The following is a 72089-nucleotide window of genomic DNA, read 5'->3' as shown; positions in this document are numbered from 1 at the left end:
TGAACATAAAGGAAACTCCAAAATTCATTTTTCGTCATCTAATCCCTTAAGCCCGAAAAATTATAAAATAATACAGAAGGGATGAATTTTTGATACTTTTAACGAGCCGAACAAAACAAGCGCTCGATCTTTTTGTGTAATAATCCCTGAGGTCCAAAAAGATTAAATTTAGAGGAGGGATAGCACTTCCGGTCCCTTTAACGATCTGAAGAGGCCAATGGCTCGACAATCTTTTCATATTTTACGAGTCAGTTGAAAAGAGCTTAAAGGAGACTCGTCTTTTGAGGAACGAGTGATAAAATTGGGTAGCAGCTGATTCCAGGTAAGGTTTGGAATGTTCTAATCACGGCAGTGTTACAAGGATGGCTATTGAGATCACTCTTCACAACTGTTCCTCAAAAGGGGTAAACAATCAAATGGAGGTGAATGATCGGCCAATACAGAGTGGAGGTGATGATGAGAACACGACCAAGGATTTTAAAGGCTGAAGTACTACATTCACGATGGTTATTTACCGGGAAATAGTTCATTTTTTAATGAGCTTAAACGTGGGGGAAACATTTGCTCATGGCTTATGTTTATTTTTTAACGAGCTTGAACTATGCGCTAAAACTTCTCAATACAACGGTCACTTCTTGACTTTACCATAAATAGCTTTGTTCTTTCAAATATTGTACTGCATTTTCAATTGCTTCATCAAACTAGTCAGAAATGAACAATATATGTTTGAAAAATGAGTTATAACACTAATATTTTATTTCGAACTACGTAAAAAGTAATGTAAAAGTGCTTTTACCTCTCATTTTACCATTTCATTTGAACTTTGGTTGTTGGAGCTTTGGAGGTGCTTTTCCCCCTTGATTTTCATCAGCTGATTTCGGGAGATTCTGTGGACGATTGTTGGCGCCGTCAGGACTAGGTAGGAGCTAAACTTGAGCTCTTTCATTTCATGCTTTTCATTTTGCATTCTGAGCTTGATTCCTGGTTTTTCAGAGCCTCTGGGGTTTGAAGAACTCGCCCTGGCTTCAGCGCACCCTTTGTGTATTGAAAGGTGCGTTGGATGTTGGCCTGTCTACTGGCCATCTGACATGCAACGCACCCAGAGCACTACTGTAGGTGCGATGGGCGCAAGGAAGGAATTTTATGCACAATTTTTGATGGAAAATTTTCTTGTTTCTTACCAAAATCAGGATCTAACTCTTCTCTTGTTTGTTTTCAGATATCTTTGGAGCAAGATGACTATTACATGGTGAGAACATGAGCATGAAGAAGAGGACATGCTTGCCCTACATGATCTGGTTACAGTAAACGCACTGTGGAACTACGGCTTGCTGAAGTTTTTCCGCATTTCGAGCATGAGACAACAAATCAACTTGCTGCAGTATTTGCTCGATGCTTGGGATCCTACCAACCAGGTGTTCTAGATTAGGGGAAAATCCATCCCCTTGACTGTAGTAGACATCTATTTCTTGACTGTCTTGTCAAGGCGGGGTGCCCCCATCTCTTTATCAGGTTCGGCCCGAGGAGGTGAATCTGTGAGGGATTATGTTCGCCGGTATTGCAGAGAGGGATCTCATCCGATTAAGGACAACAAGATCATCATCCGTGATGTCACTGACAGGTCTCTCAGGACTATTCTGTTTACCTTTGGTAGGATGGCTCGTGGTGCGGCTCTTCATGTAGCCAACCGATCTTATATGCAGTATGCCTTGGAATGTCTCCAACGGAATGTGTTCAACTGGTGCGACACAGTACTTCTTGTGATGAAGGAACAATTGACCAAGGTGAAGAGTGGGAGGTTGAAGAACTTTGGTTATGGTTCTATCTTGACCACCTTTGCCTTGGAAAAGATACCACTGATGCAGCCGCAGTATATTGCACTCGATTTACCTTCACCGACTGAACCACGTATGCAGAGATGGGTCGACCATATGTCTATGCATGCTGGTCAGTCTCAGATTTCCTTTTTCGATACCTTCTTCGGGTGGTTTGACCGTCAGGAGATGGTTTATTCCGAGTACCCATATGCTGGTATGGACTTCTGGGGTGACCCAGATTTATTACTGTCGGCTGGCGAACAGTGGGGTGCCATTGGTAAATTCTTTGACCATATTCCTGTTTATCATTTTTCTTTTATAATGTCCTTGTGCTTTATTCTATCAAGACTTAATCAAACTCATGTGTTCATGCAGATGTTGGTCCCGTTCGGCCAGTAGTACGCCTGAGAGTGCCAGCTGTCGCCCCAGCAGGAGAGGTTGTTGGAAGGGCTATCCTTCGCGACCTCGATGTGGCCGAGACTCTCACAGCATTACAGGAACAGGTTGAGGGCCTCACTCTTGGTATTCCAGATGTGAGGACTGACGAGCTACCCTTGAGGTTGCAGCGACATACTACTGGTGTGCCAAGACGATGGACTCGGCTCTTACGCATGATCGCACAGGCCGTGACTTGCTATCACGAGCATCATTAGACTAGGGTGCCCCCTAGCGTTTTGAGTTTTGGGTCATTTGACCGATTTTGTCTTGGTTACAGAACATTATGTGTAAACCATAAACAATTATATATATATTTTTGATTTTCGAAGCTTTATTTCGGTTAAGTTACATGATCCAAATGCAAATATTGATGGTATGCTTCTTTTTATAAATGCTGCAAATGTCTATCTAACATATAATTCGCCAATGAGTCAGTTAATGTGTTTAAGGTTCTGGAAATGTGCTGATATTGAACAAAATCAAATTGTCTTTCCAAAATCTTAACCCTTAGGAGCACGCGATAAATAGCTGTATTTCAGACAGAGTAGATACCAGTGAGTTGTAGTATGACGAGTTGTGAGTCTAGCCTGACAATCAGTCGGCGTATACCATGTGTGATGGCATCAGAGAGAAGTTCTATCAACGCGCTATATTCAGCTATATTATTCATTGATCGACCAATACATAACCCTCTGAAACTTACTAACTCGCCGCTTGGATCAAAAATGGCCCAAGCTGCGGAAGATAGGTTCCGTGAACTACGACTCGCTCCGTCGGCATATCCAACACATGACTCCAATAGGTTTGACATCTGCAATAAATGTAAAAAGTGGATTACTTGACCAAAACAAACACTTTAGCGAAAACGAAAACATAACAAAAGCATACAGGTTACTATACTGAATTACGCATAGTAACGCTTGAGGTACAACCCGTTACGAGGTTGTGCCAGTGGAATTCCGTCATAATCCATTAACTCGTAAGCTCCTTTTGCTAACACTCGCTTAACAATATAGGGGCCCATCCATAAAGACTTGAATTTACCTGCCCCCAATTTATCGGATTCTTGGTCATAAAGCAAGACCAAGTCACCTTCTGAAAAGACACGGGGTTTGACATCCTTGTCGAACTGCGCCTTGACTCGTTTCTTATGGGCTTCGTTAGCCAAAGTGGCATCACGACGGGTTTCATCCAATTGGATTAGTTCCAAGAAACGAGCCTCCTCTTCTGAAGTTCCGGGGAGAAGGTCAATTGCGAGTTTGAGGGACGAGATTTCACACTGGATTGGTAAGACTGCTTCCAAGCCATATACCAGTTGGAAAGGTGTAAACTCGGTCGCATTCCTTACCGATGTTCGGTAAGCCCACAAGGCTGAGTACAGGATTAGGTTCCAACTTCTTTTGTGAACTCCAATCATCCTTTGCAGCATGTGCTTCAGGACTTTGTTGATTGCTTCAACTTGCCCATTGGCTTGCGGGTAATATGGAGTAGAGCTGTCGTGAGACAACCCTAGTTTGGCAGCTAATTCGACTATCATGTGATTGCGAAAATGTGATCCATGATCTGTGACTATAGCTTGTGGGACGCCGAATCTGGCGACTACATGATTGAAAAAGAAGAGGGCAGCTGTTTCACCAGTATTATCTAACGTAGGCATCGCCTCGGCCCATTTGGTAAAATAGTCGACTGTGACTATAATATACCCATGCCCCCCGGTCGAGGTGGGGTTACATGTCATGAAATCGATGCCCCATTTGGCGAATGGCCAGACAGCAACTATTGGCTGCAGAGGTGCGGGTGGTCTTCTGGTTTTGCTATCGAAAATTTGACAAGCATGGCAACTTCTGACTGCGTTTATGTAATCTTTGAACATTGTTGGCCAGAAGTATCCTGCTTGTAGAATTTTTTGCGCTGTAGCATAACCGGATTGATGCCCCCCACACGCGCCTGAATGGTAATCATTCAGGACTTTTTCGACCTCCTCATGGGTGAGGCACCTTCTCAGAACCGTATCGATACCACGACGGTAAAGTGTATCACCGACAATCATGTAGTCTTTTGCTTGGTATCGAATACGTTTTTGTTCAGAGCGAGAGGTATTTGGCCTATATTTTTGGGTTTGGAGATAAATGATTATATCCCCATACCACAGATTGCTTGAAGATATCAGAAAAAAAAATTTCGTCCACGATTGTTTCTTCGGATGCTTCGTCGTTGGACGACGATGGGAGATCGCATAATAATTCTGTGAAAACCAGAGCTTTCTTTGACTTGGATTTTACAAATTCCAGATCAAACTCTTGTAGAATTGCTATCCATTTTGAATATTTGCCCCCCAGCAACTGTCGCCATTTTGTTACAGGGAAAAGTGTCTACAGAGAACTACTTATCCCACTAAGGTGTGATAGCTACCTTAGAAACAAACAAAGTAAAGCTACTTTCGTTTTTCCTTTATGAAGTATAAATGAGAGAAGAACAAAGAAGACCAACCTCTGTCTTGCGCTAATCTCCTAGTTCGATTCCTCTCTCTTGATAGTCTTTCGCTACTTGTTCCCTTGCACGCCCAGCTTCACCAAGTACCTGTAAGATCACAGTAGCATAGCACTATACAAGAACATGGATCTATAATCATAAACAATCTAGGATCAAATGTAAATTGACCGTACAAATGCAGCAAACATGAATTACACAAGAGTATGGAGGAAAACTTGAATAGCTTTTATTGATAAGCAAGAAAGAGCCAAGGGGAGTTACAACTAGTTGTTCTGACCCAGCATCATCCTCTCAGCAAGGAAGCCCCTCTTCACCTCATACAAAGCTTAGATCACCCAACAATCTGATGTTGTCTCAAGAAACCAAAAGCAATTCCTTACAATATGCAAAATTTCAACCTCTGGATCTCTGGGATGAGGGATACATATATAGATATCTGTAAGGGAGATGAGTCAGCTTGTGATTTGATTAGTGTCTTCCCTCTAATAGTTCTTGCTTCCACTTGGAGATTGATGATCTCTTACTCATCCTTGGTCGAATTCAGAGAGGCAAGTGTCACAAGAGAAGTTTCTGGAAGTTTCCATGCCTCTCCACCTCGCAGAATGACACTGCCATTTGTCACTGCTCACCCATCGCACCCCATAGAAGGGCTTTTTGAAATGCAACGCACCCACACAGTGTGTTTAGGTGAGATGCAACACACTTTGCCTATGGAGCAGCTGAAATGATCGTATTTTGACCAGTTCTGAGCAGTTTTTCATGGAGAACTTCTAGGAGAAGCTGTAATCAGTTGACCTTGTTCCTTTAGGGGTTAGAACAACACTTTTAGGGACTTAGGAGCCCTTGGTTTATGGACATTTCATGCTTGGGGTTGTAGTGCCCAAAAATGTCTATAACATTTGGGAAAGCATTTCCATGTACTTTGTGGGAGGTTTACCAACAACCAAGAAGGGTCATGACTACTTGTTCATGGTAGTTGAAAGGTTCAACACGATGTGTGTTTCGATGCCCTGTAAAAAGACCATTAGTGGGAAAGAATCAACAAAATTGTTCTTTGGATAAGTTTGGGTGCACTTTGGGACACCGAGGAGCATAATTTCATATAGGAACACAAGATTTCTAAGTGCATTATAGACTACACTATGGGAGAAGATGAACATGGAGTTGAAGGGGTCTATTACATTCCATCCACAAATATATGGGCAACTAGAAGTAGTCAAGAGGACTTTGGTGTAGCTTTTGAGGGGCTACAATCATAAACATCCAAAGACTTGGTATGAAAATCTGGTATATATACAACACTCTTATAACAGAGTAGTCCACACTTCTACTGGTAAGTTCCCATTTGAAACTTGTTTTGGATATTTTTTACCTTCACCTTTGGATATTGCATATGGGAAACAAGGAGGAGTGAGGGAGACAAAGTATGGTTACAATTGAACAAGGAAAGGCTACAGGGTCCTGGAAAGAAGATGAAGGCTATGTGATATGGTCCCTTTGAGATAATGGAAAAGGTGGGAGATAATGCCTATAAGATCATTTTACCACCATACAATTAAATTTACGCAGTGGCGAATGTAGAGAATCTGAAACTCTATGAGCCTTCCATGATAGATCATGAAGAGGAACAAGTCCTACCTTTTGTAGAGCATTCAACACTAGATGCTCAGACAAAGTTGATAGAGGATATGGTTTTGTAGAATAGGTCTAGGACTACAAGGCAAGAGAAGCATGACCTTTAGCAGATTGGGTTGAAAGGATAGCTCCAAGCAAGGTTCAATGGTACACCAGAGAGAAGGTGGATGAAACATTTCCTCACCTCATCCAGTAGAAACTTCTAATCCTCCCAAAATGGGTAGGTGTGATATCTATTAGATCATTATATTTTTTTCATCCATCTCAATGCTTTCAAAGTGGAAAAAATGGATGAATAAGTTCACGATAACATTTTTACTAAAAGGACCCAGTTTGGCAAATTGGAGCTTGAAACCTTCTAGGAGCAGTTTGAGGCATAAAAAGGTATTTTTTGGGGTAAATTTTTGTTGCTTAAGTGCCACACCTTTTTCGTTACTATACACATATATACCTTTCCAAGGGCATAAGAATCACCTCAATTGGAGTTAGTATGCAAAAGTTATGCCCTCTCAAAAGTTGACCTTCCTATTTTTACCACCATAATTCGAGAGGATGCCACGTTAGCCATCATTTTTCGTGAAAAAGGGGCTAGCCACGTGATCATGGTGAAGAATATTATAGAAAATTCAATATTGTATCTCTAGTTAAGATTTAAAGGAGTCAAACCTAACCAATAGTAAGTTACCAGGTTGTGTTATAACCAAGCCAATAGGAGGGAAAAGGAGTTCTATTCTATTTGAGTGCATTTGTTCCATAGATGAGCAGAGTGGTCGTGAGTGTATAACGAGAGAACATATAAAAAGGAGTTGTGCACTGTACTAGCGCATATGCCACATGCCTCACTTCTTTGTACTTGCTTCCATTTTCCATTCAAAGAAATATAATAGAGCAACCTCACCTTCCAACTGGGTTTTCTCCTTGAAGGGTTTGCCAAGGTATATCTTGTGTCAATTTGTGTTTTGTGAGCTTTGTTTTGTTGTTATTTATTTTTTGTATAATTGCAATTAACATACCTAAGAATATAAGGACAAATAAACCCTCATAGTGTAGTTCTTATATTTTAAGTATAATTTTATCAGATTTGTTGTGATGAACTATCCAATTGAATATCCAAGGCAATTTCCAAATCATATTCTACACACAAATATGTTTCTAATGGAACGATAATTGCCTCAAACAAATATTGTATGCCAAGGTTATGCCACTGAGAAAAGGTTGTTTGATGCCTCAAACTGTTCGTGGAAGGTATCAAACGCCAATTTGCCAAACTAGGTCCCACTGATAAAAATGGTCCTATGAGTTAATACCTTCATTTTTTCCACTTTGAAAGCATCCAGATGGATGAAAAAGAATATAATGCTCAAATCTGTATCATTTTAATATCCTTCTTTCCTTTTGATTTTTCCTTGTTTTTTCGTACTACAAGTGCATGGGCCTTGGAATGCTTGAAACTGCCCATTTGTTCAAGTTTATTTTTCTCTTGTATGAGTGATTCAATGAAGTCATCCAAAGAAGGAATATTCAAATCCTTTCCCATTGATAGACTTATAGTATGAAGAGAGGAAACAAAGACATAATACTCATGTCCTAGCTTAGAAACAACAAAGGTGATTAGTTGCTCCTCTTTCCTATCAATACCACATGCTTTTACCTATTGAAGTGAAGTATTGAATTTGGAGAAGAAGTCATGTATGTTGTCATTCGTAGGCTCAATGAGATGAGCTCATTCTCCATTTGGTGTCCTCTATGTTCATCCCGCTTCTCTAACAAACCCCCCAGTGTGATCCATACATCATTAGGTGTTGAACAAGATTCTACGTGGAATAGAAAATCTAGAGATACAGACAAGCATAACAACCCATAAAATTCATCCATCACATTGAAGTTCTTTTTCTTCTCTATAATTTAATTAGGAACTAGTTTTGTGCCCACAATGATCTAATAAAGTCCTTTATTTCTTAGTAGATAGAACTTTTGGATTCCATTCAAAGTAATTAAACAGATTAAGAATCATTGGTGTGGGTTGATCCATTCTCTACGTGCTATTCAACTGTACACCACTTGCAATGAAATATGTGTGCTTCTCCTTGCAATCTCCTCCTATGCTTCGACACCATGCTATATTTTTGAATCTTTTGTATCATAAAAGCTCTGATACCATGTTTTGAAAAAAGAGGCAACATTAACAATTACAAGCTTGAGACAAAAGAGAAAGAAGAGAGAATGAGGGACCACTCTTTAGACCGAAGAGATCAATTTGAATAATAAAGCTAAGAGACCAATAGAGTTTCTTGTATTACATTGATGCCATGAGTACACATTTATTATTATTTAGGAGAGAGGAACAATGTGCACTAGGTGTGGTTCCTTAGAGCATACACATAAGCAAAAATAAACCCCCCCTAGTTTCAATTAACTAGCATGGTCATGGAGTTAGAGCCAAAAATAGAGTAAGGTAGCCCAAAATAGAGTGCGAACTTAAGCAAGCATAACAAGCCAAGTGAAATGTGCTTTCACCCATAGAAAATAGGGTCTAACCCCTTCTCAAAAGTGTACATTTTTCTAGAAAGTATACATTTACCGATGATGGTTTATGAGCGGTTTTGGCAACCCATGGTAGTACATATTATGAATTTTAGGGAAATTCAAGTAACTCTAAACTCCAAAAATAAATACAAACTCTAAAATTAGGACTAAAGTCTAATCAATTGATGGATAAGGCTCATGAATGCGGTAATTTATAATGCTAAGAGATAAGGCCAATGGATAAGGCCATGCCATTGCACTATGATGCCATGTCACTACCTTATCATTGCCACATGTCATCTTGCATGACAACACTTGCGAAAAATAGACTTCTTATAAATAGTTCACTTGTTAGAAATAGACACACTAAAAAATAGTAGTCCTCCTAAACAGTGGAAAAATATAGGAAAATGTGCATGCTCAACAACACATTGTACTAGTAAGACCACCACACGACATAACATATACACAATCCATTTCCCTTACCTACCAAGCCATGGGAAAGTATATCCATGGTCTTTGTTGGTTTCTTGTTGAGGACAAGATGTGGGCATGACTACCTTGACATGAGGGTGATGGGTTTAATATGATGCTTTTCCTGATGCTTTGTAAGAAGACTTTCAAAAGAAGCAAAAGCTTATTCTTTGAAAACATTAAGGTTTTGAATTTGGGATACCATGGAACATAATTTATAATAGAGATATTAGATTTCTTGATATTATTTGGACTTAATTATGGGAGAAATTGGAGTAAATTGAAGAGATCCATAACATTCCACCCTCAAAACAATGGGTAGAGGAAGGTGGTGAATAGAACTTGGTTCAACTTTGAGGAGCTACAGATAGAAGCATCCAAGGACCTCACATGAAAATTTGATTTACATACAACCTTCTTATAATAAAGATGTCATCATTTCCACCTTTAAATCCCCTTTTGAATTTTGTTTTGGGTATTTTCCACCATTGTCATTGGCTATTGTATGTGGAAAACTTGAAGCATGAACATCAACCTCAAGTGAAGCATCAAAGGAAAATAAATTTGTATACAAGACCATGGAAATACACTTTATAATTTTAGGAGAAGCTAAAGAAATCTCGCAAGAAATACAAAGGCATATATGATCAACATGGGGTCAAAAATAGTTTAAAAGTGGGAAACTAAGTTTGGTTGCACATGAATAAGGAAAGGTTGTAGGGTTCCTAGAATAAAATCAAGAAATGGGATATGTACCTTTTAAAGTATTGTAGAAGGTAGGAAACAATGCTCACATACTCAATATGTTTGCATATATGTGCACTCATTTGGTAGTAAATGGAGAGAACCTAAAACTATATGACCAAGCTTGATAAAGATGAAGAGAGCCAAGTGTTCCCTTCCATATAAGTTTGGGCACTAGATGCACAATCAAATCACCATAAGATACAATTACGTCAAAAAGAACTTTGGTATGTGGGATAGAAGAAACAACTACTAACTAAGGCCGAAAGGTACTTCAAGGAGAAAGATTAGGAATTGTTTCCTCATTGTCTTTGTAACTAAAACATTTGGATTTTAAAACCCTCCCAAAATGGGGATGGATGATCCAAAAAAGAATCTACATTATTGATATATTCCTTTATAGATGCTCTAGAAATAGGAAGGGAAAAATGGAAACTGCGAAAATTCCTAGACTCGAAGGAACCCCTATTGCAGCAAATTTGAATCCACTTCACCTACTTGATTTTTTAATTAACCAAGTTATTCTTCTGAATACTGAAGTAAGTTACTTTTGCAGCCTACACTAATTAAATATTTGATCTCATGAAACAGAAAACAAAGCAAAGAACAAGATACATAGGACATAATAGTCCCCGGAAAAACCCAATGTGGGAAAATCGGTGCAACAGTTATGAAGGTTTATTATTATGCAGGAGAAATATCTGAATACACATCTAGGATGCTCATCTAGCAATCCTTTACAGAGAAAATATTGGTGGAAAATCTGAGTGAGTTTTACCTCACTTCACCCGGTAGAATTCCGGCTGATTCGGCACAAGACTGGCTAACCCCGGCTATTTCTGCGTTGGCTTTGCGTCAACCCTACATCACCTTCTTTGCCCTCTGCGCAATCTCTCCCGGCTGTTTCGACAGTTCTCGACAGTTTTGACAGTTCCATCAGTTTTGGATTCTGTGTGACAAGCAACTTTTATGCTCTGCACTAGCCCTTTTGGCTCTGTGTCAAGATTGCATGGGCCTAGACTAGCCCAACGTTAGCTCTCCCGGCTACTGCGCTGCCTCTCTACAAGCTCTCTTCGCTTCTTTGTCAGTATTCTCCGGAAAGTCCTTCGTCCAGATTCTCACTGCCCCTCTGCTGTAGAATGATCACTTAGTTCAAATTTCTCAACTTCCTAGCCCCAGAAATCAAACTCTAGATCAATTCTCTTTCTCTGTGTGTTTTCAAATGAACCCCAAGGCTCCATTTTATACTTTTCCGGTTGAGTCTTAAACGACCGAGATTAAGTATCTAATCAATGACTAAGATTAAAACATGACTTAATCCGCCTTTTAGATCATTCTCACCCATATTTGATTAATACCCATTAATTTTCTAATTTTCCTAAGTTTAGACTTAGGAACCCCATTAAAAATATTAATTATTCTAATAAAATACAATTCAGGTGGAATTTCTCCAAATGGTTTTTGGGTTCTTTATAACTCATGTGCCTTAGCCTCTCCACCAATTTTCAAGGCTAGAGCACTTCCGATGCTACCAAAAACTAATAGAAACTTGTAAGGAGCACTTTCAGTTAGATACTAAAAAATGCACTAACTAGCTATAATTAATAATCCTATGGTTTGAGGCCTTAAAAGTGGGATTTTGTGGCCTTTGACTTCAAGGATACATGTCTTAGAAGTTCTAGCTATATTCTATAGGTCAAGATCTTTCCAATAGTGGGTCATTTTCCTCAAACATAGTTGACGTGTGAAAGTTATGCCTCTAACAAGGTAACCATTGATTATTTCTCGTAGGGTCATGCAGAAGCCACAATAATTTAGCATGACTCATTGATGTAAAGTTAGTTATATATGCAATCACTTGATATTTGTATAAGCATCAAGAGATTTCATAGCCCTAGCCCCAATGACTAAGGAATGGTGTTAAAACCCTACTTGCAAGAAGCGAAAGGGGTTAGCTCTTATTGCAACGTTTTGATAATGAGAAATAATAATCTGTAGGATGTTGTAGTACGCCATAATGTCTCATAGCTCCAAATAGCTTGTTAATCTTTGTATTTTGCATTGTGCTCTCTAATTTTAAAAAAGAAAGGTATAATCCCTCATTTGTTGGAGTTTATCCACATTGAGTTTCTCTAAGGTAAATATTGTGTTCATGGTGTTCCATCATGTATCTTTCTTTTATTGTTGTTTTATTCTTAATTCATAATAATTTTGAAAATATGCATGTGCTTTTATATATTTTTTTAATATTTAAGGTTCAATATGATACAAGTTAACCTAAACTAATATTAAAAAAATATAAAATTTCAATATAAATAAGATATATAACCTTAAAATTTATAAATCAATACACATATACCAATTTAAATTTATCTTTTCAGATTAATAAATATTTATCTCAATTTTTAAATCTAATTTAATACTTAATAAATTGAAAATAAAAATAAATCTATACTAATTTTAATTTTAAATATTAATAATATATAAAATTATCAATTCAACAATATTCAATTTTAAATATCAATAATATATAAAATTATCAATTCAACAATATTACAAGGTGTCACAATACCCAAAACATAAAAAAATTCAAATCCTTATTTATATAAATCCAACGTATGCTTCATAAGCGAAAGCCATATATTTTTATATCCCACATTTTAAAATTATCAATTCAACAATATTACAAGGTGTCACAATACCCAAAACATAAAGAATTCAAATCCTTATTTATATAAATCCAATGTATGCTTCATAAGCGAAAGCCATATATTTTTATATCCCACATTTTGTATCATAATGAATTCAAATTCTTATTTATTTATATAGATACAATGTATACTTCAACCATATGGTTTTAACTCAACCTTTTGTATCATGCTCTTATTGTCATGCACTGAACTAAGTGGTGTATTTTACCACTTGAATATTAATTCCACCTAAGTGACCGTTCTCATCATTTTTTTTCTAATGATGTTTATTTGTACATTAAATGATGTTGTCTGTGTACCAAAAGAATCTATATCAACTCATGAATGGACATAGATTTTTTCAAACATTGGATAATGGGCACAATCAAGTTTAGGATATTAAAAAAGAGAAAAAAGCCACTAATATTCATCGATGAAGAAAGTAACACATTGGTGGGGCTCAGAATGTGCGCCACGCTCATCATTAGTATGTGCACTTCCCGGTAATGGCGGAAGTGTATTGTGCATCTCATATCTCTCTTGTCTTTTAACTTTAGTTTCCGATGTGTGTGTCTGATGCATTCAACCCAAATCTCGACCAAATATTAACAGATTTCCCTCTTCGTCGCCACCACAAGGAGGAGAGCCTTAAATTCTTGGCGGGAGGTGTGACAATTTCTGGAATATTCCAGAGGAAGAACCGGAATATAAATTTGAACAACATTCCCATTTTGAATTTTTCCTTGCCAGTTCAGCAATTCGAGAAGAATGATGGCCCTCACTTAAATTTTTGGCGCGCTCTACAGCTCCCACACCGACTTTCGGAGTTCCATCTTTGGTACGTTGAAGAAGAAAAAGGTTCACAGACGTTTGACTCTTCCCTCCCTTTCCTTTTCTTTCTTCTGACTTCTTCCTTGCAATGTATTTTTTCGGCTTTTTTCCATGCTAGCAGTCGTGGCTATCACTTGAACCTTCTCTTTCTTCTAACTTCTTCCATGTAATTCTTTCTTTGGCTTTTATCCATGCTATCAGTTGTGGCTATCGGGAATAGCTCGGTTACCTTCTGAAATTTGCTTCTTGAACTGGTGAAGATATATGAACGCATATATTCTATTTGCTGGAGGTACGCGGAACGTTTCTCTGTAATTTTTTTTTTTTTTTTTTTTTGTGATTTAGATTCAGGCAAATTTTGTCCATGTTAAGATCTTTCTTGCATTTTCCAGGCCAGATTCAAGTGCTATTTTGCCGATAGTTTTTATAAATTCTCTATCTTCGTTCCTTTTTGCATCATTTTGTAGTTTTAATTTCATCTTAAGCTTGTCTTGCATTTTTCATCCAAGATTTCTGTATGTTACAGGGAAACCACGCATATCTTTCATTTTTGCGCCGTTTTAACATAATTGTCGCGATTATTTCTAAATTCCTTTGTTTTCAAGGGCTATCGTAAGGATTGCATCAATGCCCGCTTCTTGTGAATCGAACTGCCTTTCAACTGTCCTGCACTTCCTTTGGTATTGTGTCTTCTGCTTGTTTAGGAGATCGGTTTTCTTGCATTTAAGGCTGCCGAGGACAAATCAAACTTCCTAGATCTGCATGCATTTATCAGTTTACTTTATTTGCAAAAAGCTTCAACATGTCATGATTCTTTTGTGGTATTTTGCTACAGTAGAGTATATTAATTTTGGGGACTTAAATTTCCAGGTATACACTTGTTTGATATATAATATTGTTGTGTGTTTGCCTGGCGTCCATTTTATCTAACTACTCAATACGATTTTCAGATAAAACGTGGCCAATTTCTCTATATTTTCAACGTTTTGGGGTAGGCTTGCATATCTCAGGGTTTAACAATCAAAGAATACTAGAATTATTCATATTTTGGTTTGCATATCTCAGGGTTTAACAATCAAAGATTACGAGAAATATTCATATTTTGACGTTGACTATTCTATAGATTGTCGGCATTGTCGTAATGGCTTATAAAACGGAGGAGGACTACGATTATTTGTTTAAAGTTGTGCTAATCGGAGACTCAGGGGTTGGGAAGTCCAATTTACTTTCGAGATTTACTCGTAATGAGTTCAGTTTGGAGTCCAAATCAACAATAGGAGTGGAGTTTGCGGCACGCAGCGTCAACGTGGATGGGAAAAGTATCAAAGCCCAAATCTGGGATACAGCCGGTCAAGAAAGGTATGGTCTACCGAGTCCATTACTCTATCCGGATGCTTCAAATTATTTGTTTGTATGGGTGTGAATTCTGTCTGCAAGTTCTTTTACATTCTACAATTATTGCGTCTGTCTTCTTGAGTCTCCATTTTCCCTCGGGTGAAATGGTTCCTTAGCATCAGTGTTTGTCTTGTGGTTTCTGTACCTTTCTAGATTGAGTGAAAACTATTTCTGCTCCCTTTTAATTTAAGTTTGTGTTAATTCTCACACGGAAATGTATGTATAGTGTACCGGATACAATAACAACAGCTGACTTCTCTTGAATTTGGTTTCAAATTGCAAGATAACAATGATGCTTACTGTCTAATACGCCAACAGTTGAGTTTTCTTGAATTTGGTTTCAAATTGGCAAGATAATGATGATTACTGTTTAATGGGCCAAATTTGGTTTATTGGACCTTGAGAAAATTAGTTAGGATTATTGGACCCTGAGAAAATTAACAAGGTATTAATTGATTTACTTTAGCCTTTTGTTCTTACGAATGAAAAGATTACAGAGAAACTGTCCTAGCTTTCTCTGGTTTTTGTGAGTTAACAAGTTATGGACATCAGTACTAAGTAGTATGACAAGTATCCGGAATTAAGATCTAATGTGCACATAGGCAGGGCATTTTGACGTGTTAAGGTACTGATAGGCATGGAAGTTAACAAAGATGATAGAGTAGTATTGATAAGTAGTTTTGTTTTTCTATATATTTTCAAAATAAAACATATATTGTCTTCCAACTCTATTGGGCATATCGTCCGCAAGATGAGCTTTCAGGTTTAAAACCTGAGATTGTGTAAGCGTTTGCTTCTCTGTTTTCTCTATATTTAGTCGAGCATTGATCTCTTTCTTGGAAGTAGAATTTGAGATCTTTTTTAGGATACCAACGTCTCGTATCTCTTAATCCTAAAAGTGTGGGGATGAAAGGACTTGATCTTCTACTGGGACTTTCTACAGAGTTTGGTTTTTTAGGCACTGCCAAGTTGACTCTATTGTTGCTAGAAGGTATGTTGTGAATTTGGAACCTTTACGTTCAGTCGTGCCTGAATCTGGGCTGTTGTTTCGTTTTCCTTCACCTGAGTGCCTTCCACGCAATGGGCCTTCTGAAGACTCTTTGGTTGTGGATTTTTCTTGATTATGATCTTCAAAAATTGAACATGAAAAGAATATAGGTCCATTGCAGTGGATTTATTTGTTTTGTCACCCTTTGTAGGCTAGGAAAAGGTTAGATGAATGACAGAAAAGGGTCGAGCAGGAATGTGACATGGAGAAAAAAGTATTGCCATGTCTCTTGCTTAAAGATCTTGGTGAGTGAGAGCAGGAGGATTAGTGGATTGAGCTGCAAGCAAAACTCACTAGGCAATAAAGGATATTGTGGCTCGAATGATGGATGAAGTGGCAGGAAGCGTTGTATTCCTAAAGGCTAAGATACAAGCCCTTGCCTATCGGAAACTACATCAGGTTAGCACGCTTGTGGAGATAGACATATATGGAAAAAAGGATTTGAGCAATGCAAAAACCATCTAGCAACTTAAATCATAGAATTGGAGTATTTTCCATAGGAATTTAGAGTCAAGAAAGTGAGGGGACTTGAAGAACTCATGAGCAAACTAGAGAAGACCACATGAAGGAAGATATAAGGAATCTTGATTTTTAGACACTTGTTGTCAATACCAGTATGCTAAAATTAATGTTAAAGTTGAAGTTATGGTTATCTAAGTATATTTTTGTTATAGTCAGTTTTGGAAGTCAAGGGTGTTGTGCTCTCTTTCGTAGAAAATAATATATAAGATTGGATGATAGGGCAGGGATTGAAAACCGGGTTCAAGATTAAACCATATAATAATTGAATATCTTCTCAAATGTAAAATAAAACAAATAAATCTTGTTTAAAGAAATATAAAACAAATAAATCTTGTTTTGCTAGATAATTTAAAATAATTGAATATCGACTCAAATGTCATGTAATTTTGTACATATTATGTTGTTTTAAATTATTTAGCAAAACAAGATTTATTTGTTTTATATTTCTTTTTGTACAAAGCTTTGGAAGTTTTGGGTTTTGCTTCTTTGCCAATTTGAGGGGGGATTTGCTTGCTTGGCTTGTTGACCTCTTATTGAAGAAGAGGTAATTGTCTCTTGTTGTTTTTGTTGTTGTCATGAGTTTGGAAAATGTCTTGTTTGGGAACAGATCTTATAATTGAAAGAGTTATTTTCCTACTCAATTAGTTGCTCTCATGGCTTTGTAGCATGTGATAGTAATCCAACAAATTCAAGTTGATCGAAGATGGTAATATTTTGCCCAAGTTTAGATTTAGACAAAATCTCATTTACAAGAGGTTGGTTCTTTATGTTGTTATCTTTGATGACATCAAAGAAGAACCCTTGTAGCTTTGTGGTAGCCTTTCACTTTAGGACCCTTCCTAATGCTCCTCACCTTATGCTTGAGAAGTACCATGAATGGTTACCAAAATTTGATGGGAGTACTAACACCACTGTTGAAAGACATGTGGAATTTGGATAACTTCTATTGGGTGGTGGGTCCTAAGAATATCAGTGATGAGGGTGTCATTATGATGTTATTTGCTCTATCATTTGAAGGTGATGCTAGGGATTGGTATTTTAGTTTTCCCTAAGGGAGCATCGAAAATTTGGACCCATTTCACAATGCTTTCAAGAAAAGGTGGGCCTTTGGGTTGGATGGGAGCATGGCTCTTGATAAATTCCTTGCGATGGCCAAAACTGATAAAGATAATGCCAAGGAATACACCGAAAAGGTGATGCTAGGGATTGGTATTTTAGTTTTCCCCAATGGAGCATAAGAAATTGGGACCAATCTCACATTGCTTTCAAGAAAAGGTGGGCCTTTGAGTTGGATGGGAACATTTCTCTTGATAAATTACTTGTGATGGTCGAAATTGATAAAGAGAATGCCAAGGAATACATCCAAAGGTTTGACAATCTCCTTGGGGTAATTCTTGATAGACTCGAAACTTCTGATGCCACCATCTTAGAAAGATTTATCAAAGGATCTTGTGGACACTTGATATATTCTTGTAGAGACAAAAGGCTAAACACCTTAGCTGGGGTTAAGAAGGTGGTAATGGAGGTTGAACAAAATTTGAATTCTGCCCAAATTGACATGTCCAATTATCTTAGGGTCAAGGTTGAATCTAAAGCCATGTCAAAGTTTAACTCTGATGAGGTGGTGTTGGCTCTTGCCTAAAAGGTTGATAAACTTGCCACTGATGTTACCCTTGGTCAAAAGACTCTTATGAATAAGATGACTGCCTTAGAAAGAGAATGAGGCCCTAGGTCAAATTATCCTCCTAAGAACCAATTCAATAAGGACAAGTCTTTTCCTAAGAAGAGTGTTGAGGGTGATCGTACCATGCAACAAAATGTTCCTAACACCCTTGTTCCCATTAATATGGCAGGGCAAGGAGGGTCACCTTGGGATCAACCTTCTTAGGAGCCTCATGAAGATAGCCCATATGAACAGAGTGAGGAAGAAGAAGAACCCGAGCATTTGAATGTTGTAGACGAAACTCATCCTTATAGTATTTTTCTTGGGAATGCCTATGTTCACCCACAACTTAGCCAAGTCCAAATTAAAGAAGAACAAGAAGAGGCCATGCTAGCTGTGGATAATAGTAGGAGGTTTAAGGTCTTGTAATATTCTAGAAAGAATGAGAAGCAACCTCAAGCAAGCTCCAATTCTAACCCATCTTAGGAGAAGGGATCTTCCTAAGGGAAACTGCAAAGTAAACCAAAGCCTAAACCCAAAGATCATGAAATTGAATTAGATGTTGATGTGGGTAGTTTTATGGCTAAGATTCTTGGGTAGGTGCCCATAAAGGAGATGGTTAAGCTTGCCCCACATAGGAGGCAAATCGAGAACGCTCTAAGGACTTGATGATGAAACTGATGATCCTCCTATCATTTTGCAAAACATGAATTTTGATAGGGAAAATACTGGACATGAGCCATTCTTGTTAACTGTAGTGATTGATAGGTTGCTCCTTCATAATTGCATGTTGGATTCTGGGGCCTTTGCTAATATATCATGCCACTAAGGGTCATGCACCAATTAGAATTAGACATTACAAGGCCCTATAAAAATGTGTGTGGTTTTGATTCTAGTTCCATCCTTGTGCATGGTCTCATTAAAGACTTTTCTTTCGCTGCTAACAAAGATATTTTAGTGTTGATGGATATAGTTGTCATAGATATATTTGACGTATGCAGGATGTTATTGTCTAGGAAATAAAGTGACTCCATAGGTAGGCAACTACAACTGGACTTGTCATATGCTACCATTGCTCAACCCGATGGGACCCCATTTATCCTTTACAAGGAGCCTGAACATAGTTGTCATAGATATATTTGACGTATGCAGGATGTTATTGTCTAGGAAATAAAGTGACTCCATAGGTAGGCAACTACAAATGGACTTGTCATATGCTACCATTGCTCAACCCAATGGGACCCCATTTATCCTTTACAAGGAGCCTGAACTTCCAAATTATGTGGAAGATATGGATCCTTTCTCGTTTCCTAGTCATCAACCATTAGAGAAATGTTGAGGTCAAGAATGGGCCTCGTTGCCACTCAAACCAGCAGGGGACCTAAAGGGGTTCCTAAGAGGGAAACTGCTAGGTTAAGGACAACGGTGGAGAATTAGCCCACTGTCACCACAACTAAGTCTCCTTACTTTTTACGGAATTTCATCGATGGGAGGAGTCTTGGTAGTGTAGGGATCCCTTGTAAAGTATATGTCAATGGATAAGTGAGAAGTGACCTTGAAAACCCTTTCCCAAGGATGGAGTAAAGAATGGAGCTTGCTTGCTCTTTAAGCAAGGGACTTGGTCCACCAGGGATAAGGGGTGAGGATTGGAGGGTTGAGGGGGAAAGGATAGGCTTATAAACAAGGTTATTAGTCCCTATTATCCTTGGGAAACTTGGATTCCCAAATGGTCCTTGACCAATCATTTTTATTGAGAAGTGGGACCATACGGGGCCAAGTGGACCCAACCCAAGTTCGGGGATGGAATGTAGCAACCAATGATGTTACTATCCTAAACAAGGTGGGGAAAGGACCAAACAAAATATTTAATTCAAAACGTTGAATTGATCCATTTGAGGTCTAGCCTTGGGGATGCTTAGGCAAAATTGGATCCTAGATCTAGGGCTTGGGATTCTTGGAGATTCCATCGTTAGAATTGCCTCAAATTTGGAGGAGAGGGAGGGGGCCCACTGTTAAATTGGCAACTAGGGCCAAACTCCATGTGGGTCAGCTTATTTATGGCAGCTGATATTTTTATTGGATCCCTCTCGTCGAGAGGTGTAGGATTGATCCAAAGATCATCCGATTCCGATAAGTATTTATGGAGATATGAATTTATTTTGTTTATGTAATTATTATCAAGCCGACCAGCTCTTATGTAGGCTCTAGAAGCCCAGCCGACGTGTCTATTCAACCTCTACGTTTTTAGTATAAATAGATGAGGATTTAATTTCATTTGCACTCATCTCTTGTGATCTCTCTCTCCACGTGTTTGGGTTTTGTGGACAGAAAGAGAGTACGTTTCTCTAAAGGCTGATCTAGCCTTACCCTAGTTGCAGTCAACGCTGGAGACTTTCGTGTTAAACGCAATCATGGTTTGGGCATTATCAACGCAGCCCGGCATATAAATATTCAGGCAATATATATATATATATATATATATATATACGCAGAAAATTGGAATGCTGTCACATATGGTCTCATGCGCTGTCCAGAGACTCCTTCCACAGCAATAGATACATATACGCAGGCACAAAACTCAGATCGATGAGACAGATCTCGGATAAGAATACTATATTGGCATAAGGTATGAGCGGTATACATTCTTGGCACAATATATTCCTGTAGCAGTCTCATATACATTCTCGGCTGAATATATTCCTGTAGCAGTCTCGGTATACATTCTCGGCATATACAGAAGTATTTTTGTGCCCTTACTATCCTCACTGTTTGGGTCTAATGGAGATCATAGTAATGCTGTAGCTGCTATCTCAGTCTCAGCATTGATGTGATCATGTTGGAGAGTATTTAAGTGATGACTGTGTCCACTACACTCTAAGCATAATCTACAGTGATAGAATGGCATACCTGTAGCAGCCATATGACAATGAATAGCAGTGATAGAATGTCATCTGTTAAGGCAGCAACATGATGATGATGCACATTAGTATGGGCAGCATGAAGTTGAAAGATGATCATGGATATGAAGGGCAGCATGATGATGGATAAGATCATGGACATGGGCAACATGATGTAGATCATGGACAGCATGATGTATGGGCAACATGATGAAGATCATGGGCAGTACAGTGATATATGAGAGCATGAGCAGCATGATGATCATGGGCAGCATGATGGTGCTACACAGTGAGGTGCAGCAAATGGACGAGATGCAGCATGATGATAGGTGAAGGAGTCACCTTGAGAATCAGTTGAAGCAGAATGTCTTCAACTGATCTCATCATGATACGAAATGATCTATGCTAGATCTAGATAAGTCAAAGTATTTGACTTCTGTTGTAAATGTACTCTCTCTCTCTCTCTCCTTCTCTGCTGAACTTTGAAGATAAAAGAAGATTTGATCAAAGGGTTTCCCCACACATTGTGGGGTTTGTCCCTGGCTTGCGCCACATCCTGTGTCCTCTTGTCTTGGCTTGTCTTCTGCGTTTTATATTTATGTTCTATCTGCAGTTTATCATAATGCTGATGTGATTGCTAACTGTGAAAATTTAAATAAATTGCTCTAGCATAGAACATACCTAAACTTAACATGGTATCAGAGCTGAGGTGAAGACAATGCCCAAGCAAGAGTGAAATAGCAATCACCGAAGACAGTTGGGACAAGACAGAAGGATCAATGGGTTCCTCATAATTCACCAAGGGTGAATTCAAAGCAAAAAATGTTATCAGAATGGTGCAGCGGGAGATTTTGATGGTCCATCTTAAGATCACCTCATTGGGAAGTTCGGATCTAAGGGTGGAAGGAAAGGCGAATGCCTTGTTGAAATAAGTTTGGCCATTATGCGAAGGAGTGTCCGAATGGCAGAGACACATCTCTTGATGAAGATAACAATCATTCCTGGGACATCTTCAATGATCAAAAGAATGACTGGTAATGCAGGTCATCAAGAAAATGGTAGACTCTTCCACGAAAGCAAGGAACCCCAAAATCTCTTTTATGTACCTGATCGAACCTGATATCCATCTTGGAAATGGAAGTCAAAGGTTACACAGTGGCACTTATCGATGAAAAGGTACGTGTTTGAAAATAGATCTTTTAAATATGTTTTTGAGTTCAGGGTTGTATCAAGTTGGAGGAAGTCCACTGGGGACCATGTCCATTGACTCAACACCGGAGGTCTGTGAGTCAGATGGTGACTAGGATGCCTGAATTCAAAAAGAAGCATGAAGGTACATGTTTGAAATGTACCGAAGGAAAATATTATAAGGGGACCATTCCCCTCATACAGCAAGTTCACAGGTTTGGAACAACCCGAGGAGTTTGAGACTCATGTATACAGGTGGAAGAAAGCCCTCTATGGCTTGAAGAAAAACACCTCGGGCGTAGTATGAGAGGATTGATAGCTGTCTAATGCAGCTGAGATTCACAAGGAGTGAAACCGATCCAAACCATTACTTGAAGGTTGTGGATAATAAACCTCTCGTACTGGCACCTATGTCTGACAGGTGCAGTCCCTCTCATTTATAGGAGACAGAGGGAGTTGGATTCTGAATATGGAAAGATAAGTTGCAAGCCTGTGACTACCTCAAGGATGTTAACTTTAAGAAGTTATATGGTAGTGATGTCGGACCTTATTTGGGAAATGCCTCTGAGTTTCATAAACTCATTCGCATTGATGTTCTTGGAGAACCTCCGTCCGGACATCTGTGTTGCAGTTAGCATGGTGAGCTCATATTTGGTTGAGCCTCACTGGATTGGTGCCAAGAATCTTCTGAGATATCTTCAGGGCACAATCTCTCATGAATTGAGATACACTGCCAGAAATATGAAACCACATGATTATTCAAATGATGAGTGGGCAGGAAGTATGGAGGATCACTAGAGCACTTCTCAGTGCTGTTTGGAATCTGCCTTGATATCTTGGATGAGCAGGAAGCAAAAGTCGGTGACTCTGAGCACCACCAAGGCAGAATACATTGCTGATAGTATGCCCTTCTGTGAGGTAGTCTGGTTGCTGAAGCTCTTCAGTGAGCTGTTTGTACACATGATGAATACCACTGTGATTCTCTGTGACAACCAGAGATGGGATTCGATTATTGAGGAATCTCGTATTTGACAATTGCTCCAGCAGATAGACATCAATTACTGCCTTATCTGGGATATGGTAAGTCGATGATCAAGGAGGCTCCATCACACTGAGATGATGTACAGGACAGAGCCCTGAGGAAAGATCAAATTGTGATTTTCCCGAACGACTTGGAGTCGTTGAGAGACCTTTGTAAAAGGGTCCTACATGCTGCATACATTGGGCTCTAGGACCTTTGGGGGGCTTGCAGTTCTATTGGAGCAACATACGATCACAGGGTGACTCACCCTCCCCTGGTGGTGCGTACTGAGACAAGATGATTCGCTCTCTTGTGGGACAAGATGATTCGCTCTCTTGTGTAGCAGGATTGATGTGTTCTCCTGTGAGGCCTGGATTGATGTGTTCTCCATGGCGATTGTAGCAGGATTGATGTGTTCTCCTGTGAGGCCTGGATTGATGTGTTCTCCATGGCGATTGTAGCAGGATTGATGTGTTCTCCTGTGAGGCCTGGATTGATGTGTTCTCCATGGTGATTGTAGCAGGATTGATGTGTTCTCCTGTGAGGACAGGATCGATTAAGTTCTCCTGTCGAGGCTTCCTACCCATGCAGTCTGGGACTCATGGGAAGTACCTCTCATCTGATCAATGAGCAGGGAAATGAAGTTAGGGACCATAGTAATACCGATGGACGCATCGTTGTATCTACCGTACTCCCTACGCTAGGATGTCCTCCATTGATCTGGGATCAATGATACTGGTCTGGGACCAGTGGTAGGAGTTGTACATGCTATGACGCTGACTTCGGGTCGGCTGAAGCCTGAGACTGGTCTGGGACCAGTGGTACATACTCCGAGACTGACTTCGTGTCAGTGCAGTACTGGTCTGGGACCAGTGAGAGTGGTACATACTATGACGCTGACTTCGGGTCGGTTGAGACTGGTCTAGGACCAGTGGTACACTCTCTGAGACTGCGATACTGGTCTGGGACCAGTGAGAGTGGTACATACTATGACGCTGACTTCGGGTCGGTTGAGACTGGTCTAGGACCAGTGGTACACTCTCTGAGACTGCGATACTGGTCTGGGACCAGTGAGAGTGGTACATACTATGACGCTGACTTTGGGTCGGTTGAGACTGGTCTGGGACCAGTGGTACACTCTCTGAGACTGCGATACTGGTCCGGGACCAGTGGTAGGAGTGGTACTTACTATGAAGCTGACTTCGGGTCAGTTGAGACTGGTCTGGGACTAGTGGTATGCACTCTGAGACTGACTTTAGGTCAGTGGAGAATGATATGACTCATTCTCGATCAATTCTTCTTCTTCATAGTTCAGCGGAGATGAGCAAAGCAGAGCAGAGCCAGCAGAGCAAAGCCAGCAGAGCTGCGCTGAGCAGAGCAGAGCCAGTAGAGCTGAGCAGAGCAGAGCTAGCAGAGCCAGCAGCGCTGAGCAGAGCAGAGCCGAGCCAGCAGAGCCAGCAGAGCTAGGCAGAGTAGTGCAAGGCACTAATGGCAGAGATAGTACAGTCGTACATATGGATCAGCGGATGGAGTTCTCCCTAGTTGAGAGGGAGTGTTAAATTGGCAACTAGGGCCAAACTCCATGTGGGTCAGCTTATTTATGGCAGCTGATATTTTTATTGGATCCCTCTCGTCGAGAGGTGTAGGATTGATCCAAAGATCATCCGATTCCGATAAGTATTTATGGAGATATGAATTTATTTTGTTTATGTAATTATTATCAAGCCGACCAGCTCTTATGTAGGCTCTAGAAGCCCAGCCGACGTGTCTATTCAACCTCTACGTTTTTAGTATAAATAGATGAGGATTTAATTTCATTTGCACTCATCTCTTGTGATCTCTCTCTCCACGTGTTTGGGTTTTGTGGACAGAAAGAGAGTACGTTTCTCTAAAGGCTGATCTAGCCTTACCCTAGTTGCAGTCAACGCTGGAGACTTTCGTGTTAAACGCAATCATGGTTTGGGCATTATCAACGCAGCCCAGGCATATAAATATTCAGGCAATATATATATATATATACGCAGAAAATTGGAATGCTGTCACATATGGTCTCATGCGCTGTCCAGAGACTCCTTCCACAGCAATAGATACATATACGCAGGCACAAAACTCAGATTGATGAGACAGATCTCGGATAAGAATACTATATTGGCATAAGGTATGAGCGGTATACATTCTTGGCACAATATATTCCTGTAGCAGTCTCATATACATTCTCGGCTGAATATATTCCTGTAGCAGTCTCGGTATACATTCTCGGCATATACAGAAGTATTTTTGTGCCCTTACTATCCTCACTGTTTGGGTCTAATGGAGATCATAGTAATGCTGTAGCTGCTATCTCAGTCTCAGCATTGATGTGATCATGTTGGAGAGTATTTAAGTGATGACTGTGTCCACTACACTCTAAGCATAATCTACAGTGATAGAATGGCATACCTGTAGCAGCCATATGACAATGAATAGCAGTGATAGAATGTCATCTGTTAAGGCAGCAACATGATGATGATGCACATTAGTATGGGCAGCATGAAGTTGAAAGATGATCATGGATATGAAGGGCAGCATGATGATGGATAAGATCATGGACATGGGCAACATGATGTAGATCATGGACAGCATGATGTATGGGCAACATGATGAAGATCATGGGCAGTACAGTGATATATGAGAGCATGAGCAGCATGATGATCATGGGCAGCATGATGGTGCTACACAGTGAGGTGCAGCAAATGGACGAGATGCAGCATGATGATAGGTGAAGGAGTCACCTTGAGAATCAGTTGAAGCAGAATGTCTTCAACTGATCTCATCATGATACGAAATGATCTATGCTAGATCTAGATAAGTCAAAGTATTTGACTTCTGTTGTAAATGTACTCTCTCTCTCTCTCTCCTTCTCTGCTGAACTTTGAAGATAAAAGAAGATTTGATCAAAGGGTTTCCCCACACATTGTGGGGTTTGTCCCTGGCTTGCGCCACATCCTGTGTCCTCTTGTCTTGGCTTGTCTTCTGCGTTTTATATTTATGTTCTATCTGCAGTTTATCATAATGCTGATGTGATTGCTAACTGTGAAAATTGAAATAAATTGCTCTAGCATAGAACATACCTAAACTTAACACCCACCAATGTAGTAGCCATTAGGAGATCAAAGTTTTCCCTTGGGTCAATTCCTGGGAAATTGATACCCTACGTGACCTAATGGGGCTAGACTTGGGGAAAAAGGGCAAAATGGTAAAAAGAAGGTTAAAATGATCGCCCCTTTAAGGGACCAGTGCCTAGTTCACTTGGGGATATGGAGTCAAGGATAATGATGAGTAAGAACTTGGTTTCTTGATCAAGGAGGCTTGGAAAGTTAACCTCATCTAATGTTGAGAGAAATAAAAGAAACGTGACCTTCAAGCAAATGATGCAAGCTTCTTGAGATAAATAATCTCTAGGACATTTCATTGATATAACATTGGCCCATACATTAAATTAGCTAAAGCATGCTCAGTTCTACATTTCAATAATGCAACAACTAGCCCTAATTTTAGTAGTATGCTGCAACAAGAATAATAGCATTAAAATTTACTTACAACGTTATCGAGTATATCCAACTAGCCATTTCATTTGCACAATAAAGCTCCAAGGCAAGAGAAATAGCCTAAATCCTCCATACATCAAAATTCATCCATCTCCAAAAAATATCCACGAAGGAAAAAGTGCAAAATTCTCTATGATTAGAGAGATCCCAAGTCAAGTGATGATCCAAATGAATGTATCTACCATCAATATATAGCCTCCTAAGGAGTTCGAATTAGCCTATGGGCCTACATTAGGCCCTAATGATAAAATAATGTGCAAATAAAACCCCTATTGGCGACAAGCCCACCAAAGTAGCTCACAAATGTAAAAATAAGTCTCACAAGAGGCCAAATAATAATATGTGCATGTCTTAGGGCCCTCCAGAGGCTCAATAATACCTTGAAGTGCCATATTGAGGGATAAATTCCTTGGAATATGATGGACAAGGGGGTGGTCCCTTGTTCTCCAACTATTAGACCTTTGGTGCTCCTAGTGGGTATGAGGGCACATAGATGACCCCATGGCTCTCCATATGAATCAGAGATCCTCTGCAAGGGTACAAGTGGTGGAATGAATGCTGCTAGGACATCGTACAAGTCTTGGGAGACTTGTCAAGAGTGTGGGCCTCCTGTGGGGCCTTGCTGGGCATAAGGTACCAAGCATATCATTATCATCCCAAAAGTGAATTGCTAGTAATTTTTGAGCATCCATGAAGATCCGTGGAGTGTTGTCTGCTGCTGTGGAGGCCAATGGCTCTCTATGCACACCCTACATGTGCCAATGTAGACCTTTGGGGTTAGGATCCCATATAGGTAGATTGAACCTGAATGGAAACCACTTGTAATCTTGCATAAGATCGATTGCGTCCCCTAGGCTTGTAGTACAACCAATCATTAAAATAATTGGGTAAAAGAGTTTACAAACCATGGATAACAATGAGGGCACTTCATAATGGCATGCCCTTCCGTAGTGGGCTTTGGCATGTGCTAGTGTCTCCAGGCTCCAAAGGGGGTTAGCTAAGTACCTTATTAGGTGGTTTCAGCCCTTAAAGGGGATAGTATGTCCAAGATACATCCCTCTGATGGGGGTGGCAAGTGACAAATAAGTGAGATGGAATAGGGAATGAGAGGGGCAGTCTTGGGCCACATAGTGGGGCAGAGGGGTAGCTAGATGAGTGGAAGCCCACACCTGGGTATGTAATGTATAGGAGGGAGCAATCGTGGTACATGAGGTGCCTCTGCTTTGATTTTTCCACCCTTTTTTATATACCTTTTGCCTTTTATGATTTTTCTTTAATTTACTGCTCGGGGTTCAAAGGATAAGAGCATGATGTGTAAGATACAACAGTGATTACCCCCTCTTAGGTAGGGCGGTTTATTGCCCTCCAAGGGTTGGGAAAGTCATGGGTTCCTGAATGATAGAGGAGGTTCATATAGGGCTTATGGAATCGGGGTGATGGCCATGGATTGGGGTAGAGCTCATGCAATGGCTTTTGCCCACGTGCTAATTATTTTGTCCCAACCATCTTTTGCATTTTATGTACAATTTCCTGTTAAATGTGGCCAATTATGTTTTTCACTTTTTCTTTTAATTGCTTCAACATCCGAGGCATCATTCTAGGCCTGACCCAAGGTAGGGGCACGAGGATAGGGAGGTTGGCCCTATGTGGACCCAGGTGGGAGAAAAGATGAATGGGGGTATAGTGAGTGGAAAGGGAGTAATATATGCGGGACCATGCGCCCAAAGTCGGGTTTTCCCAAGTAGTACCACTCTAGAACCAAATGGTCAATAAAGTAGATCCCACGGGACTAAGATCCAACGGTATCAACCAAAAGAGATCAAGGGGACAAGAACACAAACTAAGTCCACTCTTTCCGCCAAATCCCCCCATCAATCCATACCCAGAAGTATCCATGATAAGTAAACCCCATACTCAATTACCAAATGACAAGACATACCTTTAGATTCGGGAGGCCCACCTTCAAACATACGATCAATACATGAGGGTGAGGGATCACATGGCTGGCTCAGGTGGCAGAGAAATGGCACAACGAGCTAGTAGGAGGCCTCAAGGGACTGTCGGCTAAAGGTTCATCATGGAGGAAAATTTCTCTTGGGGATATCACCCAAAAAGTGGTGGGTACCTCAAAGCAAAAATGTACCATAAAAAGCAACTTTATAAGAACCAATAGTATTGAATATGATGATGTCAACCATGGGGGATAATTCACCATTTTTGGAGTAAAAAGGTAAAAATATATAGAAAAAAAACAAAAAACAAAAAAAATTTATTTTTTCAACTCGTATTTTCAACTTGTCTCCCTATGATTTTACTCAAATTTTGAGCGGGAGCACTTGTTGGATGCAAAATTCAATTTTGCATCCAAGGAGTACCCATGTCACATACTTTCGATAGACCCTACTACACGAAAAATGTGAAATACATGGAAAAATGTAATTGCAATTACATTTTTCCATGTATTTCATATTTTTCGTGTAGTAGGGTCTAGCGAAAGTATGCAACATGGGTACTCCTTGGATGCAAAATTAAATTTGGCATTCAATGAGTGTTTTTGTTTAAAATTTGAGTAAAATCATAGGGAGATAAGTTGAAAAAGTAGTTTTTTCTTTTTTCCCTCCAAAACTTGATGAGGTAATCTAATCTTATTTTATTATTTCCACTATTATCGTATAATATTCCTTAGGAAGCCCATTTTAGACCTCAATTTTTCTCTAATGCGAGTGTCGAAAATCAAGATCCCCTGACCAAGTCATCTAAGCTTATCATTCCTCTTCCTTCTCAAGAAGTCTGCCAAATTAAGAAGTCAAATCCCAAGCCTACCATCCCTAAGAAGCAACGAGGGCAAAATTCAAAGAAAATCTTTTAAGTGGGAGACATGATTTTAGTGGATAAGCACCCCTTGAAATGTTGAAATGCCATTTTTCTTCATGAAACTCCATAATCTAATAGTAGGTAATTGTTGAAGGTTGGTAGTTAGGGCATCAACTTTTAACGTCCTTGAAGACAAATTTGATCAATTAAAAGCAATGTTATCGGAACCGAAATGGTTTCGCCAAAACCAGCCGATCCGATCGCTTTGGAGGTAAAACTGGCCCTCGGAACCAGAAATGACCGGTTCGGTACCGGATCAGTTCCATTGGTTCACAAGGCCCATGGTTGTGCGGCCTAGACATAAAAAACGTTTTTCTTATTATTTTTATTATTATCTTAAGGCCTTTCTTGGAGAGCATTTAGCTTCTTGAAAGCATTGAGTCATTGTGTCTCTCCTTGAATGGGCTTTGTGGAATCACATCATACCTAATCATTGATTTATTTATCCTAAGCGATTTCCCTTCCCACTGAGACTCCTCCCATTGGTGAAAGTCTGTAAAGAGCAAGGGACATTGACTATGGTGACAATGGGTCATTGTCTCATTGTTATCACTTGGTTTAGCTTTTTGTCTTATAGGGTTTCCCTTCTTTGGGCCTGCTAGATTTTGTGGTAACAAGGTACATGCACTCAGAAACATCAAGGAGTATATTGATTTGATACCAGGAATTTGGGTTATACAAGGAAATAAATGAAAGGTATGAAAAGGAATGGAACACACACAAGAGAAATATAGCAAAGAGCACCTTGATATAGTGAAAACCCAACTTATATTACTAAATAAAATAGCAGAGAACTATAGAAACACAATCTAGTTAGAATGGTGGTAGCTAGTCTCTGGAGTGAGAGATGGTGGCCACGCTCATTTGCGAAAGCTATTGCATGAGGTCAAAATAATGACCATTTAACATAAAGAAAGAATCTTAAAGGTCAAAAACCCTAACCCTAGAAGATGAAGCACTAAAAGGTTTGTGGGCCTTGATGTGGTTAGTTAGTACGTCAACTTCTCGGGGTGCAACTTTTGCATATAATATCTGTTTGGGGTGCATGATGGCTTGTTGGAAAGAACTATTTGAGGATCACAACTTTTGGCTAGGGCCAAATGATCTATAAATTGTTGTGGATATTCCACTGGACAATTCGTCACAATAAATCTGCTAAAATATCTTGGAAAATTTGAAATCTACATTGTGAGGGTTTATTTCTCCTTAGATTTCTGGATTTGTTAATTATTGATTATTGCCTATGCATGCAAATTATCATTATGCAGAAGGTAGAGAACAAGGAAATAAAAACTCGCAAACCACAATTGATTGAAGTTGCATCTTGGGAAACCCTTTAAGGATAAAACCTAGCTGAAAGGTGAGGCCTCTCTACTGTCTTTTTTCGAATAGAAAATGGATGCAAGTACAAAGAAGTAAGGCATGTGGCCCGTGGGTTACTATAGTGCACAAATCCTCTTTGTGTGATCTCTTCCTATCCTCTCGGCTACTCTGCTTGTCTATGGAACAAAATGCACTTGAAAAGAATGGAACCCCTTTTCCTCCTAGTGGTCCAGTTATAACACAACTTGATAGGTTTGATTCCTCCAACTGTTAATGGAGTTACAATATTGAATCTTCTAGAATCTTCTTCATCATGATCATGAAGCTAGCCCCTTTTCCATGAATAACGGGGGATGATGTGGCATCTTCAAATTATGGTGGTAAAATCAATAAGGTCAAAATCTTAGTGGCATAACTTTTGCATACGAATCTGATTGGTGATTTTTGCACTGTTGGAAAGCTCTTTATGTGTAGAATAGCACAACAAGGTGCAATGCTTAAGCGACAAATCTTTACCCCAAAAAACACCTTAAAATGCTTCAAACTGCTCGCAGAAGGTTTCAAACCCCAATTTTGCAAACTAGGTCTTGTCGATAAAAATGATGATCCATTTCGGATCACACCTCTCCATTTTGGGAGGCTTTTGGTCCCCTAAAGCTTCTATTGAATGGAAGGGGAAACGACTTCATGGCCAAGTGCCATGGTCAAGGGGACCAACTGATGGGGGAGTCCACAACATGAGTGTATGAATGTAAAGGTGGGAGCAATTGTGGAGGCATGAGTTACCTTTGCTCGACATGCTTTTTCCACCTCTCTAATGTGCCTTTTACTTCTACTTGATAATGCTTTGTATTACAATGCATGGCTCAAGGTTTAGAGTTTTCTCTTTATGATGTAGAATTTTATATCACCCCTTAAGATGAGATAGTTCATTGCTCATTAGGGTAAGGACATGCAAGGGTTCTTTTTTATGTAAAGGAGCATCATGTGACAAAGAACTCGGTGATGCTTATTGAGGAGGGTAGAGCTCATGCTAGTCTTTTGCCCACACACTAATTTATGTCTCAACCATCTTTTGCAATTTGATTTTCTTTCTTTTCTTTTGTTGTGGCCATGATTTTCTTTTTCATTCTTTTAGCTGCATCAAGTTATCAACCTATAGGGCAATGATTTTTTGGCCCTACTCAAGTAGCGTGGACATGTGGGTGCAAAATCCCAAAGAACCAATGACAAGTTAGACCCGAAGAATGGAGGTGGTATATGGGGCTTGTAATTTGGCATGGAAAGTGTTAAGTATGGTGTAGGGGATAATGAACATGCTATCTCAATCCGGGTTTTTCAAGTAGTGCTCCTCCTATGACTTGGAGGCCTCAAGGGAGGTCCCACTAGACTAGGGCTAAATATTAACCCCTCTGGTAAGGCGAGAGGACAAATTTATAGTAAAAAACGATCAATTTTCTAGATCACCTATTTATCCACACTAAATGCCCAAAACAAACAAGTAGAGACACTTGATTACAAAATGATCAAAGTACCTTTTAAATAGTAGCCCTCCATCATTCAAGTGGCAATGCTGGATGGGTGAGAGGCACATGGCATATCATCATCAAATAATGGTTGTCAGGGGTTGCTGGTTGGGTGACTATTTAGTTGGCTGTCAAATGTAGGAGAAATTTTTTCTCCTATGGGGTTACCCATTTTAGTGGGTAAGATTTGGCTTTAACTCGAGGACATGAGCTCACTTTAGAGCGCATGATCCACATGCTTGAACGAGGGAGGTCATGAGAACTCCAACAATCCTTGGCTTATAGCCCTGTTACCAGCACACCGAAGTCAACTTGTTTGGGAGCAAGTGCACTGGGTGTTGGTTATCACCCTGATTTTATATGATGATAAAAATCCATATTGAAAACAAAATTTATGTAAATGCAAATTGATCTACAATGAAACACATTAACATGAAAAATGCAAGATATTAGAATGCTCACACAATATGCAATGCAACTAGTTATAAGCATAATTAAATTAGTTTCCACCAAATAAAGTAAGGCGACTCCCTCTTATCGGTGAAGGTAAGAGTTCACCATCAAGCCTAGGAGTGTAAAAGTACCCAACCCCTACTTTGCCATGGATCCTAACTAGGATGGGGTACTTATCTACCAAAACAAGATCATCTACCTAGTATTCTCTTTTTGGTTTTTGGACCCACTGCCTCTTGGCAATTGCTTATTTCTTGTTGGTGTTTTTGATGTGACAGATATTCTGAGAAGGATTTGACACTTTCAACTTTGCGGGCCCCTTGGGTTGATTTTGACCTACAAACTTGTGATCATTGGTAACCCTTGGCTTTCCAATTGGTTTGGGGAAAGGGAAAGGCTCCATTTCTTCTACATGATCAAGCATTTGCATTTCCCTATACAAGAGAAATGGCATCTCGTCAAAAGTAGTTTAATGGCATATGACCTAAGTCACCTGACACGGGGATTCGGGACATGTAGGATTCGGGATTCGTGGTGTCGGATTCAGGACACGCTGACCCCCCGGAACAGGACACGTTATATATTATTTTATTAAAATATATATATATATATATATATAATATTTAAAATATATATATATATATATATATATATATATATATATATATATATATATATATATATATATATATATATATATATATATTAAAATTAGATATTATCATATTTCTTACACAAATTTTAATTAATGATACAAATTTATTGATTTCAAACATAGATCTTCATTTATAGCTATTAACATGCATAGTACATACAAAATTCAAATAAATGTCAGTGGTACTGGTCACATAAATGATAAATCTATTAAAACTTTAAATCATGATTCATAATTCATAACTGAAAGACAACTTACAACTACAAGATAGTAAGATAAACACACTGACAACTGTAGTTTTCTCATTAAGTCATCAAATCAAAATGTGTTACATAGGTAGTGTTGGTGCAATGCCAATGACAAATAGAAATAGAAAATATAAAACAACTACAGGTATACAAGCCTCAAGGCATCAATCAGCATCAGAATTAGCATCACTGTCCCCATCATCATGGTCCCCACTGCTCTCCTCTACATCCTCCTCCTCCCCTGTATCCATAGTCGCTTTTGCATCTGCTAGTATGGAGGCTGACCCCTCTAAGTCATCAAATCTAACAGGCTCTAGCACTGGATCATTGAGATCCATGTTGGCCAATGCCAACTCAACAATGGTGTCCAGACCCATATCATCAGGAACAGTGTTACTTGGGAGCGGGAGCGAAAGCGGGGAGCGGGAGTGAAAACGGGAGCGGGAGCGACATATTCAGAAGCTCTTGGTTTGTTGCTCTTGATTAAATACGAGTTCCATACCCTAATACATGACAAAATTCAATGGAAACATTGCAATCCCCCAATCCTAAAATCCTGAAAAACTGATAAGTCTGCTGGATTTTGAATGAAATCTAAAATTCTACTTTCTCCATATGAAATCCAATGAGGCCGGAACCACTCTCAAACATCCTGAGTCATTTCATGGTAATGTTAAAAATTTAAGTAAAAGGATGAAAATGAAGATTAAGGAGAATGTCACTTTTACTTTAAGAATTTAACATTACCATGAATAGCATATCAATACTAGGGCCTAGACTTGATTATGAAGTTGCCAAAATGCTCTACTCCTTGCTGCAACAGCACAAATCACTTACCAAATGAAAATATTAATGAGCAAACACGCCCTTTTCATACCTGTGCTGAGCTTAGCGAGTCCTGGAAACCGGACACGTGTCCTAAAATCGCGACACGCCCCTGAAAATCGCGACACGCCCTCGGACACGACGTGTCCGAAACGGACACGATGTGTCCTGTGATTTGGACATGAATCCGGGCCGAATCGTGTCGGATTCGCCGGATTCGGGATTCGCAGGGGGTTTAGGACGAATCCGGTTTCCTAGCACATGACAAGTCCATTTGTAATTGACCCCCAATTGAGGCACACCATTTTTTTGATAATAACATATACTAGGCGTCAGGCACATCAATGACTACAATATCCATCAACATGAATATATCTTTATTGGTTGCCAAAGATACCTTGACATCTTTGATAAGGCCAGACATGGGTATATATTTTGAATCAAAACCAAATACATTTTTATTGGGCCTAGTGATTTCCATCTCTAATTGATGCATGATTCTCAAAGGCATTAGATTTGCAGAGGCACCAAAATCAAGCATACAATAATGCAAGATGAGATTATTTATCACTAAAGACTACATAATAGGCCCATGTCCTCTATTCTTTTTATCAATATACATGTTTTGTAAAGTGATTGGAGGATCCTCAGGCTCTTCTTCAAAGTTGAAAGCCTTCCTATTTAGTATTTTTCCTTCTTTGGGGCCTAAGTTTTACTATCTCCAAAAGAGGAACCTATACATTTACTTTAGCTAAAACATTTGTCGAATCAACATCCAAAGCAACATCAAAGTTTTGAGGTTAGGTGTATTTTTCAGCTTGTACATGAGGTTTGTCCTTCTTTTGGGAGCTAATGTTAGAAAGTGAACTTGCTTGGCCTTGGTTAGCATTTCTTCTTGAGTATTGCAATTACTTAAACCTTCTACTACTTTCCACAACCATGATTAGTTCATCTCGGTCATTTGTATCATCGCCATGGACTTGATTAGGCTCTAGATGAAAGTAAGAGTCACCAAGCAAGATATTGAAGGGAGCACCATCATTTACGACATTGAGGTGCTAGAGGAATTCCTCCTCCACCACTTGATTATATGGACACTATTGCTTGGTGTGATAGTCATCACAAGTTTGGCACCAAGGAGACTCTTTCTGAGAGGTCTCTCCTTATTAAACTGTGGCTTAGTAGAGAAATTTTGGTGAGATCCCCTTTTTCTTTCCAACATAGCCAACTTGTTCATCATTGCCATTTGTCCTTGTGTCATCTCATTAGTAACGTTATCAAATTTTTAGGCAAATGCTTGCAAGGCAAGATCCACCTTGGCGTTAGGCTTAGCTTGAGGTTCAATTTGAGCCCAAGGATAAGTGGACAAGTCAATCCTAGTTGCATTCAGAGATTGCTCAATTTTAGCAGTTAAGACGTTAGCTTCATCCAAAGTTTGTGGCTTCTTATCTCTAAGGACATATGTTAGATGTCCGGGGAAAACACACACATATTTATCAAGGATAATGTCATTGGTTGGCCTATATCGATTAAGGAGTTCCTTGAGTAAATTTTCAAAATGTTGACTTAATTATTTAATAGTTTCATTCTCGATTTTCTTGGCTTCAAGGAATTTGTCAAGGAGAATGACTCCCTTGATTGTGGCCCATATTTTGTTGAATGCTTGGTTAAAATTATCGCAATATATGATACTACCGTGGGATAAAATAAGGTACCAATTCCTAGCATTTCCTTTTAAAGTCAATGTGAAGAGCATCGTGAGTCATGACTACATCCTCTTCCATGGTTTTTTTGTTGGAAATAATACTGAGGGGGGGTGAATCAATATTATCAGGTCAATTATTTTTCATTTCACAATCAGATTTGTATATGCTACTTCAGTTAGTAAAAACCCCGTATGTACGCAATTGCAATTAAGGAAACCAGCATATAACCAGCAGACTTGTAATTTAAATTATTTTTTAGATGTTGATCATTAATCTGTGCATCAAACTATATAAACAGTAACTAGGAACAGTAAAACAAAACAGGCAGTCACACAAAAGAACACAAGATATAAGGTGGAAACCCAATGTGGGTGAAAACCACCTGCTGTAATTCATCTCTATCTTATTTTTAATTAGAAACTTCTTTTTACAATGTTTCTGTACTGGTGCAGTCTTATACCATTATGTAGGCTGCTACCTGCAGAAGGCTACAACCTTCTCTCGTTCTCTAGGTTCTCCTGGAAGGGAGCTACAACCCGTTTGCTCTTGTACTAGCTGAGGTACTAGTACGTAGGTGCTGACCTACAGAAGACTACAACCTTCTCTTTTCTTCTAGGGACCACGTTTCATACATTTTCAGACTGGATCCATGAATAACATCAATCAAACATCAAGTATATCTGGATCAACCAATCTCCTTTGTACAAACCAATATTGAATCAAACAATCACTTCTCTGAATGCTGTACCCAAAGAACAATAACAATAACTAGACACCAATCGTGGACCCAGAATACTGCAACAACAAACATAAGTAGCTAAAACATATTTTATGAGATGTACGCTACTTCAAGATGAAGAACCTGCATGCATATGCTTCTATATTAAGGAAATTCGGCGTATATGCTTCTTTGAATTACTGAACCAACATATGTACGCGCCTTTGCTGTGTCGAACATGCATATAGATCTATAAAAGACAATTTTCCCTTTTCAAGTATTCAGACATAAGTTATACCCAGATTATCAGATTTATAGATCAAGTGATGCGCCAAATATAACAGATCAAAATCACACAAAGATACTACTATTCAAGCCATAAGATCTTGACCCATCAATAGAACTTATCCTTCTTCTAGCGCTCAAGTTCTTCCTTGGTTTAGATCCAGCTATGCACCATAACCCAATTCTAAATCTTGCTCTTCATCAGATATTCAATACTTTTGTGAATGCCTTTGCCTAATGATCTCCTTCCCCTTTTATAGCCTTAGGCCTTATTCAATACCAAGGTCCAAAACCATAGAGAATCAATACCATGGACCCAATACTTGGGTTCAACACTTCGGACGAGATACCATGGTTCAAAACCATAGGTCCAAATACCAAGGACTAAATACCATGGACCAAAAATAAGTTTTCCCACATGTACACGCTTTTCTTTGCATGAAAGTGCGTGCATACGTATACGCGTCTTTTGATTGTCTAACCTGCGTGTATACGTGACTTGGTTAAGAGGAAACTGCGTATATATCTTTTTCTTTCATTCTGAGAGTTTGAACAGTGATCTGTCATTTGAGTGAGTTGCCATCAAGGACAACACTTGTGTCATAGTGCCAAACCTGTGTCATAATGCCAACAATCTCCCCCTTTGGACTTGATGGCAACCCCAAGTCACTCAAAGTCATTCTCCCCCTTTGTCATCAAGTGCAAAGGGTTATGTTCCCCCTGAGTTTATGCTGAAATCTTTGCTTTGCTGTGCTGTCCATGCTCCCCTTGACTGTAGGCAAGGTCTGCAAGAAGATGTTCTACAGGAAGATACATGACTTTATACATCATAAATGACCTTCCTATCACCAAAGACTCATACATACATCCATCTCCCAACCAAGTGCGGATATACCAATATTGACTCATCCACCCAACCAAGTCGGGATACTCCAAAGGTTTACACATGTTAAAACCAAAACATTACATCATCCATTGTAGGTATAGTGGGGAAACCAAAGTAGGCCGTTACATGACCTTGATAAAAAAAGGAATACATGACATAGAGACGAAATATCTACAACAAGACTATGATAGTCATCAACAACTATCATTAGCAGCATCTGTCAATCATCATTTAGACCAGCAACCATGATCTCCCTCTGCACCTGTTTCACCTGAAACCAGAAACAACTGTGAACTTAATCCAAGATCTTCTAAGATAATGCCAACAATGCATTATTAGAAGTGTATATGCTCCCCCTGAACTTGTGCCAGATGGTCTTTGTCAGACCCATATCAGACTCTTTTCATGTTGAGTTTGGCCCATTGATTTCCTTCAAACCAACATATACGTGACTGTATCCACAGAAATCGGCGTATATACGTGGATGCTCCTCATGAAACTCGCGTACAACCACTTTTCTCTGAAACAGATAAGTTTCAACAGCAAGATGATGCATCAAATACTCTTAGCTTCTGTCTGAGGTATTCAAATGTCTCCCTGGGCAGTGGTTTGGTGAGTATATCAGCGACCTGTTCCTTGGAGGGAACATACTCCAATTTTACTTTTTGTTCAAGCACTTGTTCCCGGAGAAAATGATACTTAATAGGTATGTGCTTGGTCTTTGAATGCATGACATGATTCTTTGAAATACTGATTGCACTTGTATTATCGCATAAAATGGAGATAGGTGGAGTACAAGTGATTTGAAAATCTTGCAAAGTTTGCATCATCCAAAGGAGTTGTGTGCAACAAGATGCAGCAACCACATATTCTGCTTTAGCTGTAGATAAAGCAATTGAACTTTGTTTCTTGCTGAACCAAGATACTAGTTTGGAACCCGTAAAGAATGCACCACCACTAGTGCTTTTTCTGTCATCCACGCTTCCTGCCCAATCTGCATTTGTATATGCATGAAGTGTGAGATCTGTATCTCTAGGATACAATAAGCGATAGTTTTGTGTTCCTTGAAGATATTTGAAAATCCTCTTAATTGCCTGAAGGTTTGCTTCCTTTGGATTTGCTTGGAATCTTCCAACTATTCCCACTGCATGCATGATGTCTGGTCGGGTACCTGTCAGATAGAGTAGACTACCAATCATGGATCTATAGGTTGGTTGATGTACTGCTGTTGATTCATCATTTGTGCTGAGGCTGCATCCTGTTACCATAGGGGTACATACTGGTTTTGAATATTCCATGCCATATTTCTTCAAGATCTACTTGAGGTACTTGGTTTGTGATAAAAAGGTACCGTCTTTATTTTGTTGGACTTGTAAACCAAGAAAGTATGTCAGCTCACCAAGCAAGGACATTTCGAATTCTTTCTGCATTACCAAGGCAAAGTTTTGACTCATGGCTTCTTCATTGCTACCAAAGATGATATCATCAACATACACAACAAGTATTAGCAATTTATCATTATCAATTTTTATATATAGATTGCTATCTGTTGATCCTTTTGAAAAACTTTGTTGATGGGGGTATTTGTCCAGACGATAATACCAAGCCCTTGGAGCTTGTTTAAGACCATAGAGTGCCTTCTTAAGTTTGCATACAAGTTTTGGATCATTTCCAAGGATGAATCCATTTGGTTGCTCAATATACACTTCATCCAAGTCTCCATTTAAAAAGGCAGATTTCACATCCATTTGAAATACTTTGAACTTTTGAAAGCTGGAAAGAGCAAGGAACATTCTTATGGCCTCAAGTCTAGCAACCGGTGCAAAAGTTTCTTCAAAGTCTATGCCTTCTTGTTGAGCATACCCTTTACAAACAAGTCTGGCCTTATTTCTAATATCATCTCCATTTTCATTCAGCTTGTTTTTGAATATCCATTTTGTCCCTATGACATTCTTATCATTTGGTCTAGGAACCAACTCCCAAGTATTATTCTTTTCAATCTGCTCAAGTTCTTCATTCATGGCCTTGACCCAACATTCATCTTTACATGCTTCACTTACATTTCGTGGTTCAGTGGAGGAAAGCAATGCTAGATAGCTTGAGGCTTTTGAGATAGTTCTTCTTGTTTGTACACATGCCCCTTTTTGCCCCAAAATTTGAGTTTCTGGATGATTCTTCTGAATGTACCTTGACAGAGTTTTTTCTTCTATCCTTATCTGTTCTTTTGGTGCCTCATGGGTTTCTTCTTCATCATAAGTCTGATTTGATGTTGAAGGATAGTCCTCATCATCTTCGAAATCTTCGGATTTTACTTGCCTAAGAATGTTTCCTTCTTCATCAACCACTACATCAACACTTTCAACAATTTTTCTAAGTCTTTTATTGTAACACTTATATCCTTTGCTGTGGGGAGAGTAACCAAGGAGAATGCCTTCATTTGCTCTAGGTTCAAACTTGCCAAGGTTTTCATCAGTCCTTTTGATATAACATTTACTTCTAAAAATTTTGAAGTATTTTACCGTGGGAGTCTTACCATACCAAAGTTCATGAGGAGTTTGAGTGCTGTTTACCCGGACGTTTGTCTTGTTGAGAATGGTAATTGCAGCAAATGCAGCTTCACCCCAAAAGGTTGTGGGAGTTCCAGACTCATCAAGCATAGCATGAGCCATTTGTTGAACCGTTTTGTTCATCCTTTCCACTACTCCATTTTGCTGAGGAGTCCTTGCAGTAGAGAATTCCCTTCTTATTCCATGTTCTTCACAAAAATAAAAAAATTCATCCAAGGTAAATTCCCCTCCTCGGTCAAACTTGAGGCATTTGATTCTGCGATCTGATTCGTTTTCAACGAAGGCTTTGAATGCTTTGAACTTTTCGAAAGCTTCGTCTTTATGCTTTAGAAGTCCTATCCAACATATCCTAGAAAAGTCGTCAATGAACAATATGAAGTATTCTTCTCCTCGAGGTGACCTCTTCCTAGATGGACCACATACATCAATATGGACAAGTTCAAGTGGCCTACTAGCTGATCCTTCATTCTTAGGGAAATTAGTTCTGGTTTGCTTACCAAACTGACATGATTTGCATATTGTATTGTCGGGAATTTTGATGTCAGGGAGGTCACGAACCGCCTGATATTTGCATGCTTTCCTTATCTGAGAGAAGCTTAGATGCCCCAATCTTTTGTGCCATAGCCAGTGTTCATCATTCTTGCTTAGATAGCATTGTTGTTGTCCTCCTTTGAGTATGTATAAATTATTGGGAGTTCTTATGCTTTTGATCACTGTTTCTCCTGTATCAAGCTCACGAACAATACATCCATTTGATCGAAATATTACCTCATTTCCTTGATCACACATTTGATTGACACTCAATAGATTATGCTTTAAGCCATCAACATACATAACGTTTCTAGCTTTGACCTTTTCTTTCAAAAGAACAGAACCTTTACCTTTTATGAGTGTAGGGGTGTCATTTTCAAATGAGACCTTCCTTTCCTTTTCTAAGGCACTATATGACTGAAGTTTTTCTTTATCACCTGTCATATGTTTTGAGCATCCACTGTCGATATACCACTGATTTTCTTGCCCTTTTGCATATAAGGTTATACCACATCTTTCTGGTTGCGGTTCTTTCTTTCTCCATGTTTTGGGACTCAATGAAGCTTGCTCCTTCTGAGTTGTTTGCTGAAACTTACTCCTGCATTCAGAATCTTCATGACCGAAGTTGTTACAAATAGAACATTCGATTTCATTTTCAAAAGCTGAAAAGTTATTGTAGGTCCCTTTCATGATCCCAGTCATACTCCTTTGTTTTTGTGCTTCTCTAGTCATGATGGTCTTGTAGGCAACACATTGAGCAACTTTGTGTCCAAAGTTATGACAAGAGAAACATTGGCCATTGAAGAAATTTCTGCGATTATCAAACCTACCAACCAAATGATTGTAGTTTCTATTGGCATCCATTCTTGAGGCAAATTGAGAATGATTTACCTGCGGTTGGTTGTAGCTTCTGTTCATTCTTGAAGTAGATTGCCCCCGATTTACTTGGTGATCTTTGTTCATCCTTGAAGTAAATTGTCCCTGATTTACCTGGTGATCTGCATTATGCCTTTGTTGTCGATTGTCAACCTGTTCACTTCTCCTTGCTGCATCAAGATAACTTTTGGAGGTGGAAGGCTTTTGTGCTTGAGATGTTTCTTCAGTGTATCCAAGACCTGTCTTGATTAGAGGAGAATGCTGCACTTTGATAATCTCATCTAAAGTTTCAGATCCTTTAGTAAATCTAAGATTAAGAGCTTTTGTTTTCTCAATATCTTTTCTAAGTCTCGCAATTTCACATTCTAACTTTTCATTGTGTTTTTCCTTTTCAGCAAGTTGGAATGTCAGAGTATCTATAATCATATTTTTTTCTTCTAAACAAATTTTGAGTTTAGAAATTTCTTCATCTATAGCATCCAAGAAATCATCATCTTCAAAAGCCATCAAACGTCTATAATCATTACATTGTTCAAAATCCATCACTGTCTTCATGTGTATAATAGCTCTTCTTACTTACATTTTGTTTTCTGTTCCATCTAACTGGTTCCTTACCTTTGTCAAGCTTATCTTTATGAGGACACTTGGCTGCATAGTGATCGACTCTTCCACAAGCAAAGCATTTAAATGGTAGCTTACCTTTGAATCTTCCAGAACCTCGTTGAAGGTTCTTGACAAAGTTTGATTCTTCCTCTCCTTTTGACATATGTCCTGACTCATTGTATTGTCTTTTTCTTGAGGCTTTGAATGCAGATTCTCTCATGTCTGATGGTCCCCCTTTTCTCATTTCGAAAGCAGTTAGGATTCTGTGTAGCTGTGACATGGTAATGCTATGTAGATTTTGCTTTTCTTCTATGGCAAAAACTTTTGATTCAAACTTAGAAGACAAAGATCTTAGAACCTTTTCAACCAAAGTAACTTTTTTTTATTTCTTCACCCAAGTTTTTCATACGATTAACAATCTCATCTATACATAAGAAATAATTAGCCACACTTTCATCATTGTACATTTTGAGATTTTCATAATGAATTTTGAGAGATTGTAGTTTTGCACGTTTTACCTGATCGTCTCCTTCATAGCTCAGAACGATCTTGTCCCATATTTCTTTTGCGGTTTTGAGCTGCATAACCTTGACGAATTCTGATTGAGATAAACTCCCTAATAGAGTATTGACAACCTTTGCATTTGTTTCATACTGCTTCTTACCAGTTGTATTTGTAGGAGTTGCCGATGGAAATGTGTATCCTGCTTCCAGGATATCCCAAACTTTTGTACCAAGAGATTGAAGATAGGTTGTGATTCTTACCTTCCAATAGACGAAGTTGCTCCCATCAAAGATTGGTGGCCTGATAGATGCCTCCTTTTCGTAGTTGCTCATGATGATAGATCTTCCTTCAAGCAGTCAAGCTTCTTCTGAAGGACCTGGCTCTGATACCAATTGTTGGAAATAATACTGAGAGGGGGGGTGAATCAGTGTTATCAGGTCAATTATTTTTCATTTCACAATCAGATTTGTATACGCTACTTCAGTTAGTAAAAATCGCGTATGTACGCAACTGCAGTTAAGGAAACCAGTGTATAACCAACGGACTTGTAATTTAAATTATTCTTCAGATGTTGATCATTAATCTGTGCATCAAACTATATAAACAGTAACCAGGAACAATAAAACAGAACATGCAGTCACACATAAGAACACAAGATATATGTTGTGAAAGCATAGATTGCAATGTCAAATAATGAGTAGCAAATCTAGTGATGGCAGGCCTAATAATATCCCTGCCCCCAGTGTGTTTCTTCATGAGGCTCAAAATTCATGAATGATTGTAGATAAAATTTGTTATGCTTTTGGCATGATCTACAATGTTTTTGACCCAATGTAATTTTCCAATATCTTCAAGCATGAGGTCTATGCAATGTGCAGCACATGGGGTCCAAAAGATGGTCTTGTGTTTTTCCTCTAACAGTTTACCTTAAAGAACATAGTTAGAGGCATTATCAGTGATGACTTGAACAACATTAGCCATCCCCACCTCTTCAACAACCTCATCTAATAGCTGAAACAACAATTGCCCATTTTTTACCTTATCACATGCATCAACTGATTTTAAAAACATGGTTCTCTGTGGGCAGTCTGTAAACTTCTACAATTTAGGACAATGGCTACCAAAAGCCTCCCACCATTGTGCTGTAAAAAACATAGGAGTGTAAATGAGTTAGCTCAACAAAATTACAAATTATATCCAACTTTTTAATTATAAACGATTTAACAAAAAAACTATTAAGAATTTGAAAATTGTCACCTGGCTCATCTGCTTCTCTTGCAATCTTTGCTAGGTTCTTCCCAAAGGTAGCCAAGGCATTGGTGAAGGTCATGACCTGTCAGTGTATCTCCAGCTGATCACACTCCAATGGGATCATGTGATTAATGCAGTCAATCAGTCCATCTCTAACTTGCCCCCTCAAAGCTCTTGTCTCCTTAGCTTTATAATGATATTGTGGGTTCAAAAAATACCCAGCGGCATGTATAGGGCGATGGAGTTGATTGTTCCATCTTTCATCAATGATTGCCCAAATGGGCCTTTACTTAGCCACTTTATCCTTGTATGCCCTCTTTATTTGCTCCTTTGCTTGATCCATAGCCTCATAAATGAAGCCCATAGCCAATCTTTCCCCATCCACCAACCGCAACACCTTAACCAGTGGCTCAGCAAGCTTCATAATCTCTGCTGGCTTTTTCCAAAATATTTTTTCATTAGCTTTCTTTTTCAATTCTTTGCCTTCTAGTTTGTGAGACCACTGGCTTAGATTCCATTCTTCACTGGAAAACATCTTTTGCAAGTTTCTATAATCAAGTTGAATTTCTTTTTATCATTCCCCCCCCCTCCACCGCCATAGGAATTGGTGAAGGATGATTTCCATTTTGTTGTGGAAGGAGGCCGGAGCTTAAAGAAGAGAAAAATGATATAGGGGGAGAGAAGATATACTTGACTTAAGAAGAGTGAGGCAACCAACTGGGTTGAGCCAAATAGATCCCCACTGTTGCACTTTTCTTTTCATTTTGTCGACTACTGTGCCTCAGACTTCTGCTCTCAAAGGTCCAGCACTTACAGGCATGCCCAAGTAAGAGAAGTGAGTCCAATCGTACTTGCATGTGACTCCAAAGATGTTGGCGATATTGTGAAGCACCTGTACTGTTGTGTTCCAGCCATATATGCAGCTTTTCAAATTATTTACCATTCCGCCAAGGAGAGATTTGAAGCGCTTGGCTATTGTGGTGGAGGCCCCTCCAATCAGCAGGGTGTCATCGGCAAATTGTGAATGATTTATGTTCTTGACCTCGTCCCCAAATTTTATTCTTGTGATTAAGCCAACCCTCCGGCTGAAGTCCAACGCCTTATTGAAGGATTCAGCCATCAGAATGAAGAGATAAGGTGAGAGGGGGCAACCTTGTCGGAGGCCTCTGGAGGATTATAAAGCTTATCTTGGTCTGCCATTTACAAGAGGGGAGATCCATGGCCCTGAAATGTAGGCTCGAATGAGGTTGAGAAAGCGATCATCAAATCCCATCTTCTTCAAAGCTGCCAAGAGGAAGGAGTGTCTCACTCTGTCAAATGCATTGGCCAGATCAAGCTTGAGGATAAACCCTTTCTCATTTTTGGTTTGACTCGAATGGATGGCTTCTTGCACAAGTAAAATGGAATCAATTATTTGTCTGTTGGCTAAGAATCCCCCTTGATTTTCGGAAATGAGAGAAGGGAGTAAAGGCTTTAGGCGAGTAGCAATGATTTTTGTCAAGATTTTATAGGAGTTACGGAGTGATATGGGCCTGAAACGAGCAAAGGAAGATGGCCTGTTTTCTTTGGGGATGAGTGCTAGATGAGTAGCATTGGTATACCCTCCTATTTTGCCTTTTCGTTGGATCTAATTGAGCATTTTTGTCAAGTCCTTTTTAATAATTCCCCAGAATGCTCGATAAAAGCAGATGGGAAAGCCATCCGGTCCCGGGGCTTTATCAGGTTGAAGAGTCCAAATTGATCTCTTGATTTCCTCCTCATCTATCTCCTTGCTTAAAATGTCATTCATTTCCCTGCTTATCCCTGTTGGGAGATGCTGCAATAAATTTGTATAATCCTCTGCTTCCTTAGTTCAGTTAGCAAGTCCCGATAGTGATTTGTAGCAGCTCTTCGAATAGCTTCCTGAGTGCTTTTGTTTATCACCTTCTGCATCTAGGATGGAGCTAACATTATTCCTTATCTTTATGGTTGTCGTTTGCTTGTGAAAAAAAAGCTGAGTTCTTGTCACCCCCTTGTAACCGTAATTGTCTCGACTTGAGCCTCCATTTTGTTTCCTCTTCTCTGTTAACTTGGTATAGCTGTAAGTAGAGTTCATTTTCCTGCTGTTTGTTCTCTTGGGAAAGGTCATTTTCCTCTATTGCTCTTTGGATACTCTCCAGATTGTTTTTAATTTCTTTTTTTACCTTCTTGAGTTCTTGATACTTTGTTTTAGCCCATTCTTTGATGGCTTGTTTTGTTTTCTGTAGTTTTGTTTCCCAAATGAAACCGGGAGAGCCTTCCACGTGTTGGATCCAAGAGCTGTAAACAATTCCTGCAACTACTGGTATATCATTCCAGAGAGAATTGTATCTGAATGGGATGGGCCCAAGTGGCCTATGATTTTCCAGCGTTAGAGTTATTGGGAAGTGGTCGGAGGCATAGCATGTTAGAATGTTAGCATATCCGACGGAGAAAGCAGAGAGAAGTGTAATATTGATGAGAATTTTGTCCAACCGCTCCATGATGTTACCAGCACCCATCCTGCGGTTGTTCCAGGTGTATCTACGGTTTTTTGGAGGGACATCCATAAGATCATGTTCTTGCATGATATTTTCCAACTGTATTCTGTATGGATCAGGTGTAAAACTGCTTCCCCTTTTCTCATTGGCGTGGAGGATTAAATTAAAGTCACCTCCTAGAATAATGTTAGTGTTCTCTTCTGCGTCCAGACTGTCTTTTAGATCATGCCAACAACGATCCTTATCTCTGCAGTGATTTGGTACATAGATGTTGTAGATGATAATGGCTTGCTGATCTGCTTTATTTTCCAGAGTTGTTTTGATCTAGTGTTGATTAATTGTTTCCGAAATACAGTTCCATATACCTTGATTCCAAATTGTTGCTATTCTTCCTGAGGCTCCTCTTGCCTCACTAATGCTTCCTCTATACTGTCTCTATTGCTCAATGACTTACTCATTTCCTTGTGGTTTTGTTTTGTTTCTTGTAACATAATAATTCCTGGCTTCTCAGAGATGATAAGATCCCTTAGGGCTACTACCTTAGAGGGGTGCCCAAGTCCCCTGATGTTCCAAGATAATATTTTCATCATTGGATATGCAGTGCGGAAAGGTGCTCGCCCCCCTTGATCCTTGTTGATTGCTTCTTTGTCATGCTGTCCCAGAATATAAGTTTCTATGGGTGTCTGCGTTCCCATTGCTATGTCCTTTTGCGCGTTCTCATCCCTGTGCTGCTTAGCAGATTTCCTGCATGGGCCAGATTTCTTGGAGGGTTCACTAGAACCCCCGTGATCTTTAGATGAGCTTCTGGTAATTCTGTTGAGGGGAGGATCAAGAAGAGGCTGAGAGGAAATAGTAAGAGGCAATGAGGATTCGATAGTGTCTTAGCGTTGGCTTTTAGGGAGAGGGGGCTCTTGGGGATCAGGGGTGGAGAGGACAGAGAAGGGGTTGGATGAGGGAAGGGTTTGAGGACGGGAGAGGGGAGGTGGTTTGGAGGGAGCAGGGGAGGAAGGGGTGGGATGGGCTGCAGAAGAAGTCAAAGGGCCTGGATCAAGGGGAGCTTTTACTGAAGAGACCATTTTTTTTTTTTTAACCATTTCCCATTGTTCTTCTTGTGATCCATTTTCTACATCAATAAGCTTAGTGCATCTAATGGCAAAGTGGCGATATTCGTGACATACCGTACACTTAAAGGGGATCTGCTCGTAATCCAGTTGTTGTATGTGGCTCCAGTCATCCACTTTAAGCTTGATGGCTTCCGGGAGGCCTTTGCCGAGGTCCACTTCAACACAGATCCGCGCACAGGCTTGCATATTTTCTTTTGGTTCACTGCGATCAATATATTTGTCGACTGCATTCCCGATGGCGCGAATCGATTCATCTCCCCAGCAATGAAGAGGGAGGTGAGGGAGCCGGACCCAAACTGGGATTGCACTAGGAACATCCAGCTCTGGATCGAAATCTGGGGTCCATTTATTGAGATACAGGCCCCTTGAGTCCATGAAATAGGGCCCATTTCTGAAGATTAAATCCTTATCTTCTTTAGTTTCAAAGTGGAAGGTGAAGTACCCTTTCCTGCAAAATCTGATGGAGATTTTCCCTTGTATTTTATCGGACCAATTCCTTTCAACCCATCTTTGAACAGTTTTTGGAGATGGCGAGAGGCCTGTGAATTGACCTATAAGTCCTCTTTCTGCCAAGGACAAGGCAGCCATGAGTGGGAGAATTGGGGGTAGGCTGACCTCTTGAAGAACATCCAGCTTTTTGATAAATTTTGAGATTGCTGGTCGGGGGCGTTGTGGGGGCAACAATTTAATTAGTGTTGAAAAAGCCAGCTGAGGATCGATCCCCTCCGGTGGAGCTTCCAGAGGGGCCATGATGGAGGGCTGAAGCTCAGTCCCTGCGCTGTGATTGCCTAGGTCAGTCGCGCGACTGCAGCTTGGGCGCATCCTCTCCAAGATAGTCTTATCGGAAGCTTGGCTGACCAAAAGCCTTTACAATGAGTTATGAGGTTCTATTTATAGCAAAGGGTGGGGTGACCCTTGACATTCTCCTTTGTGACAATTCATCTACTCTCACGACTCTTCAACTACTCTATGACTGTTACATTCAACTATCGACACTTGAACTTCCACTTGACAAGATGTTACATTACAATGCACATGTGCCCATGTGAGACAAAATGGCTTGAGCAAGCCATGCAAGACATCAATGACACTCGAACCGTTGTGGTGAGACCAACTCTTTGACGTGCTTGTGATGGTCGAAGGTGATGTGTTGATGCTAAGCTTGATTGTCCGTGATGGTGTTCGTACGCTCAATGGTGACATCTTGCTGAAGCGAAATCTTGCCCTCGTTGCGTCTGGGTGCACTGATATGGCTCCTATGTCCAACTCGTTTGATAGCATGCGCATGGTCGTCCTAATGCGACCGGATTGGCAACACACTAATGCATAGTGTCCATGCTAATCTTCCAGTGTGTGCTGGTGGTCATGCGCATCAACTGTCAACTGCATGTTCATCTCCAGTCAGACTTGCTTCTTGTCTTTGCTTCGGTGAGTGTGCTGAATGGGTGGGATCGCATGTGTGCGCACAATGACATGCATGTTGCTGAATTCCCTTGCATACGATCAACAACATTGCTCACCATGTCTGCTTCGTGCCAGTTGCTGGGATGGATCTATAACTTGTACGGGCGCAGTTTCATCCGTGAGTGCATGTTGCGCCCGCTGCTGTACCTGTTCCTGCTGCAACTCATTTTCTTGTCTATGCAGCTCTTGTTCTTCCTTGAGTTGCTGCTTCAGCGCATGCAACTCCTTCTTGGTTCTTTCCTTTGCCTTTGTGCGATTGTCTTGTCGCGTCGTCACCTCATAACCTCAATCTTCAACGCTGCTTTCGTCATGAGTGGATCTACTTTGGACTTACAACATTGCTTCGCCTCTACGTTGTCAAGAACCTTCCTCTTGCATCCGTTGCGTGCAGGTGTGTTGCCTTTTGCTGCTGCGATGGTGCTGCTCGCTGTGATGCGCTACCATATTATCTTGATGTTCTTGTCTATGAACAACTTGATGTCTTTACAGGTAGGCAGGCTTATAGACACTTGCTTGGCTGCAACCCCGGTTGTGCTTTCAACGGTGTCTTTTAACTCAGCTCTCCTGAAGGCCATTGTCCTTGTGCTGCTGAGAGACAGACGAACACTTGTGATGCCTGGAGGCATAGCAACCCTCATGGCAAGCAATATGTCAGTTGAAAACCAAAACAAACTTGAGAACCGACTTGCAACATACCTGTGTGACTGATCATGAAAGTTGCGCAATTTTTGTCGGGAGGTTAGGAGATTGACTACCAGAACTGCGCAAGGCACAGTTTGGGCTGTTGGGAGGCTGACTCACTGCTGACACTGCGCAATGCACAACCCAGCCAGGCCTGTTGAGGATTGAAATTGCGCAATGTGCAATTTCAGTCAGCAGTGACGTGCAACCAACAAATTGCATTGTGCAGTTTTTGGGGCTAATGGGACACTGCTTCCAAGAATTGCGCAATGCAAGCCTAGAGGTCAGTGCTTGGCTAGGCTTGCACAATTTCTGGAGGGAAGGCAGAGCCTTTGCTTCCGAAAATGTGCAGTGCTAGCCGGGCAAGGCAGTTCGGTCCGGCCGACGGGCGACTGAAAACATGAGAAGCCCGAATGCATGGTGAGATGAGTGCAAACAAGAGTGTATGACCATTCATGCAAACAACAAGTGCAGGATTCGGAAAACGGGAAAGCATGCATGTGTGTGAAGTGAGTCGCTGCAATGGCGACTGTATGTGCAAAACAGTGTCATGCATGCGACAACAGTGAGATGTTAACAAAAATTGAAACGGTGCTAGTACAAGCTAGTATGTATCAAAACGACAACAAGCGCTCACTAAAATCAAGCAGACAACATTCATACGAAGCGAAACACAAAAAGCGCCAGAAACGCAGTGCGAGACATGAAAAGCGGGCTTACCCCAAAACAGCTGAGCTGAATGTGCCGACGACTCCTAGATGCAATGTGGGATGTCAGAGCTGCAAGATCGATGTGAGGAATGAGCTCTGCAGTGTCCGGTTGATGAGTTTCAATAAAATCGAGGTTGCGACGCGCATGTTACAAATCTAGGGAAAGCGTCAATTGGTGGGAGGTTTCTGAAATGATCTGTGCATGTAATCTCCAATTGTTAAAAATAAATCCTTGAAACAAGGGATGCCTTTGCATGCTATCTTGGGAGGAGCAATCCATGCATGCAAATCAGTTTTGCTCGGTCCTGGAGGGAACCGATCAACTCCACTGCACATGCAACAATCTGCTCAGTTGGGAGAAAAAAGTGTGCATTTCTGGGAGGGAGCTGGGTTGGCTGTCCAAATGGATTGCGCAATTTCGGGGCATAACAGTCAAAATTGCGCAATTTTTGGGCTAAGCAGCCCTGTTGGGAGGAATTGCGCAATTTTCTCAATGAACAGTGATAGAATTGTGCAATTTTGGAGCCCAACAGCTGCCAGACAAAATTGCGCAATTTCTTGAGGGAGTTGCTTAGCCTGCAGCTGGACCAAGTCCGGTGAAACAGCCTGTGAGGAGGATGCAACAAACTTTGATGGATAGACTGTCATTTTGCAAGAAAATCTCTAAATCTTGTGTACTTGACAAGACAAGACATGCTGTTGTGAAAGGTTGGTAGGGAGGCTCCAAAACGAAGCTAAGGCAAAATTTTGGAAGGTGGTTGTAGTCGCTACAACAGAAGGACACAAGAAAATCGTGTGAGTTCCTAAGAGCTCCATTCACAACACAAGTGAGTGTCGGGTCAAGCAGTCACTGGTGGCTGAGATGAAGGCTTTCGAATCAGATGCATGTTCTGACTCTGAGTCAAAACCCAACAAGGGGAATGACAAAGGGAAGCAGATCATTGATGCGGAGCCCAGTGCCATTGTGGCCACCACCAAGATCCAGAAGAATGAGCCTGAAGATCCAGAGGAGGGGAAACGCCTCTTCCACTCACAGATGTGGGTGAAGGGTTCTTTGCTGCAGTTCATTGTCAACAACAGGAGCCAAAAGAACCTCATTTTAGCAGAGGTCGTGAAGCAGCTGGGCCTACCGACGACAACACATCCACAACCGTACACCATCGGGTGGCTTCATCAAGGATGAGATCTCTGCATTAGCCAACAATGTTGCTTTCCCTACAACATCAAGCCCTTCACGGATGAGGTACTTTGTGATGTTGCTCTTCTTGAAGTTTGTGATGTATTATTAGAACAACCATACTTGTGGAAGCATCATGCTGTGTATGAGCTTAGACCTCGCTTTATGATTATTACTTTGGGCAATAAGTTGTATAGGATACCAGAGGTAGCCCTGCCTATCGACATCTCTTTAATCATTGCAAAGCAATGCAGTAAAATCATTTCCCAGACTAGGGAATTTGTTTTCCTTGCGATTCTCCCTCAGGGAAAAAAGAAAGTTGTGGCCACGACTTCCAGACAGGGCTCTTTTGCACAACAACAAATGGACAAGGTCGTGGAGGAGTACAGGGACATTTTTGCCTCACCTACAAGGGTACCTCTATATTGTCAGGTTAGGCACTCTGTCGATTTGACCTCGGGTGTGTCGCTACCCAATGGACCGATCTATCAATGCTCAGTTTTGGAGAAGGATGAGATTAAGAGGTAGATTTAGGAGCTGTTGCAGAAAGGGCACATCAGGCCAAACTCATCACCTTGTGGGAGCCCGATTGTATTGGTACAGAGGGAGGACGGAACCTGAAGACTCTGTATTGACTATTGAGTGTTGAACAAGATCATTGTTCGGAATAGGATCCCATGGATTGACGACTTTCTGGACTAGCTCAAGGGGGCCAAATATTACAACAAGATTAACTTGAAGTTCGGTAGTCACCAGGTGCTTATCGAACCCTCTGATGTGTGGAAGATTGCTTTCAAATTCAAGGAGGGCTTTTTCGAATGGTTGGTCATGCTTTTCGGGTTGATGAATGCTCTCGCAACCTTCATAAGATAGATGGACGACATCTTGTGACCCTTCACCAATGCATTTGTGGTGGTGTATTTAGATGACATCTTGACCTTCAGCCAGAGTTGGGAAGAGCACTTCTACCATATTCAACAGGTCCTTCAAACCCTGCGACAACACAAACTGTGTGCCAATTTGGAGAAATGCACTTTTGGCATAACCCAGGTTCAATATTTGGGGTACATCATTGATGAGTAGGGTGTGCATGTGGATCCAACTAAGATACAAGTCATTTGGGATTGGCCATTCCCAACCACTCTAACAGAGATCTGCAACTTTCTGGGTCTTGCTAATTTCTACCACAAGTTCGTGTTGGGGTTCTCTCATATCACTTGGCCTTTAAGCCAAGTCACTAAAGGCGGAGCGAAAGCAAAGTTTTTTTGGTCCGCAACCCAACATAAGGTGTTCGCTGAGTTGAAGCATCACCTTTACTCTGCACCAGTGCTCACATTACCAAACTTGCAACAACCATTTGAGATTGAGACATATGCCTTTGACTATGCTATTGGTGCAATTTTTACTCAGCAGAGGCATCTAGTGGCTTACCACAACAATACACTTTCAAACACAGTCCGAAAGTATTCCACTTATGACATAGAAATGTATTCCATTGTGCAGGCTTGCCATCAATGGAAGCATTACATTATGGAGAAGGAAATAATCATTCGCACAAACCATCGAACCTTGCATTTCATACAGACACAAGGGAAGTTGCAGAATGATTGCCATCATAAATGGTCCACATAGATGCAACAATTCGATTTGAACATTAAATACAAGAAGGGCAACAACAATAATGTTGCAGATTGCGTAAGTCGACCACCAATCATGGTGCTGATCACTATGCTCGACTACTGTGGGCACAAGACTTTGGGGTGGCCGCATCTTTACAAGAGCGATCTAGAATTCAACAATACATACCAGACACTCTTGGCAGGTAAGCAAGTTCCAAATTTTAACCTCTAGGATGCATTGCTATACCACTTGAGCCACCTCTGTGTTCCTTCAAGCGAGCGTGCTAAGATGATTTGGGAAGTCATGTCGTTGGACATTTCGGGATAGAGAAAATAGTGGTAGTACTGCAAAAGTATTTTTATTGACTAAAATTTTGTCAGGATGTTGGGAGGTACATTAAATCCTGCACTGTTTACGCCATTGCCAAACCAACCATCAAGAAGCAAGGCTTATATACTCCTCTTCCTACTCCTAGTTGACCTTGGCAATCCATCTCCATGGATTACATGTCAGCCTTCCTTCTTCTAAGCACGACAATGACTGTGCTTTCGTGGTTGTCGACAAATTCTCGAAGATGACCATTATGGTGCCCTGTAAGAAGAGTATTACAACAGAGGCCACTGCTAAACTCTTTTTTTGAGCGAGTGTGGGTACACTTCGGGATTCCACAATCTATTGTCTCAAATTGGGACAACAGATTCCTGAGTGCATTTTGGTCAAGGCTCTGGTCGATGTTGGATACGAAACTTACTAAGTCCACGACTTTCTATCCCCAAACTTATGACCAAATAGAGGTCGTCAACATGATGATCATACACATTTTGCGCATGTACAACTCGAAGCATCCACACACATGGGATGAAAGCCTCCCCTATGTCTAGCACAACTACAACAGAGCTCTTCAAAGCTCAATGGACCACAACCCCTTTCAGGTAGGGCAGATTTGACTCACGTCTAGTTTGAAGTCGACAGGGCTAACAACTTCATTGAGCGCATTCAACACATATGCCAATAGGTCCATGATATATTGGACAAAGCCAATGCTAAGTACAAGAAGCGACATGGTCAGCATCAGGTTCCACACAAGTTCCAGGTCGACGACAAAGTTTGGCTACATTTGCAGAAGAAGCGCCTTGCTGGATCCCACCATAAGCTTCACCCTCTTTGATATGGGCCATACACCATCAATGAGGCTGTGGGGACAATGCCTTCGAGCTCACACTTCCACTGTTTCTTGGTTTGCACCTAATGTTCAATGTAGACCGCCTTCGGCCATATTTTCCACCATGGTTGGACACATTCGACATTGCAGAACAACTCATACCAACAAAGTTGAACTCAGATTGCATGGAACATGTCACAATTGATCAGATCATGGATACACAACTCAAGAACACTCGCCAATAGAGGATCCAGCCATATCGATTTGTCAAAGCAGACCAACTCCTTCACCAGGGCAAGTGGTTCACCATGGACCAGATTCAACAAAATTTTCCTCACCTCATGGAGGCTCTGCACGCAATGGGTAATTGCTTCCTAAGGAGGGATGCTTGATCCAGGTGGATATTGGTGGCCACCCGCCTATTCCACCTACACATCTAGTCAGTTTCATCTATTTCCTTGTTTGTTTCAACATTTACTATTTTTAGCAGTTTTTTTTTTACAAAGTCGGGTGCTATATTAAGGTCTGAAATAAGAAAGAGGAGTCAGATCTCCGAAGATACAATAAGTGCCGGATACAGCTTGGGTTAATAGAGTTACAAAATGAGACTCTCTCTATTACCCTTGTCCTACTTGTTCTGATTCTAAAACTACTATAGCTGCTATAGATTCTTACAAACTGTCCTAACCAAAATTTACATTTAAAGACCATTTTAGTCGATTTCGATATGGCTAATTTGTCTTGCAGTAGACTCCTCCGGGTTCGGGTCCGCTTCTGGTTGTTTGGCACTTGAGGAGCTGGGTGCCGCTTTGTTTCGTTTATCCATCATCCATTGCAGTATTGAGATTGATTCTTCTGCATGGCTGCAGCGATTTGCTAAATGACGAAACTGTTCATGCAATGAAGACACCCTGTGCAAAAACAGATCTATTTCAGCTCTGTATTTTTCATTCAGAATGCGGTTCTGGTCTTCCAGCCTTGTTTCGAGGATCTTTTGCTGATTCTCCAAAATGCGCTGCTGGGCTCTAACTTCTTCGAGCTCTGCTTGCAAATCTGAACAATGCAAGCAATCTTCACTTCGGTCCATTGGGATTGATAAGGGGGTAAAGAAACAGGGAGGAGGGAGCAGAGAGGTAAAGACGTGGTAGTCAAACTGGACGGGTGAGATAGGAATGGCAACGGGAATTAGGATTATAAGAAGAGACCAGGAAGCACATAAAACAGGGGAAGTATACAGAGGAGCAGACTTTGGGGCGCTATGGATGAGAAGTGCAACATAAATCCAGATCAGCTAAAAGAAGCAACAGCTTGCTATATTCCAGACATTCAAACCCGATGAGTCGCTGAGATTAAGACAGAGAAGAGGGAGCTTTCTGCAAGAACTAGGGGACAAGAAAGGCTTGCTGTGGAAAAGAGAGGGATTCACGACAGAGGGATTCACGAAAGAGAGAAAGATAGTGCCAGAGAAGGGAAGAGGGATGTTGATTAAATAGCAGAGCTGGTGATCAACAAGGCGGGATCCAGGTTGACTAGTCACGGAAGGCTGAAGGGAAGTTTGCTGGCGAGTCTGAAAAGAGATTAAGTGTTTCAGAGAAACAACTCTAGTGAAAGATATGCCGGCGGGCTTGATGAAGTTAACTTGGTTACTGTGCCTTCTGCAGTCGTCGCGTCCATGTATTGCCCCTATGTTGATGACAGTCCAGTTGCCGGCCCAATAAAAAGGACGATTACTAGGCCTGACACTAGATTTGAACTTGAAGCAGTAGATATCCATTGTGATCATGGCAGAAATTGTATCGATTCCTTGGAATTGCATCTGAAGGTGTCGACGGGTCTTCCACACGCGTTGTTGGTGTGTTCATCCGCCTTTTTATTGAGATTTCAGAGGATGTGGAAATATTGGATGTCATCCATCATATGATGAAGGATTTGATTTCATTTATTTACTTGTTGAAGCAGAATGTTGGGGGAGTTTTGCTGTTGCACCATTAATCGGATTACAATTGAGGAATCCCCGAATACCTGAGCTTTTTTAATTCCCATTTTGCCTAACTGGGTTAGACTGAAAAGAGATCAAGTGTTTCAGAGAAACAACTCTAGTGAAAGATATGTCGGCGGGCTTGATGAAGTTAACTTGGTTACTGTGCCTTCTGCAGCCGTCGCGTCCATGTATTGCCCCTATGTTGATGACAGTGCAGTTGCCGGCCCAATAAAAAGGACGATTACTAGGCCTGACACTAGATTTGAACTTGAAGCAGTAGATATCCATTGTGATCATGGCAGAAATTGTATCGATTCCTTGGAATTGCATCTGAAGGTGCCGACGGGTCTTCCACATGCGTTGTTGGTGTGTTCATCCGCCTTTTTATTGAGATTTCGGAGGATGTGGAAATATTGGATGTCATCCATCATATGATGAAGGATTTGATTTCGTTTATTTACTTGTTGAAGCAGAATGTTGGGGGAGTTTTGCTGTTGCACCATTAATCGGATTACAATTGAGGAATCCCCGAATACCTGAGCTTTTTTAATTCCCATTTTGCCTAACTGGGTTAGACCTTGGAACAAAGCCAGAGCTTCAGCTCTGTTGTTTGAGACTTCCCCAAGACTCCACTCGTAGTGGAGGATGCAATCCCCTTTGGGGTTTGTGATCAATCCCCCTGCTCCAGCTATCCCAGGATTCGATTTGGAAGCCCCATCGAAAAAAAGGGAATAGCAGTTACTCTTTTGAATCCAATTGGCGAAGTCTTGCTCTTTTAGCCTGATTTTCCAAGGCCTGATTTCTTCTTTGTTCTGAGCTTCTCTCTTATTGCCTTCTGGTACTTTGCACTGCTTGTGCAAGATATAACTAATTATGTCTCGCTCCTCAACACTGTACTGTGTAGCATCGATTTTGCCTTTGGTGTTGCTTGAGATAGTTTCCAAGGCAAAAGTTTTGGCTTTGTTGCAAGTGGTTCGAGTATTTGTACTCTTATCTTGAATTTTTTTTTTGTTCCTAGCAAGCCAGATTCGCCACAACAAGGTGTGGGAAAGAGCATTCCATACTCTTTTCACCAAGTGATTTCTTTTTTCTTTCCAAGGGCAACTTTTCCTCCACTTGTATATTGTCTCTGCTATGGTATTCTGTGGGTCCCATTTTATAGCTCCAATGAGAGACATCTTTCTCCAGCAACCGGCAGCAAATGGACATTCTATGAAAAGATGATACATCGTCTCTTCAGCTTGGTAGCAGTTGGGACATCTGGAGGGTCCATTGATACCCCTTCTTAAATTTTCTGCTGTTAAAATTTTGCCTCAGGAGAAGCCATATAATTTTTTTTATTTTTGGGATAGATTCTGCTCTCCAAGCTAGCTTCCAATGAGGCCATATATTGAATTGGTAGGTGCTGCTGCAAATTTGTTGATGGCCTGCTTTGATAGTGTATTCGGTCCCAGAAGAATCCCAACGAAAGCCATCTTCTTCATATTCTTTAATAGGGGCTTTGTTGTGAAGAAGGGTCTTTAGGCAGCTGAGGCTGGGCTCTAATGCGTTAGGAATTTCAGGGAAGGTCCAGCTTGTCCAGATACGGGAGTGAGGATACCAACTGGAGATTTGGGAAAGATTGTAAATACCTTCCTCGTTAAGAAACTTAATGATTGGCTTGGCTTCTTTGTGCGTATTCAGACGCTGGTGTCCCAATATTTTATCCACCCCAAAGTTTATGCTGTCTCCTCCCCCTGGGACTTTCGATATATTCTGGATCATCATAGGCAGAGACTGTTTGCATAACCTCCAGATTTTGGTTGAGTCTTTATTTGGAATGTTGGATTCAAGAAGCTGCTGCCTGGGAAAGCTTAGATATTTGACCTCCAATACTCTTTTCCACCACATTGGAGGCCCTGTTATTAGCCTCCAAACAATTTTCGCACCAAAAGCCAGGTTCAAGAATTTTGGTGCTCTTATGCCAAGTCCTCCTCTTTCTTGTGTCTGTATAACCTGCTTTCATTTGACTAAACTAAACTTGCTTTTGTCACTCTTACCCCCTTGCCATAGGAATTGGTGAAGGGCAGCTTCCAATTTATGATGAAAGATGGCAGGAGCCTGATATAAAGAGAAACGGTGAAGAGGTAAGGAGGTGATACCTGACTTTAGGAGAATGAGTCTGCCTGCAGGATTGAGCCATATTGTTCCCCATTGCTGCACTTTCCTTTTTACTTTGTCTATGATCCCATTCCAGGTATCAGCTTTCAAAGGTCCCAGACTAACTGGCATGCCCAGGTATGAAAAATGGGTCCAATCGATTTTATAAGGAACCCCAAAAATGTTGGCAATGCTGTGGATAGTTTGATTTGTCGTATTCCATCCATAGATACAGCTTTTGAGCTGATTTACCAGCCCTCCCGAGTAGTCCATAAATTGATCTAGTAATTTTTTGAACCTTTTTGCAATTGTGATGGATGCGCCTCCTATTAGCAGGGTATCATCAGCAAACTGGGAGTGGTTAATATTTTTAACTCCAGTCCCATAATTGATGCCAGTTATGAGTCCAACTCTCCTGTTGTGATCCAGAGCTTGGCTGAAAGATTCTGCCATAAGAATGAAAAGGTAGGGGGGAGAGAGGGCATCCCTGTCTTAGACCCCGGGAAGATTGGAAAGCTTCACAAGGTCTACCATTGATCAAGGGGGATATCCAGGGACGGATATGCATGCAGCAATGAGATTAATGAAGGAGGCTCCAAAGCCCATCTTTGTAAGGACAACAAATAAGAAGGAATGCCTGACTCTGTCAAAGGCATTCGCTAGGTCTAGCTTTAAGACAAATCCTTTTTCTTCTTTGGATAGACTTGAATGGATGGCTTCTTGGACGAGAAGGATGGAGTCAGTGATATGCCTGTTCGGCAAAAAGCCTCCTTGGTTTTCAGATATCAAGGAGGGAAGAAGGGGCTTTAATCTTGTGGCTAAAATTTTTGTAAGGATTTTGTATGAAGAATTGCAAAGGGATATGGGCCTGAGTTTGGAAAAGGAAGAAGGGCGGTTTTTTTTGGGGATGAGGGCTAAGAATGTAGAGTTGGTGAATCCTCCAATCTTCCTTTTTCTTTGGACCCATCGGATCATCTTAGTCAGGTCTTTTTTGATCACATTCCAGTATTCCCTGTAGAAACAAATGGGGAAACCGTCAGGCCCTGGCGATTTATCTGGATGCAAAGACCAGATTGCTCTTTTGATTTCTTCTTCTTCGATGTCTTTATCGATGCTATCGTTCATTTCCTTTGTAACTCCTTTGGGCATGTGCTTGAGCAAGTCGGCATAGTCTTCTATTTCTTTATCCTCAGTCAGCAGGTCCTTATAGTGTTTAGTAGCTGCCTTCTTTATAGCCTCTTGAGTATTATGTTGATTTCCTTCATTGTCCAGGATTGTATTGACATTGTTTCTAAGCTTCTGGGTTGTGGCCTGTTTGTGAAAGTAAGCAGTGTTTTTATCTCCCTCTTGCAGCCATAATTGCCTGGATTTTATACGCCATTTGATTTCTTTTTCTCTATTTATTCTGCTCAGCTGTTCGTATAATTCTTTTTCTTGCTCTTTGCTTTGGTGTGTTAATCCATGTTCTTCAATTCTTACCTGCACTTCTTCTAGCTCATTTTTAACTCTTTTTTTGTTTTCCTCTGGTTCTTGGTATCTTTCTTTGGCCCAATCTTTTAAAGCCTTCTTGGTTCTTTTTAATTTCGTTTCCCAAATGAAAATAGGCGAGCCTTCCACATGCTGAATCCACGTTTCCTTGACAATTTCTCTGACCGCAGGTATTTGATTCCAAAGGGGGCTGAATTTGAATGGAATGGGACCAAGAGGGTGGTGGTTTTCTAGAGTTAAGGTGATTGGGTAATGATCAGAGGCAGATGTGCTGAGGACATTAGAGTATCCTACAGAGAAATTTGAGAGGAGCGATATGTTAACTAAAAACCTGTCTAATCTTTCCATTATATTGTCACTGCCAATTCTGCGATTGCTCCAGGTATATCTGCGATTTTTGGGAATGATATCCACTAAATCGTTGTCCTGGATGATTTCCTCCAGGCGCTCTCTAAACGGATCTGTAGTAAAAGTGTCTCCCCTTTTTTCATTTGCATGTAGTATTAGATTAAAATCACCTGCAATTATAATATTTGGATTGCTTTCTCCATCAATGCTATTTTTTAAGTCATCCCAACAAGTTTCCTTTTCTCTATAGTGATTGGGTACATAAACATTGTAAATGATCACTGTCTGGCTGCTTGTGTTGCTGTTGAGAGCGGTTCTAATCCAGTTCTGATGAGATTTTGCTGCAGTGCAAGTCCATTTGCTGCTGTCCCAAATGGTAGCAATGCCTCCCGAGGCTCTTCTAGATTTGCTGATGTTGCCCGTGAATCTCTTCTGTTGTTCTATAAATTTTTTCATTTCACGTTGGTCTTGTTTTGTTTCTTGTATCAACATTATTTCTGGCTTCCCATTGTAAATCAGATCTCTGAGGGCTGCAATTTTAGAGGGGTGCCCTAACCCCTTGCTATTCCATGAAAGGATTTCAACATGGCGCATTGGGTGTGCGGAGAGGTGCTCGCCTCTCTTGGTCTTTACCACTTATTTCTTTCTCTTGATGTCCTTGGATAAAGGATTCTATTGGAGTTTGCGTTCCCAGTGCTATATCCTTTTGGGCATTCTCCTCCCTGTGTTGTTTAGCGGTTTTTCTGCCTGGCCCTGTTTTTTTGAAAGAATCACTGGGCGCTCCATGCTCTTTAGAAGAGCTTCTGGTAATCCTTGAAGAGAGGGACTCGAAGGGGGGTTGAGAAGAGGTGATCTGAGGTTGAGAAGAGGTGGTCTGAAGTTGAAGGGAAGGAGGGGGCTCGGAGGAAGGAATATCAGGGGCGGAGTCATTTGTGGAAAGGATCAAAAAAGGATTGGAAGAGGGGGGAAGGGGAGGATCAGGAGTAAGGGTTTCTGAGGGGTTGGACGGTGGGGAGGAGGGGCGTTGTACAGATGGCCCAGGATTGCCAGAGTCCTTGGATGATTTAAGTGGAGGGGCTGATTTCTTTTTTTTGACCTGTTCCCATTGTCCATCTTGCTCTTCCTTATCTGCATTTACAGTTTTAGTGCATCTATTAGCAAAATGCCCGTACTCGTTACATACCTTGCATTTAAACGGTATCTATTCGTAATCCAGCGGCTGAATATGGCTCCAGTCGTCGACTTTTAACAATATTGCTTCCGGTAATCCTCGACCAAGGTCCATTTCAACGCATATCTTAGCGCAAGCTTGCATGTTGTCCTTTGGTTCGCTGCGATTGATGTATTTGCCGACAACGTTTCCTATGGCTCACACCGACTCATCTCCCCAGCAGTGTAGAGGCAAGTGAGGGAGACGGACCTAGACTGGCACAGCATTGGGGACATCCAGTTCCGGGTCGAAGTCCGGGGTCCATTTGTTGAGGTAGAGACCCCTGGAATCCATGAAGTATGGTCCGTGTCTAAATATCAGATCCTTGTCTGCTTTGGTTTCAAAATGGAATGTATAATACCCTCTTCCGCAAAATTTGATCGAAATCTTCCCTGAGATCTTGTCCATCCAATTTAGTTTGACCCATTTCTGAACTGTTCTTGGCGAAGGCTAGAGGCCTATAAACTGCCCTATAAGACCTTTCTCTGCAAGAGAGATTGCTGCCATGCGGGGGAGGGTTGGAGGCAGCAGAACTTCCTGGAGAATCTCAAGTTTTTTCACAAACTTTGAAGTTGCTGGCTTGGGTTGCTGAGGAGGGAGTGATTTGATCAGATCTGAGAAAGCTCTTTGAGGATCGAGGTCCTCCTGAGGCTGATTCGGAGGGGCCATGGCAGGGGCCAAGGCCCAAAACGCATTGATGCGCAGCAGCAGGTCGTCCTAGGGCCGGTGTGCGCTACCAGCAGAGCGCACTCACAGCAAAAAAAAATTTAGCAGTTTTTTGGGTCCTGAACTTTTAGAGCAATTTTGACCCCCTAAACGACATTTTTTTGAGGTTCGCAACAAGCCCGTAGTTGTAGGAAGGGCTTGTTGCAAATCTTGTAGTACTCAGAGAGACCTTTCCAACAAAGTATCGTATGTGCCAAACAAAGATAATATGACCAAGTTATGACTCCAGGAAGCTGGTTGCCCAACTACCCCAACGGGGACCGCAAAATTTTGGTGTTCCATCTCTTGGGGTTAGGGTTTTGGTTGTTTAGGGTTTTCCCTTGTTCAGTAATAAATAGGCTCTTGAGCCTCATTGTAACACAGGCCAGAGACATGTAGCTGCCACATCTCTTCTCAGAGATAAACTACCATCGCTCGAGCTAGTTTATTTCTATTTTGTTTGTAAGCATATTTCAGTATTTTGATATTAATGAAATGAAGTGTTATTTCTGCTGCATTTCTGTATTTATGGTTATGTTTGTAATTTGTTGCATTCCTGTTTAAGTTCAGATCAATTGATTAGTTAGTACTTGCCATGCCCCCAAATATTGGTGAACTTCACTGAGCATGCCAAGTATCCTAAATCAGTACTCCCATAGTTGTAAGTAATTTTTCTTGTGGTAAATTGTTTTTTTTTCTTGGGTCTTAGTTCATGTGGATATGCCAAGTTAGCTGCCTTAGTGAGCACTGAGTATGAGTATGGTATATAGGGAATGCTGGAGATTCTGTGATTGGTGTTTCTATGGTGTCAACTTTTCGAGCCAACCACCTGCAGCTCTTCCTCAAGACCTTCAAAAGTCAAGAAGATACAAAGGCTACAATCCATATAAATAAATATTTGTCTAATTGGTCCACACAATTCGTTGACACCACAACGACAACAATTGCAGAATATCCAGCACTTCCTACTTATTCTAACTATGAATTCTCAGCAACTCTATGATAATTATGGTTATGGAGCCTCTTTCAATCCATTCAATGGGAGGTTAGATGTTCTATCAATTTATGGAGCCCCGAGTAATGAACTATTAAATTAGATACCTTTTGCAGCCTTTGAACTTAGCTTTATACGTAAATGTTACTGGACGTGGATTTCGATTTAGGCACTTTCATCTTTTTGAACTGTGTCAATTATCCAGCGGAGTACCCCTAACATAACTGTACTACTGATGGTAAATCATCTTCATATAAGATATGAAATCATCTTCCATCAGCTTATAGAATGTAATACTTTCATTTTTTATTTTCATGTTTTATATTATAACTGAACAAATCATGACTTTGCTCATATATCTTTGCTTTGTCCATATTGATAGTTTTCAGTAACCTAAAACAACAATCTTGAAGCTTTGAGACGGTTATAATCCAATTTTGCAGGAAAGATCTGGTGATGGCCATGTTTATTTTCCAATGTGAAATTTCTAATTGCTTCATAAATAGTGCTTACCAAAGAACTTGTCGACCAACAATTAATGCACTATCTGAAGCACTGTTCCATGTACCAGAGTTATGAGATCAAGTAGCATTGATTGTTACCATGAAGAGAATGAATGCAACTGCAAAAGTTGTTACCACCAAGAAATGAATGTAACTGCAAGAGTCTAGTATAACTCCAGACACGAAATGGTTTATCTTAGTAGTGGAATCACAAGTTGACTTCTGAGATGATTAGCCAATCCTGTAAAGTCTAAAGTAGTTCGGGAGTTAAGGAGCTATGCAGAACTGGGAATAAGGAAGTTATATAAGTTCAAATAAATTGGACTTGTGCCTATGCACTTGATCAACATTGATTCGTTTCTTATCCAATAAATTATAATACAAAGAAATGAGTGAGATTGGATAAATACATTTCTATTTTTGAGTCAAACTTGAGAATTGACAATATCTATTGATTCTGTTTTACATTAAATACAAATTTCTGAAATTTTACTCATAATCGGTGTCATAAATTGATGAGCGAGTGTGCCGTTCATTGTGAAATTTGCAGGTACAGGGCCATCACAAGTGCATATTACCGTGGAGCTGTGGGTGCCCTTCTGGTGTATGACATTACTCGCCATGTGACATTTGAGAATGTTGAGAGGTGGTATAAAGAGCTCAAGGATCATACAGATGTCAACATTGTGGTGATGCTAGTGGGAAACAAGTCTGATTTACTGCATCTGAGAGCTGTTTCTGTTGAAGAAGGGAAATCGTTTGCGGAGAGAGAGAGCCTCTACTTCATGGAAACATCTGCATTGGACTCAACAAATGTGGAGAACTCCTTCACGCAGGTGTTAACGCAGATTTATAGAATAGTGAGTAAAAGGAGCTTGGATACTGCAGAGGAAGCTTTATCAACACTGCCAGGCAAGGGTCAGTCTATTTCTGTAAATGGCAAGGATGAGTTCACTACCAAGAAGGCTGGATGCTGCTAGTTCTACCCATTGAATGCATTTTCTTTTACTCCCCTCGTCAATATTATTGTTAATCAGGTGCCATATGTTATTCTTGTAATGCTTAATTTGATTAGGGGCCATATGTTACTCTTGTAATGCTCAATTTGATTAGGGGCCGTATGTTACTCTTGTAATGCTCAATTTGATTTGATTCCAGTTGACTTATTCAAAAACATCCATTTTTCAAACTTCCATCAGTCTCCAAAGGAATGATGTATGGCCATGCATTCGCAGCATAGTGAAGCTGGGGTTGTACTCAGAAGTGTAGAATCTTTGGTGTCGTATAGACGAACCATTTTGCACATTTTGAGATTGTTGTAATTTCTATACGTAGTACGTTTTTGAGATTTTGTGTGTTATAAAGCCACATGTTATGCTTTCCTCTTTTAACCCAGCAGTCAATACTTGAATTTTAACTTATCAGTTAATACTTAGAAATTAACTTGTATAACTTATCAGTTAATATATAACATGACATGAAATTGATTAAGATTGACATTGACTGAAGTAATTACCTTCTAATCAGATAAGTCTACCTCTTCATGTACATATAAGCGTCTATATAAGCTTTAAAGACATGCGTGATCGAGAATAGCTCTTGCTGGCCCCAACGCTGCTGTGGGAGATGTTTTCCTTTATTTGAACGATATTTTTTATTACTCAAGAATTGCGTGTTATATGAAGATTGAAATAGTCCATCAACCAGTTAAGTTGCATTCAAATGTATATCTAAAACGAGAGAAGAAACTAACAAATTAGTAGAGTTACAAATAGTTAAGTTTTAACTGCCTTTCCTGCCACCCATCTAAAGATGGAAATACAACCAGCCATTAGTGGAGTGAAAAGAGCATGCCACACCACCCTTTGCCTAGTCAGCTGCCTAACGATGAACGTGTTTTTACAACTTCAATGCTAACGGTCAATATTTTGCTGTTGCTTATTTCTTAAGAAGCAAGACCAATCTTTCCGCAAACTCAAAATCTGACATGATACGCTTCAAGTTTAATAGTACTGTAATGCGATCTAAAGTGAGTTTAATTATTATTTAAACGAAGTGGGTAACCAAGCATATTCTATTTCAGATAGAGTCAATTTAAACCACCAGAGTCTTTGACAATGATGTTCTTCGTTTTCATTTTTACATATTTTTATTATCTTATGCTTGTGGAATAATTATGACTTACGAGGTAGGTCGCTATAAATCTTATGTTCTAATAGAATATTCAATTTCACTCCTAGGAGATATAGCTTTTTTAAAGTTCCAAATGAACTCCTAGGAGATACAGCTTTTATAAAGTTCCAAATGACATGCTGCACTCCTAAGCTATATGATATTCAATAAGTATTTTCGTTATCTTGTATTAATGATGATATTCAGCAAGTATTTTTGTTATGTTGTATTAATGTTGAAAATTGAGAATAATTAACATTGCCAAGTTAGAATGGTAACCTTTGAATGAATGCATTTTATTAAGATAAATGTCATTATATATTATTAGAATGGTGATTTTTGGATTCACATTTTATGTGTTTTTGTTTTTGTTTTTGTTTTTTTTCTAGTTTTTATTTATTTATATAATTTCATCTAATTCCATAAGATTAGGTGTTTAACATTCCCCTTTAATCTGAAAAGGTGTTTTGTGAGTTTAAATATCATTATGAATTTGTCAAACTTTTCTCTTCCAAGTGCTTTGTTGAAGATGTTTGCAATTTGCTAATTTGTGGAACAATGTTGTAGGTGAATAGTCTTGGCCTCAACATGACATCCAATCAAATGATATATTTTTATTATTGTTTTATTATCTTCTGCTTTTGGAATAATTATTTGACTTATGAAGTAGGTAGTTATAAATCTTTCATGTTCTAATAGAAGATTCAATTTCACCAAAAAGAGATATAGCTTTTTTAAAATTTCAAATGAGATGATGCACCCCTAAGCTATATAATGTTATTCAATAAGTATTTTCTTAACGTTGTATTAATTTGAAATTTGAGAATAATTAATATTGTCAAGTTAGGATGGTAACTTTTGAATAAATGCATTCTATTGAGATAAATGTCATTATATACTATTAGAATGGTGACCCTTGAGATTCACATTCCAAGATTTTTTCCTATTCTAGTTTTTTCTATTTACATAATTTTGTCCAATCCCAAAGCATTAGGTGTTTAACATCCCCCCTTAATTTGAAGAGGTGTTTGTGAGTCTGAACATTAGTATGAATCTTTCAAATTTTTATCTTCTAAGTGTTTTAGTAAAGATGTTTGCAATTGGCTCATTTGTGGAACAAGTAGGTGAATAGTTTTGTCAAATTTTTATCTTCTAAGTGTTTTAGTAAAGATTTTTGCAATTGGCTCATTTGTGGAACAAGTAGGTGAATAGTTTTGGCCTCAACATGATGTCGAATTAAATGATACTTTGTATTTATATGTTTGTTTCAATCATGGAATTTTAGATTCTTGGTTAATTTAATTACAAAAATATTGCTAATCAGAAGAGTTGAGTGCACTTGTTTTTCTTGCAAATCATCAAGATTTTTTTTGAGCCACACAGTCTCTTTGGTTGTCTATATAGTTGCCACATATTCTACATCTGTGGTGAATCTACTAGAACTTACTATTTGCGTGACCTCGATGAGACAACTCTTGATCTGAGACTCTACTTTGAAGTAGATACTCCATTTTCTTTATCTAGAAACTCTGAATTAGAATATCCAATCAATCTGAGTCATCCACCTGTGTATATTGGATTTCAAAGTCTCGAGTTCCTTTCAAGTACTTTATAACTCTTTTTGCAGTAGACCAATGTCCCTCATATGGCTTTTGCATGAACTTAAAAATGATTCCAACAACAAATGAAATATTTGGTCTGGTAATGGTGAGGTAGATAAGACTTCTAGAAGCTCTCTATACTTAGTTGCATCCTTATTCATTTTCTCTTTTTTAGATGTGAGCTTTAAATTTTTTTCCATTGGAGTGGCCAAATGATTGCATTCATCCATACCAAATTTGTTCAATAATTCTCCAATTTAGTTTTGGGAGAGGAATATATCTCTCAGATGTTGGGTCACTTCAATGCCCAAATAGTAGTGAAGATGTTTCGAATTTATCATTTCAAATCATTTCTTCAATTCTTTCTTTATGGATGCAATATAATTTTCATTGTTCCCTGTCATCAACAAATCATCTACCTATACCACAAGTTAGACAATAGTTTTGCCAACTTTCTTGACAACTAAAGTTGCATCATCAAGATTAAAATGTTTGAAATTTAATTTTAGAAGATTCTTAGTCATTTTTTCATACCAAGCAGCAGTGCTTATTTTAAGCCATACAAGGATTTTATGAATTTACATACTTTTTTGTTCTTGTCCCTTCACAACAAAACCTTTTAGTTGAAACATAAAAACATAAGGACTCCATTGAAGAAGACAATTTTTACATCCATTTGATGGACTTCCCATCCATTATGAGTTGCCAAGGAAAAGAGAGTCCGGATGGTAGCCCATTTTGTTGTGGGGGCAAAGGTCTCTTCATAATGGCCACCTTTTTTTGTGCAAACCCTTTTTTCACAAGTCTTGCTTTGTGCTTGTCAAATGAGCCAACCATTTGATTTACACTTGTTTTTGACAAACCACTTGCAACTAATTGGTTTGGTTCCAAATGGAGTGTCCAATAGCTTTTAGGTTTCATTTTTTATGAGAGCATCATACTATTTCTACTTTTCTTTTTTTCAATTATCATGAGAAGCAACTTCTTTAAAGGAAGTTGGTTCAAAATTAGTAGACATTTAATTCACAATTATAAGAAACATCTGTATCATCAATTGAATCAAAATTATCTGCATCACCTCCATTTTACTTGTGGAACTTCTAGCTCCTGCCTTTCCAACTTCGTCAGGATGAACACTTTCAAGTGTTTTAGTGAGCCATTTTGGAGGACCTTTTTGAGATGGTCCAAGTAGCTTTATTGACTAAGATGAGACTGCATCAAGGTTTAGCCTTCCAATCCTCTCAATCACATCACTCAAAGTGTCTTCTTGATTTGAAGAAGTGGTTGGAATTTCATGAGGGGGAGAGAGTGCTTGAGAAAGAGATTTCACAAATTGATCTAGGATAGGGATCCCTCTTTCAAGATGTGGATTCTCATTATCAAATTCATGATTTTTTTTGCATGATTGAATCTGTTCAAACAATCAAGCTGTCGCTCAACAACATTGTCAATCTTTGAAGATTAAAGAAAAATCACATCTCTAGATAGTATAAATGTCTTATTTACCTCATTGTAGAGACGATACACTTTGGTGGTATCTGAATACCCCAAGAAGATACACTTTTCACTCCTTTCACTAAGTTTGTTTCTTTCTTCCTTAGGAACCAACACATAGCAAGTGGAACCAAAGATTCTGAAATGTCTTACCAAAGGAATTTGACCATACCACATTTCATAATGAGTCTTGTTTATGAGAGCATGAGATGAACATTTGTTTTTAATATATATTGCACATAGAATTGCGTCATTCCATAACATCAACTTTACATTTTTGAAAACATCATTAAGTTTAACATATTTAAGATTGTCTTGTTCATTCTTTTAGTTACACCATTTTATTGAGGATTGTATGACATAATTGTTTGATGTTGAATCCCATGATGGCGAAGATAGTTTTCAAATTCATTCAACGTATATTCTTTTCCATTATTAGTATGAATAGAGCTAATATGAGATTGTGTATCATTTTCAATCCGTGTATGAAGGTTTTTGAAAGTTTCAAAAGCTTATGATTTACTTTTCAACAAATATACTCAACACATATTGGTGTAATCATCAATAAAAGTCACCATATATTTATTTCCATTTGCAGAAGGAATAGGCATAGGGCCACACAAGTCAAAATGAATTAGTGAAAGCTTTCTACATGCTTTGGAAACAAAATCATGAAATGGATGTTTGCTATTTTTTATTAGAATACAAGCATCACATTGCTTCAGTTTCCTTGGAATGGTTGGCAAACTAGAAACACTTTCTTTTCAACAAACGAAGATTTTCATAATTCAAATGTCTAAATCCTGCATGCCATAAAGGATTGGATGGAAATGTACCTTCATTGTACCGAGAACTGTATACACATTTGTGCACGAGTAGATGTCCCTTGCAGTGTCAACAATCTTTCTTCCTCTATTCCAATCATGGCAATTGTGTTGCTTGATGCTTTTCTCACTTCAACTTTGCTATCAAACATGTGAATGGAGTGTCCTTGTTGGTGAATGTGAACCAGGGATAGTAAGTTTCTTTGCAACTCTAGGAGGTAGAGAACATCATGTAAAAGAAAGCAAGGGAGCACAGGTAGTTTGAACTTGGTGCCAAGTCCGAATGGCTTGAGTCTTGACTTGTCTGCAAAGTATACTGTTCCATCTACATTGTCACTGAAGTCTTCAAAAAAATATTTCTGGAAGTTCATGTGGCATGTTACATCTCTATCAAGCAGTCATGCATCTTTCCAAAAAGCAAATGAAGTATGAAACATGTCTTCAGTTACTCCAGTATCGTAATGTGCAACAATATAATGAACAGATTCAGGTGCTTTACCTTTTCGTGGAACTGACGTCTTACCTTTCTCTTCATTTCGTTCTCGTTGGATTCTATCTCAAGAGAGTTTGCATGTGGATGCATGATATCTGTCTCTATTGCAAACAATAAAATGGAGATTAGATTTTCCTCCTTGATGACGTTTACCCCTTGCTTAAGTTATTCTTCCTTCCACGTCCTCTTTTGCCACCTCTTCTTCTAGAGGAATCTTGTGTCCGATTCTTCTCTTTCAGCGCAAGGCGCACAACTTCTTCAGGATATTGAGAACCTATCTTCCTCTTCTCAAAAGCTCTGTCCCGTCCTGCAATTTTCTCCACAAGAGTGTCAAATGTAATGTCATTGAGTTGGGCACTAACTTGTAAGGATTTAAGATAGTGAGAATATGTAGACTAGAGGGCCTTGACAAACTCTGTGAGAGGGATGTCCATTTTGATTCAAGCGTCTTCTACATCATGCATAATAGCTTTAATTGCGAAGGATAGGGCCAAGGGGGTCATCATCCTTCAATTCTAGATTGAAGAACTTGATCATCAACTAAACTAGCTCCAGTTTTGAGTGTGAGTCAAATAAATCTTTCAACTTCTTTAATGCATCATAAACATTTGTAATTGGAACAATATGATGACTCACCTCTTCACTTATAGAAGCTGCAATCAAAGCATAGGCCTTGTTAGTGTTGTTTCCCATATGACGAGCTCTTTATGTGATGTGGGCTTTGCAGACATAGTGCCACCTTCTCTTTCACAAACACCTTTCCATAGGTCATTGAAAATAAGGGTGTCTCTGATTTTTCTAGACCATTCATGGTAGTTTTCCTTTCCAGTGAGTACTACCCAACAATAGAAATGAGAGAATGCATATTTATAAGCAAACTCACTGCAAAATATTCTCAAAC

The 72089-nt window shown here is 39.9% G+C and overlaps 1 protein-coding gene across 7 annotated transcripts; it reads left to right on the top strand.

Moving 5' to 3' along the window:
• The first annotated feature begins 13337 nt into the window (after positions 1-13337).
• LOC149168805 (ras-related protein RIC2-like) lies at positions 13338-65995 on the top strand. Of its 7 annotated transcripts, none has more exons than XM_089428429.1 (5): positions 13338-13655; positions 13850-13940; positions 14599-14639; positions 14772-15007; positions 65155-65995. In XM_089428429.1, exons 2-5 carry the CDS (start codon positions 13913-13915, stop codon positions 65582-65584), a joined length of 735 nt encoding a protein of 244 aa, XP_089284555.1. In that variant the 5' UTR covers positions 13338-13655; positions 13850-13912; the 3' UTR covers positions 65585-65995. The 7 variants fall into 7 exon arrangements, with proteins under 7 accessions (XP_089284555.1, XP_089284554.1, XP_089284558.1 ...); XM_089428428.1 differs by having other exon boundaries at positions 13338-13675; XM_089428432.1 differs by lacking the exon at positions 14599-14639 and having other exon boundaries at positions 13340-13655.
• The last annotated feature ends 6094 nt before the right edge of the window (positions 65996-72089 follow it).

The sequence above is a fragment of the Pinus tabuliformis genome, chromosome 4_2 (assembly GCF_031772625.1).
Source record: "Pinus tabuliformis cultivar Carrire ecotype Pingquan chromosome 4_2, CPIR1, whole genome shotgun sequence".
Classification (NCBI taxonomy): domain Eukaryota; kingdom Viridiplantae; phylum Streptophyta; class Pinopsida; order Pinales; family Pinaceae; genus Pinus; species Pinus tabuliformis.
Note: the sequence above shows the minus strand (reverse complement) of the source record. Positions and strands in the feature narration are given on the sequence as shown.

Coding starts and splice junctions, on each gene's coding strand:
- LOC149168805 (XM_089428429.1), top strand. CDS start 13,913: ATGAACGCATATATTCTATTTGCTGGAG. Junction 13,941..14,598: donor ATATATTCTATTTGCTGGAG/GTACGCGGAACG, acceptor TACGATTTTCAG/ATAAAACGTGGCCAATTTCT. Junction 15,008..65,154: donor GATACAGCCGGTCAAGAAAG/GTATGGTCTACC, acceptor TGAAATTTGCAG/GTACAGGGCCATCACAAGTG.